Source organism: Pagrus pagrus (assembly GCF_965226575.1).
Source record: "Pagrus pagrus genome assembly, chromosome: 22".
Classification (NCBI taxonomy): Eukaryota; Metazoa; Chordata; class Actinopteri; order Spariformes; family Sparidae; genus Pagrus; species Pagrus pagrus.
Window position 1 is genome coordinate 2,739,704 of NC_140204.1, and position 72,089 is coordinate 2,811,792.

At 39.4% G+C, this 72,089-nt stretch overlaps 3 protein-coding genes across 3 annotated transcripts; 2 read left to right on the plus strand and 1 right to left on the minus strand.

Annotated features, from left to right (window-relative positions):
- The first annotated feature begins 19,788 nt into the window (after positions 1-19,788).
- Positions 19,789-21,799, plus strand: LOC311251689 (low affinity immunoglobulin gamma Fc region receptor III-A-like). Its single transcript, XM_084344275.1, has 4 exons — positions 19,789-19,915; positions 20,543-20,803; positions 20,926-21,054; positions 21,472-21,799. Exons 1-4 carry the CDS (start codon positions 19,795-19,797, stop codon positions 21,519-21,521), a joined length of 561 nt encoding a protein of 186 aa, XP_084200401.1. The 5' UTR covers positions 19,789-19,794; the 3' UTR covers positions 21,522-21,799.
- A 1,852-nt stretch (positions 21,800-23,651) lies between these two features.
- Positions 23,652-40,616, plus strand: LOC311251684 (uncharacterized protein). The gene is made up of 25 exons (XM_084344270.1): positions 23,652-23,679; positions 23,803-23,932; positions 24,082-24,243; positions 27,262-27,399; positions 27,776-27,927; positions 28,240-28,343; positions 28,438-28,627; positions 29,006-29,137; positions 29,288-29,431; positions 30,255-30,390; positions 31,296-31,446; positions 31,526-31,662; positions 32,476-32,587; positions 32,917-32,980; positions 34,329-34,532; positions 34,666-34,811; positions 35,173-35,291; positions 35,988-36,109; positions 36,244-36,341; positions 36,729-36,865; positions 37,057-37,181; positions 37,631-37,776; positions 37,938-38,040; positions 38,461-38,597; positions 39,735-40,616. The coding sequence occupies exons 2-25, from the start codon at positions 23,803-23,805 to the stop codon at positions 39,856-39,858; spliced, it is 3,213 nt and encodes a 1,070-aa protein (XP_084200396.1). The 5' UTR covers positions 23,652-23,679; the 3' UTR covers positions 39,859-40,616.
- A 603-nt stretch (positions 40,617-41,219) lies between these two features.
- Positions 41,220-46,517, minus strand: LOC311251688 (butyrophilin-like protein 2). Its single transcript, XM_084344274.1, has 7 exons — positions 46,250-46,517; positions 45,284-45,340; positions 45,091-45,168; positions 44,074-44,415; positions 43,712-43,785; positions 43,514-43,591; positions 41,220-43,323 (listed from the first exon to the last, which is right to left on the minus strand). Exons 1-6 carry the CDS (start codon positions 46,317-46,319, stop codon positions 43,532-43,534), a joined length of 681 nt encoding a protein of 226 aa, XP_084200400.1. The 5' UTR covers positions 46,320-46,517; the 3' UTR covers positions 41,220-43,323; positions 43,514-43,531.
- Between the last annotated feature and the right edge of the window lie 25,572 nt (positions 46,518-72,089).

The following is a 72,089-nucleotide window of genomic DNA, read 5'->3' on the forward strand; positions in this document are numbered from 1 at the left end:
TTCATAAAACATGCCGAGCGTTGAAAACTCTGCTTCAGCAGGAATCCCACTTGCAGCTAACACAGCTGTGATCTATGAACCCTCAAATCAACTTAACTGACAGCAGCTGCACTCAAACAGAAAGACTGGCTACCTGCTGGAGTTATGTTCGCCGCTCATGTGCACGTTGCACAATTGTTTTATTATGTTCTGAAGTTAAATTCCTTTACATCGGTGAGCCGACTTGATAAAACAAAAGATTTGATTTAGTTTCTTTGCTCTTGTTGTTGCTGCAAATCACAGTCAGACGAGAATAAACACAGTGCCTCCGTTATGGCCCAAGATCTGTGGTGAGTATATTTTCTAATAAATGTTTAAAAAATAGAAAATAGAAGTTTGTCCACACATATGTTTTATATATAGAAGGAAATAAGTTGTGTACTAATGCAGTATGTCTGTGTGTGTTTTATGTAAGTGTACATTAAAGAGAGCAAAAGTGTATTTTACATTTTCAGATGCACTGAAACAAACAGACTGCATCAGCCGTCAGAAAACATAATCTGTACAGAGTGTACTATTTGTGCGATCAGTTATTCATTATAAATCACCAGGAGATGTACTCCCTGTCAGTTAACCCTGCAGTAGTCCGGGTCTTCATGGCCTCAGGCTCGGCTCAGCTGTGATGTGAACATCCTCAGGCACGATGCTTTGACATGTGTTGACGTTAAAGCTGCTGGTTTGTTAAAATCTTTCCATCTCTGTCAAGTTAACTTACGATAAAGACTTACTTTTTAAAAAAGTAACTGGGTCGTTCAACAGAAATGTCCAGGTTCAAAGTGTCTGAAAATTGAAAATTGACTTTCTTTCTAACATTTAAACTTTGAATAAATTATTCTATAACTCACTGACTAAATATCTTTTTTTTTTTTTTTTTTAAACTGGTGTTTCCCATAAGGAAAGTAACACCAATGACAATGTTCATAAAAAATGCATTTTACAAAATGGCAGCCACAGGGCTTCAAACCACATGTTGTCAGTCATGTAAACTCACTAAATCATGTCATTCAGTCCATCTGTACTCAGCAGTGACAACAACTAATGCTTCACAGGAAATTTGTAGATGAATGTGAAAATGTCTTAAAACTGAAGAGACGGTCGACTGAACCGTGTCCGTCCTTCATACATCTGCAGCAAATAGGTCAAAAGTAAAGTGATGTCAGAGTGTTTTTTGTTGTTGGTAGCACCAGTGACTCCAAGTGATGATTAGTCATTATACATTTTATAGTTTGATAGTTATGTTTACATAATTGCATTTGAAATGGTCAAAACATAGTTATGAACTCAAAGTAGGGCACTTTTCTTTATTACGAGTGTTAAATAACTGATTTAAAAACATATATTAACGACCCAAGAGGCAGTTATGTTCAAATGACCTGTTGATTTATTATAAAATATGACACAAAATTAAGTCTCAAGTGTTTTTCAGGTGTAATTTTTCTGTAAAGGCTCAGGACAGAAAAATAAACGTTCCCATGCTGTCTGAGCCGTCAGCTGCCGGATCAGTACTGAGCATGTGCAGCTCATCAGAGATCAAACAGAAGTCAGATGTCTCACTCCTCATCAGCTTCAGTTAACAGCTCTGAAAAAGTAGAGCTGAGAGCGACAGACACCTGCAGCGTCACCCTCCTCCTTTAATCAGACAGCTGGAGGTGGTAACATGCCATGAAATGTAGTGACACATCCAGCAAATGACTTGACGCAGGAGATGCAGTCACTCACAGTTGCAAATAACTATAATGATGATAATCTTTAAAAGAAAACTCAGAGAAAAGTACACTTGAATATATGATTTATTTAATTTAAAAACTCCAGTAAAAATATACAAAAATGTACAAAAATACAATTTTCTTTATATTCATTCATAATTCAATAAGTTCATGTTCAACAATTTTTTTTAATTCACAGCTAAATTAAAAAACCAAACAGTGTATTGACCTTTTTTCAGTGCAGAACAAAAACTCCAATAAAACCTGGCGAGCATCACAGATTTAGCACCAGTCTACATTCATTTTATAATCCCTGAACGAATGTATACATAACGCACAATGGATGGATTCATGTGTTCAGTCAGTTTATAACGGAGCTTAATTCTGTTTCTAGAACGACGGCTCTCTCCACACGTACACATACTTCTAAAAACAAAGCTTGTTCTTGTTTTGGCCTTCAGTGCTCATGTAGAAGACATTTCAGGTCACTGAAAATGGAGCTGTTAAACAAAAAAAAAAACTTTTCCCAGAGTGAAGACGTTCAGAAACTCAGTGCTCTCGTCTGGAGATTTGTGTCAACTACAATGCAGAAACATGTTGATCAGTGTTTGTAGCATCATAGTCAAATCTGAACTCTGAGTATGTGTCATGATGTTGGAGTATTTGAGTTTGTGTATCCACACTGAAACACTACAGTGTTGGTTATTGCAGTGGTAAGACCTGGATGAACACGCTAAAAATTTCCCTATTGTGGGTGCAGTCTATTGTTTCTCTTCTGTTACAACGTGAACCTTGATTCAAGTATCAAGATGCGGCACTGGCAAGATCAGGGAGCTTCCTGTGATCCGAGAGGAGGAGGGATCAGAAGGAGGACGTCAGTGACGTACATGGTAACGTTTCGACGCTTCAAATCTTAGCAGGATGACCCTCGTTTAAAAAAACCTTTGTAGATCTGCTAATTATAAAACAGTGCATAGGATCCAAACTATAAGTGTGCGTGTGCACAAAAGGTAAAAAAATAATCATCAGATTTATAAAACGGTGAACACACACCTACACACAATATTCCCTTTGTATTAAATATATATATATATATATATATATATATATATATATATTCTCTTCTATTAAAAGGTGCTTATTGAATAGTACAAATAACGCTTTGGTTTTGGTTTGAATGTTTGTGATAAAGTGAATCTAATAAAACATTAAATGTCTGAGGCGTCGTTACAGTATGATGGGTATGATGACGCCTCCCACATTTAATTTCTAATTCTAGCGTCATTTGGCCACACACCAATCTTCTTCGTCACCAAAATGTCCATATGCATGGGTCAGAGTTTACTTTTGCGTGGAGAGTCGGCGGAGGCAACGTTTTATAAATGAGGCCTCAGGACCATCATTGGTGTTTAACACTCAGAGGCAGCAGCAGGACTTAAAGCCTGACTAACTGGGCTAAGCTAATAGCAAGTTAAACCTGAGAGAGAACAACTGCTGCTGGCAAAATCTTTGGATGAAATGATACTAAACTTCATCTGTGGAGTGCCTCGAAATACATTCTTTTCTTCATACATCTGAGCTTTTGTATAATTTTTACTGGAGTGTTTTACTTCAATTCTCAGCGGAACGACAGATGCCCCTGCTTCAGCTGCCAGTTGCTGGTTCGTTGCCATCAGCTGGAGCGTCCTGGCCCACAATCTTCAACGGGATTTCTTCTTGATTTGGGTTTTGGCGCTCTGTTTCTGTGAGAAGGTGAGAGCAGTTTTACATGCAAACATCCCCACAATTTCAAAGCAAAGTTGTTTCAGTCTTCTTAAAAAGGTCAAATATCTTCTAGTTCTGATCCTGGGGTCAGAGAGGGATGTGTCTTCAGTGCAAGTTAATTTTTCAATTACGTAACAAAAAAGCTTTTATATTTTTTTTTCTTTTTGATTACATTCAGCCACCAGGGGGCGATCACGATGTTCTGGCTTCACCTGTGATGATGAGCTGTCGCGTCGTCCATCTTGATATACTGTCTGTCATTAGTCTGCAGTGCTGGCTAATGGTTCTTCATGCTTTTGTACTGAGGAATCAGTTTAATAACTTTTTTGTGCCTTTTTATTGTTTTAACTTTAATTGTAATGTTCTGCACTGTGAGACAACAATCTGTTGGATTCTATTAACTTTGTGCAGCAGAATTACATTTTCTACCCCAGTTATCATCTTGTGACCCCCTTATAGTCGGTATTATAGCTCCTCCATCACCTCAGGTTTTGGGTAACCTTGATCTTGAGGTGGTGGCGCAGGCTGGTAGGAACCTCTCTGATCGGTTTGAGGTGTGTTGGAGCAGACTGTTAAAAAAAAAAAAAAAGAGAGAAACTTTTTAAGTATTCAAAAAGCATGCAGCACATTTATTACCGTTTCAAGAAAGAAACCGTTTTATGAGCTCAGTTTGTCGCCAAGTTAGTTCTTCCTCATTTTCTACCCCAGTTATCATCTTGTGTCCCCTTACAGTCGGTATTATAGCTCCTCCATCGCCTCAAACTACCTCCCAGCTCACTATTAATAAGTAAACATATTTCACAGGGATAACTTAAAAACATGTGACGGCTTCATAGGGTCGACTTTATGTTCATGTTAACAAGTGCAGCGCGAGGCATCAAACATTAATTTTGAGAAAGTGACGATGACAGTGTCCACTTCATTGTATTTTAAGTTACGTCCTACGTCACTAAAAAAAATAACACTACTTCACACAGTCACACTGACTGTTGGCAGTGGATGGTAACTGTCAGCGTTGGTGACTGAGCTCAGAGGTGCAGCAACATTTAAACCAAGAACAGGACGAGTGAAACAACTTTTCAACTTGAGTGTCTGTTTAACAGGAAATGAGTCAATAATGATTAAGTTGAGAGATGTTTGACTTATGCTGCTTTAGGCGCTCACGGCAAAGGTAGACCAAAGCGACGATGCCAAGAACAGCAACAACACCAACAACACCACCACCAATAACCCAGTACTTCAGAGTCAGTCCGTCTGTGCCATCTGAAAGAAAGTAGGAGAGATGTGTTAGTGCTTTGCCTCAGACTTCCAATATTACATTTCCCTTTCCATCCATGTACATCATTTATTCCAGTTGTTCACAGTTGCAGGGGGCTGCATGCTTTTGCTGAGAGGAAGGGAAACAAAAGCGTACAACACTTTTCATGCGTACAGCTGCTGTCATGGTGTGTTTCCACAACACGTTAAGGTGAACTGTGCTGGAGATGTGCTGGAGATGTGCTGGTTGCCATAAACTGCAGTTTAACTGTTACATCCAGTTCATCCACTACCAGCTCACTGGCTGTTTCTCCTCCTGCAATAGTTCACACTGATCCACTGACACAGTGGTGCCAAATGTGACCTTGTTGTTGTTGTTGTTGTTGGGGCCATTTTAATAACAAAGCTCTGTTAACTCCATGATGAATATGTTCCACTTCCTTTAACATCTTTGCTATAAAAATCAGTGGCTGCACTCTTCACCTCACTGAAGGTATGCCCAATGATCTGGGCACTGTATTATGAAGCAAGTTCAACTTACTGTTTGGGTTAACTGGAGATGCGGTAACTTCAAGGATCTGAGAGGGGTTGTTTTTTCCTGCTTCAAGGACTGTTAAAAAAGAGAAACTCTTAAGTATTAAAAAGCAAGCAGCACATTTCTTACATCTGTTTCAGGGAAAAGAACAGTTTTATGAGCTCAGTTTGTTAACCCAGTTGTGACTTGTTGTGACCATCTCAAAACTGCTTTTTGAAGGTGTCAGTCTCACAACTGCAGGGATATCAGTGCATTAATATCTTTACATTTTTATATTTCATTCTGTATTTATGTGCAAGCACACAAAAAATGTATCATGTCAGGTGGATGGTTAAACATGGAAGTGGAGTGTTAGATGAAAATGGTTTCGAGTGCCTATGGTTTTTATGTTCCACATTGTAGTGTAAGTGTTATGCAGTGTGGGACTTGCACTGGGCTGGTCTTGGTCTCGACTCAGACTCGCCCTGCCTTGGTATGCTACCTGTAATGTTTCTTGAATAGTGACGGTGCACTGATCTCTATGGTAGGGGAAACACTGGTTAAAATGGTATTTGTGTGTCATTATCAAGTAACTATATTCAACAGTGAGTATCTAATAACCCTTTTAACTGTTTGTAATACTTTTTTATTATAATGGAAAATGTTATGAGCCATAGTGTACTTACCAGTCACGTTTATGAAACATTCTATGTAGACATTTCCGTCAAAAATCCTGCAACAGTAATTCCCACTATGAGACATCTCTGCCGTCAGATTCAGTGATACATTCCCTTGGGACAGTTTATCCTCGAAAAAAGATGTTTTTCCGTTGTACTTCTTGTCCTGATGACTATAACTAGTGTTCCCTTCGAAGAACAAAAGGACCTCATCTTTATCATTAACCAACCACTCCACTGTCGTGACATTCATGGGAGGATCGGTGTGACACTGTAGAATCACCGGATGGCCAGCTACAGCTGTCACTGATGGTTCTGGGCAGATTAACTGAAATGGTCCTGAAGAAAGACAAAAAATATATTGACCACATTAAGCCTTTGTGCGGTCTACAGCAAAATACAGAAAATATATTTTCTTGATTAGTAGTAGTTGGTTTGGCCTGTGAAATGGCAAGAAATGTAAATCGATTACTAACTAATCGATAAATCACTGTAGCTCCGGTGCATAGTGTCCTGGTCTTTGTGTTTTTAGAATGTATTATTTGATAAATCAGCTGTTATGTGACATAACATTTGACAACCTTCATCATTCTTTAAGATACATGTATTATGCTGTATTATGAAGCAAGTTCAACTTACTCTTTAGGGTACCTGGATCCTGAGAGGGGTTTTTTTCTGAAATGGCTGTTAAAAAAGAGAAACTCTTAAGTATTAAAAAACAAGCAGCACATTTATTACAACTGTTTCTGGGAAAAGAACAGTTTTATGAGCTCAGTTCACCAAGTTGTGACTGACTGCAGATGAAATAAGCTTGAGACCATCTCAAAAGATATCAGTGTACTGATATCTTTACATTTTTATAATTCATTATTATGTGCAAGCACACAAAATGTATCATGTAAGGTGTGTATAAAGTGAAATGCAGTAGGTCCTAGTAGCAGTAGTACAACTATATACAGTGTAGGGCACCAGTATAGAATACTATTATTATTGGTTGTGAATGCAGGAGGCATTCACAACATATGTTCTTCTACGCACGGAATTCTTTATTTTTATTTTTATTTTTTTATTATTATATCTTCCGGGTCAGAAAGTTTGGCCCTTAACTCCTTCAACATTTTTCAACGTATTCACTCCATTCAAAAACCAAAATATTCATCTCAATTGGGAATCGACCGCGTCTATTTTTCTCATTCATATCATTCATAATTTCCGAGATATTCAGCGTTTTCCGGCCATTTTTTCCCATTCAAGCAGATTACGGAATGTTCAAAAAATCTCAAATTTCACACTTTTTCAAGCATTTTCAAAACTCATCTAGTCATTCAAACTTCAAGATAGAAACTCCATTCAAACTCTGAAATATTCCACTATTTGTCTACATTCAATCTTGTATTCATCTTTCTCACAGCATTCATACTTTTTGCACAGTCGCAGTTCAAACATCGGTAACGTTTCAGATTTTTGCATTGGTGTGTATTGGGTGGATCACACTTTTTCAAGCATTTTCAAAGCTCAGCTAATCATTCACACTTCCAGATAGAAACTCCATTCAAACTTTGAAATATTCAACTATTTGTCTACATTCAAGCCTGTATTCATCTTTCTCACAGCATTCATACTTTTTGCACAGTCGCAGTTCAAACATCGGTAACTTTTCAGGCACTTTCAGATTTTTGCATTGGTGTGTATGGGGTGGAATGTTGAGAGCCAGAGTGGAGGAGCCAACTGACAGAGTGGGGAGCACCTCAAAAAAATTCAGAAAATCTCGTCTTCAACTCGCGCTTGCATCCACAATTTTCACTCCAGCAGAAAAATAACCACATCAGCTTGTAGGAAAATTCGTGCCGGTCGCTAGAGTGGTCCTCTGGAGCCAATCAGACAAAAACTCTTGGCTCAGTGGGCGTTTAACTGAAAGCAACACCGACCAACTGCCGCATCAAGTCCCATGTAATTGATAGGAAAAAAATCTGGAGGCAGGCAAACACATCCACTTTTCTGAACTGCTCCACAAGACACATTTTTGACCACACACACACAAAAATTTCACAAAATGGTGACAAGACTCTCATAGTTTCGACCATATCATTATTTGAGTGATAGCAGTTACTGTTTTGGAGGGAGAAGCATGTTAATGTGAGGTGAACCTCAGCAGAAATCACTATTAAATCAACTCCCACAGTCCGTTGCCACGACCACCCTGGTTACCGTCACCGTGGCAACCGAGATCAACTGGGCCAACACAGAGATTTATCAATGAGTCAGTTTACTACACCCAGCGTATTACAGAGTATATTTCCCAACATTTCAACTATATTTAACTATTATCTTTTCATTCATTCAAGCCAGAATCTCCATCTAAATATTGAAATGTTCCCAATCACTGACACATTGACATTTATTTAACGTTTCAGTCCCATTCAGAGTATTTGATCCATTCTCACTGTAACATCTCTTCATACTCCTGTTTGGCTCACAGCTTATATTCTATTTTTAATCCTTCATTCTCACCCAACTATTAGGAAGCTTCATTGTCTTCAGACGAGACTTCAAATAAATTCAAGCCACCAATTCAGTTTGGCCTTAGCTTTTCAACAAACCCTAAATTATTTCACAGTTTTTAGATATTCTGGACATTATTCAAAGTTTTCAAAGCTGGCAATCCGCATTTGGCGTCAGCTCTTCAAAAACCTTAAAATATTTAACATATTTCATATATTCTGGACATTATTCAAAGTTTTCAACGCTGGCAATCCACATTTGGTGTCAGCTCTTCAAAAACCTTGACATATTCAACATATTTCATATATTCTGGACATTATTCAAAGTTTTCAACGCCAGCAATCCGCATTTGGCGTCAGCTTCTCAACAGGGTGCATTCACAACCGCAAGTTCTTCAGGACTTGCCTTCTCTAGTTATTATTGTTATTGTTATTGTTATTATTATTATTATTATTATTATTATTATTGTTAAAATAAATACACTGATGCATAGTATGAGTGTATACTGCACATATATACTCATATATAACATGCACAGTATGAGTACATTATATAGTAGGTTAAAGTGAAACTCTCGCCAAAATGCAACCTCAGCTTTTTTTGTGAATGTATTTGAGTCAAACCTTCATGTAAAAGCATAATTACGATGAAAAATCCAATTTTAAGATTCACCGTAGTTTTGTTTCCGGGTCAAAATCATTTTCAATTGCGTGCTAGGGGCAGCTGTATGGTAGCATCAAAATCGCTATTTTTAAAACACTAAGAAGATTCGACACAACATGAAACTTTGCTCGTAGCATCACCAGCATCTCTACACATGAACACGAGCATTGAGAACATCGTTTGTGTACACAGAGTTTACTAAGAAATAAGGTTTTTGAACAACTCACGTTGCTTACAGATGCATTTGTTTTGTTTTTTTCAGTCTTTCACAGTAAATGGTTGAAAAGCGAAAATGACTGGGACTTAAACACAACGTAATTTATAGTGTAAAAAACTTTCTGCACATTTAATGTAGATTATATAACATTATACAAGACGCCTCTATTATTAACCAAGGAAAATGACCCAGAATTAATGCTTGACAAATGTGGCTTATAACATATATTCCTTATGACAGTGAATTTTTTTCTACCTTGTTTCCTACTCCCCGTAGATTATAAACCCTTGCATATAAAATTACTCATTCTAACTGGTTGAGAAATGTAAATGTTATAATGCTTTTTATTCACACAAGCCGCAGCTCCCCCACAACCACCGAGTAGACGTAACAGCATCCGGGGCGGATTTCGCCAGGTGTGCCACTTTTGGTTTCACTTTGCGAACGGGGGGCGGCGGTTCCAGGTGAACGCCAGCTATTTTGATCGATAAAACCGAGAGTTTCTCTGTGACTGGCTCAAACCATCTGTCTGTTCCGTTCAGATTAATGTCCTCTGACTCTGCTGTTCCAAACTCACACGGGTTAGTTCAGACTTATTGCGCACGCTTTTGTTGCTGTTGCTGTCTCTCGTTAAAAAATGTACAAAATATAATTTTCCCGCTGAGCTTACCTGGACTGTCGCCGGGGTCGATGCGCCCCATCAGTATGAAAAGAGAGCACAGCAGGAGCGTTTGTTCCATCTTCACCTGTAGCAAGCTGGACGTGTCTGCTTCCTGCTGGGTGACGTCTCCCAGGTTTCATACTATGGGCGGGGCACCATCGTCACGCACCTCCACGCAGAGAGGTAGTCCCTCCCTCAGTGGAACATCAATTTTTTGATCCTGCTTAAATTGTGCCAATGTAATGTATTATGGAGGACGTTAATTTTATTTATGTATTTCATCCAAACCTGAATTTACTCTAGATTCATTTCACACAAAGTAAAATATTACAAGCCTTTTTTTTTTTTTTTGTTTCAATTTTGATTACGGCTAACAGCTCATGAAAATCAAATCTCCAGTGGCTTTTTTTTTTTTTTTTTTTTTTTGATTGGTCTTGTAATATGTAATATATGTAATATAATATAATGTGATATATATATATATGTAATATTCCAATATTTTGAAATATTACTTTTTTAATTAAATTACAGGAAAAAAATAACTTTTCCATGATTTTATATTTTTTTGAGATGCATATGTACTGTATATCATGGCAGTCTTCAGTTCCGATGATTTCTACAGCTCATTTTTCTGTGATTGAATGAGTGGAATACAAACTACTTTGTCACAAAGAAAAGTCATGCAGTTTGGTTCAATAATTAAATTATTATAGGTCTTCTGAAAATTTGACCAATTCTGTGGATCAAAAATATACAATACTTTATGTATTATACACACATAAAGTAGGATAATCAGTTTAGGTGATTAAGTTGTTTCAATCAAATGTTCTTTGTAGCCTCTTAACATCTTCTGACTGATTCTGATTGATACTTTTGGAACATGGCCCCCAAAAAGCTAGAAACAGCCCTGGTTACAGGTCCCAAGATCAGAGAGTATAAAGTGCATGTGTCACTGACACGATCACAAGGAAAACACCAACTATCACCTGCTGCTGAGAGAAAACTGGTCAGGATGGTCAGGAGTCAACCAAAAACCACCAACAAGCAAGTCTGTGATGAATTAGAAGCTGCTGGTAGACAGGTGTCGGTGTCCACAGTCAGGTGTGTTTTACATCAACATGAGCTGAGAGGCTGCTGTGGAAGAAAGAAGCCCTCGATCCAGACGAGGCATCTTAAAGCTGGACTGAAGTTTGCTGCTGAGCACATGGACAAAGAAAAAACCTTCTGGAGAAAAACTCTGGTCAGATGAAACAGAAACTGAGTTGTTTAGTCAGAGAGAAGGTGAGGCATTTAACCCCAAGAACACCATACTTACTGTCGAGCAAAAAACGTCCCTTTGTCAAAATAACATCAAGCCAGGGGGCCCCCAATCGAGATTTTTATAATTTTTATTTTTAATTTTTACTTGTGTAGCCAGGTGAACGAGAGACCAAGACTGTTTTCAGACTGTTAAGACAGTGTTTTATTATTCTGTAGGGAAATATTACTGTGTTAGCAGTTTCTTTTTGTTTAGGTGACACTGTCACTTTAAGAGCGGCGCAGCGGTAGGTTGCGCGAGATCGCGGGAGATCATGGGAAATCACGGCGTTCCCATGCAGAGTGGAAGTAGCAGTCGCGGGAGTGAAAGATGGACTGAGCTGTAATGTGACTATGAGTTATGTGGCTGGGAAAATGTATTTATTTGTTTTTCTGTTTTTTATTTTATTTATTCAGAAAGAGCCACTACTGTTGTCTAGTCTAGAGTCACTTTTAACCAGAGCAAATGTCTAGGACACAGAGATAAGTGTTTGAAGTTCATAAGCTAACTGAGGTTTACCCTCAGTGTGACGAACAGTGAGGAAAAATATTTTGTTTGTTTGATGCTGATTACCTCAAATCCTCAAAATTGCAGTGTTAATGCTGTTTCTTTTATAAATTGCAGTCGGGGAATAAAAGACCCACAATAATTATTCTACTGTGTCGGTCTCCTCATTTATGACCTGGCCACGCTTGTTTACAACAAATGCAATCTCTGCTGTTGTATTTTGTTATTTTTCAATTCAAGTTCAGTAAACCACCCTTAGTGCTTCTCTTTGAATATGAATGTTTACAATACATTTGTGATTTTAGTACCCTCTAAGGTTAAAAGGTGACTGTTTTGGTGTAAATAAAAAACTATATTAATACAGGGGTCTACCAAGCCCAGGGGCCCAGAGGTCTAGAGGGGCCAGGAGCCCCAAAACATTTGTGGCATGTGAGCAAGGATGGATTACTGAATGAGCCTACTGGGCCCAAGAGGTCAAGGCCCTGAAACCCAAGTTGTTGCATGAAGTCACTACCTCAATAAGTCAAAAAGCAAAAGGCTATGAATCTGAACGAATTTAGGTATTGCCCCTCTCCAGCTGGCCATCCCAAAAATGCACCAGAATACAGGAAATCACATCTACCAAATTCAGAATATTAAACAGAGTAATGTAGTTTATGCTGTTCAATGCAGCCAGGACTGCACAGATTTGTACATTCGGGAGACAAAACAACCTCTCCATAAACGAATGGCACAGCTCCTCAGGTCCAAACTCTGCTGGTTACTTACATCTGAAGGAGACAAATCATTTATTTGAGGAAAACAATGTAAACATATTGTCCAGAGAAGACAGATGGTTTGAAAAAGGAGGGAAAAAATCCTATGTCTTTAAACAGAGGAGGTGGCCTATGGCATTACTTATCATCCACCTACAATGCTCTACTGAGACAGCTTAACAACCATTCATACCAGGGCTCACCTAGCCTTAGAAACCCACATGAAGGCCGGTTGGGTCAGTGACCCACAAGTGGCACTAACAACTCTGTAAGGACACTCCCACACAGGGTTTAAAAGCCTGCAACTCCTCCAGTTAGTTAGAACTGAAGAAGCCTCTTGGATGAGAGGTGAAACGTCTTCAACACACTGAAACAAGTCCAGTTGTCTATGATAAAGCTCTTACAATTACCATGACCTGGATGACTGAGAACCATCATCAACATGTTCGCTTTGTCACTTTCTACAATGTATGGTGGGTCAGGATCTCAATCACAACACATTATAACAGCATCTCTCTGATTATAACACCACATTTTTAGATTTACAGGTGGAAAGACATAAAAAAGCACACAGATCTCAGCGTTATGATGTGTACCGTTACGCCTTTTTTGGTTCCACAACACCAGCATGCTGTATGAAATGACACACTGAAGTGGCTTTATGCCAGTGCTGCCTGGTTCATTGTGCAGAAACAAAGGTAGTGTACAGACGAGCCTTCGTTGCGGAGCTGTTGCAGAATCTGTGTGTGAACAGGCCTTCAGGTGTAGCGCCAAATACACCATTGTGTTAATTTGAGTAAACAGTCATCTGTTTAGGCTGCAGCAGTGTGGACTGAGCCTTAGAGGGAAAAAGCTGAAAAAGAATCAACTCTTCAGAAACACAGAACGACTGAGAGAGAAGGCTGTGACATGTCAGCAGAGTGACCAAGCAGGGGGATTGAGCAATAGCAGTTTGACTGAATCATAAGAAAGAACCTGTTGGATTAGTTCCATCCCTCCCACAATACTTTCATTGCTTTTACTGTGATTGCTGCCTTGTTCAAAGCATATCAAAATAGACTGGCTGCCACTGAAATATTATCTGATAACTCTGTTGTTGCCTGCTGAGTTCTGTAGGCTGCTGTAGTGCTTGACTTGGCCCTCTGCTGAAATCAACAACATCAAACTGGATTTACTGGGCCCATAAGATCAGTCTACTTTCTTTATTCTAACCTTTTTATACCTTTTTTTGTTTTTATATAACGCTTAATTTACGAGCGAGTGTTTTAAGTGTCACGTGATATGTCTGTGTTTATATTGATCGTTATCATCTGGTTAATCAGCGCGCTGTTGCGTAGTGTGTTATGGTAGTGATAAGAGGGATTTATGACTGTTCATATTATGTTTCTCTGATAGTGCTAGTTAGCTAAGCTAATTACAGAGCTCTAATTGTGTCAGCACTCATATTCTTTATGTTAGCTTACTGAATCTGAGCTAAGTGATTTGATTTATTGATGATTATTTACTCATTTATGTATTTGTCATTTTATGTTTAGAACCACAGAACAATCGCCTGTAAGAGGAAAATAAACAGGATCAGACACATTCAGTGGCCTCCTCTTTATTCAGTCTCTGAAGATTTGGCTGAAAGTGGTGTCCTGGCCGACACACCGAAGTGAACTCAGTGATACCCCCTGAATCCAGCTGCATACACCTAGGGTCTCCACTACAGTAGCCTTTTACTTTATTCTTTAATTGTCGTATAACAGATAAACCAGGAGGATTATTGCCTTGCATGGTGGACAGCTGTAGGTACAGATGTGAATGCTACCAAGACACACTGAGAATGCATTAGATATGTGATCACTCATAGAAGATAGCAGCTGACCTTTGCCCTCCTGCTATTTCCACACAGCTGGGCTGGTAAACAGAGGGGAGAAACTGTACTCCAATCGTGTACGTGCAATCTACTGCAGGTGTCAGGGGTTAAGGCAGGGAAGCACAGACTCTCTCCACCACTTTGTTGATCAGCCCGATAGAGGTGATGCTGCTGTTGTCTCTCAGAGCATCAACAGATGTAGAGGGAGAGAGGAGCAGAAGGAGCCACAACAGGCAGAAGGGATTGCACACTGTCTGATTTTCTATCATTGTAACTGGAAGTGAGATGTGATCACACCTGGCATGTTAATGATGTGAACTGACGGGCTTAAAGCTGTCCACTTGTGATCAGATGACTCAGGAGGGATGTTGATTCCAGATGGGAACAGCCTCTGTGGCGTTTTACGTTGGTAAACTAGTTGTTGTTTGGAGAGACTCTGGAAAGGACGCACAGACTGACAGTCACTCTTATTGACATCAAAAAGTGATTTTGAAATGATGTACTAGTTTGTGATGATTACTTACCTTTTGGTTACTAAGCTGCACCACATAACATTCATCATCCACAACATTAAAAAGGACTAACATGTGATGTGAATAGCAGTGATCATCTCAGTAAAATACAGTGTACTCCTGGGAAACTTTGGGTCTTGGCATTCATGCGGAAGAACTTTGCATGCACCAAACACTGTTGCAGACCAATACAACACTCCCTGTTGGCAGCGTGCCTAGACCCAGCCAAACAAGAAGGGAGTGCTGTTGCCATGAGGATATGTACTTGGTCTGCAACGGTGATTGGATGGTTGGTGCATGCAAAGTAACACACTCATGAACATCAGGATCAGGGGTTTCCCAGCAGTATAGCATTGTGCTGAAATGATCAGTGTTATTCACTTCACCTGTCAGCTGTGATGTTGGTTCATTGGTCTATAATACCAAGCTTCAGGTGAACGTATTATGGGAATATTATAGTAATATTATATACAGGGTGAACAGTTTGGCAACAGTATGAGTGACTAAGGAAGCAGACCCACAAACAAAGCCCTGCTTGCCCTCAGCAGTATGTGATTTATGAGCTTGGGGAAAAAAAACTTTTAATTGTTGAACTGAATGACTTAAAAGCAAAGTGAGTCCTGATTTATTCTAGTCCTATCTTCAAGACAAACCATTGATTTTTAGCCCATCAACTATTAAGGCTTTAATATGAATAGCAAAAGTGTTATTATTGTTTGTTCCATACAGCCTTTTGATACAGCAGTGTGTACAAAAAGCTGACTGGCTTTTGTATTTAATGATAATGTGTACAATAGGCAGTCACCCCCAGATCAGTTAACCATGCAGCAGTCAAGTGCTTATCAGCTCTGATAAAAAAATACACCTGGGTGGACATTTTTATTTACGCTCTTTTTCTGGCACGATGCTATGATTTTATGTTATCTTTCCATCTATCTCTGTTCAAGCAGCGCTTCATCATTGTTCAGTCGGTGCTGAGTTTGAAAGACAGACTGAAGTAACAGTAGGTACCATTGTCAGTGGCTTCCATGTCACTAACTGAGCCTTCAGCCAAGTCACCAGGCAAAAATTTTAGTGGGTATCATTGCTGCAAACCACAGATACGTTCAAGTTTGTACGTAGGGGCAGCATGAGCAGCCCTGTAGCAGCCGCTTCTGGGCTTATCTCATCTCGGCAGATCGCCCTCTGTTTTGTAAAGGTGCGTCTGTTCAGCTCTCTACTGGTGCGGGGGAGCGGTGAAGCAGGGGATTCATCTAATAGTGCACAACTAATCAATTAGTAGGCTAAAGTCAATCACATCACCAATTGCTTCCAAATAAAGCAAATTTCAGTGATAGATAGATAGATAGATAGATAGATAGATAGATAGATAGATAGATAGATAGATAGATTAAAATGATTAAGCAGCAATAAAATAAAACATTGAGGTAAATAAAATACTGAGGTAGAAGACAAAAGGTAAGTGGCACATAAGGTGCAAGAGGATAAAGTGCAGTATTTACGGTGATAATAATTCAATTCAATTCAAAACACTTTATTTGTCCCCGAGGTGCAATTTAAAAGGCATGAGGAGCAGCATCCTTAAAAAAAGGACAAACAGAATAACAACAACATAAAATCATATAAAGTGCTGTAGTCAGTATCTACAGTGACCAAAGGTCAAAGTGCTCTGTGCTTCATGTTGAAGTGCTGTGTGCTATGTGCATTAAGTCAGATGAGGGGCAGTGATGTTGGGAAAGGGAGGGGTCAGAGTTCAGGAGTTGGACTGCTGTGGGGACAAAGGTGGCCCTCCTCCTTTGAGTTCTGCAGCGTGGACAGCGCAGTCTGCGGCCTGATGGGAGCCACTCAAACACTGAGTGCAGAGTGTGTGAGGGGTCATGTAGGATCCTGTGAGCAGTGCGGATTGTTTGTTGGTCACAGAAAGCAGACAGAGCTCTAACAGGGTGTCCAATGATTTTAGAGCAGACTTTGGTGGTGTTAAGTAAACGTGTCCGATCTTGCAGGCTTATGGAATAAAACCAGGAGATGAATGAAAATGTTAGGACACTCTCAATGAAGGGTTGTTAAAATGTCAGGAGAATGTCTTTATTCACTCCAAACGATCTCAGCTTCCTGAGCAGATATTGTCTCTGGTGGCACTTTTTCAGGATCTCCTCGGTGGTTCTCCGCGAGCATTATTAGTGTGTTATGGAGTGAGCGTTATAAAGTCTGATGGCACCAGGTAGGAATGATTTCCTGTGCCGTTCCTTTAGGCTGCGGGGTTGAAGTAGTCTGTTGCTGTAGCTGCTCTTAAGCTTGTCCAGAGTTTTGTGGAGGGGGTGAGAGACCTTGTCCATGATTGCCAGCATCCTGTCCTCCACCACTTTCTCCAGGGTGACAAGCTTAGAGTCAACAACAGACCCTGCCTTCTTTATGAGTTTGTCCGGTCGGTTAGTGTCCTTCGTTTTGATGCCCACACCCCAGAACACCAATGTGAGGTAAGGTTCGCCCAGGGCGTCATGCAAGCTAGGACCGCCACTGTTCTTCTTTCCATATTGACAGGTACACAATGCATCATATCATGTTCACATTACATGTTTATTACCTGACTTTCATATAGAGAGGCGGAGGGGCTGGTGGTGGAGTTACAGGCCTCAAGCCTGTTAAATGGGTGACTGCACTTTGAGACTATAAAAAGTTACACCACTGGATATTTTTAAGGAGAAATGGGTCAAATTTCCAGCTGTGTTTGCGGCAGCCAACCCAGATATTTTTCCTGGGAAAGCGGGCCACCTCCGCAAAATGTGTTCGACAACAAATCCAGGTGTTTATAGGAGACCTGGTTAAGTTTCCAGCCATGTTTGTGGCAACAGAAAACAAGAAAGCCTATTTTAAGCTAAACAACAATGTTTTTCAAACCCGAGCCAAGTGGTTTTTGTGGCTAAACCTAACCAGAGCACATAAGCACAGCGTTGTGACAAGAAGTAGAATAGAAATTAAAGAAATTCAACACAAAGAAACATCATTTTTTTAAAAAGTGTGTGTAACCCAATTGCCTTAATTAACTTAGCAAACTGGCAATGGGAAATTACTCAATCACCTATCTTTAGCAGGTTTACCTGCATTTAAAAAAAACCTGCATGTACGCACATATTTTGGTGTGAAAGTGGTAGCATGGGCATGGATGACATGTGTTTGAGTTTATTCAGGTCAATAATGTTGCTGCTCATGTCCTGTTTCACGGAAATGTGACTCATAAGAGCCAAACCTCTGTGACCAGCATGAGGCTAAGGATGAGTTTCACTGAGCTGTGTTTTGACCTTATACATTCTGTACCAGTTGATGTACAGTAGGAGAGAAGGAGACTTTCACAGTGGGTGGAAGAAAATAAATTGTTACAAGAGTAACTGTTTTAATAATTCAAAATATAATACAATTGTTGTCTGAGTTTACGATCTTTGAACTAATGCAGTTCCTTTTTGTTCTCTTCAAGGCATGTGAAACCAAGCAGTGTTTTTTTCTCCGCCTGTTTGTGATGTCCTCTGAGTTCAGGATGTGGGTTGACTGTTGGCGGAAACTGAACAGAAGCATTCAGACAGCATCGGTGCAGGATGGAGGTAACCTCACTCTGCATGATTATCTGTAAGAAATTCAACTTTTTTAAATATTTGTAATAGATATGCTTTAGTTTGATTACTCATTTTTCTATTCAATTGTTAATGCATGGTTGTTGTTCTCTAGGAATTGATTGCTAGATTTGATTCAACTGTAATGTCAATGCACAGGTGCTAAGATCTAAGAGGTAGAAATGAATATGCTAACACATTTGCAATATCAATATAGAAAGTAATGGCAACAGAAACAATAACAGCAATGTGATCAGGTCATATTGCTTGTAATTTTTATCTATTTGGGCTCTGTAGTTTGGATTTTTTTTTTTTTTCGACTCTCAAAGGAGAGTTAGAAATTATTTCATTGCGACAAATCCTGAAACTGAAGTTGCAAAAGTGCAGCCTTATGAAAAAAGGCTTTTCAGACCTGGAATCACTATCTGTGATTTGGTCACAAATGGATAGCTCTCAGTCTGTCAGTTCACATTTGGCATTAAAACGACCACTTGTGATCAGATGTCACTTTTTGCTCTATATGCAAATAAATACGTCCATCACTGGGACAAACGGACACTATGTTCTTTTACAGGAAGCCACTGAGCAGCTTTGATTCCTATCAAAGTTGCTCAGTCTTCCTGGCTATAAAATACCTGGGTCTTCCGTGTTTATCAGCCTGTAGAGTGTGCACTGAGCCGACTAATTTCCAGTTAAGCGCCCAGATATCTTGAATAGAGATAAAATTATTTAATCATGTGGCTCTTCTGGACTTTCCAAATGTTGTCGGACCTAATGGCTCAAATTATGACAGTCAAACGAGTCATTTCGCAGGGGTTGTGATGATCAAAAAAATATCCCCTGTTTTACAGACCTTTCTTTCACAATGTTAGCTTATGGGAAAAAGTGTTTTTGGGCCGCATCACATGACGATGTAGTTACACGGTTTGACCACTATGAAAGTTGAAGCCTGGCGCTTTTACTGGAGGCTTAGAAGCTACAAGCATTAGTTTTAGTTAGCAAGTCTTCCCTTGGAAAAAAAAGTGATGTTGAAGCTGACATCATCAGGACAAAACATGCAGGGTTTGATGTCAGTAAGATTAGATGTCAAACTAATATTGTTCAAATCACGTTTTTAATTTCCTGTTTGACCCAACAGCAGCCACCCTGAGCATCCACCTTGACAAATCCCAGTTCTTTCGCTATGACCACATCTCTCTGAGCTGTGAAGCACCGGTAAACTCCAGCGGCTGGACACTGAGGAAAAAGGCCTCCTCTAAAATGCCCCGGCCATGCGATGGTGGCTGCATCCTTAAGAATGTTTATCCACAAGACAGTGGGGTGTACTGGTGTGTGTCTGAGAAGGGCGAGTGCAGCAACACCGTCAACATCACAGTAGCAGGTATGTTTTTTTTTTGTTTCCCACTGCCTTTTTACTCTAAACTGACAAAGTCACCATAAGGCCTTTGCACACTGCATATTCGTAGCAGCTAACATTTGACCCTGGGATAACTTCGACCCTTTTCACACACAGATTGTTAACCCAGGGTTCACAGTGCTAGAGAAAGCTATGGGTGCATCAATTGTCAATCTTGTATAGGGGGATGAAGCCATTGGCTAGTTTAAGCATGGTGAGGGGAGTCCTGGCAATAAAATGACGAGAAAAGGTAACAGCTGCTGGCTTGTTTACGTTTATACCGTTAGTGTTCGGGGAACTTTCAGTGTGTAAGTTGCTAGCTTGGAGGTTGTTGTTTTTCCTGTTGAGACAGGACTTTTTAAAGTGGTAACACAGATAGTGGAAGGGAGGAGAATGCCGCCTGATAATTTCCCTCAATGGGTGCTAAGCTCTCCTAAAGCAAAATTTACCGAAACTGACATCCCCACTACAAACATCTACAAAAAACTCTAACCCACTGGTAAAAGCTTTCCAAACAATTAGAGGTTTGACGTAGACATTACAATTAGTAATACAATTCTACACTTCAAACATAAAAACAATGACCCTAGGTTTGCTTTTTCTGTATTTCAGCGGGTGTCGTGATCCTGGAGAGCCCTGCACTTCCTGTGACAGAGGGAGACACTGTGACGCTTCGCTGTTCCTACAAGGAAAGACTTGCAAAGAATCCTACTTCAGATTTCAACGCTACGTTCTACAAAGACGGTGAATTCATCGGTACTGAGCCTGCAGGGAAGATGATCCTCTCGTCGGTGTCCAGGCATCACGAAGGCTTCTACAAGTGTGAACACCCTGAGAAAGGACAGTCGGAGCAGAGCTGGCTGTCTGTGGCAGGTGACCTGATCTCCTGCTCTCTGTAGGACACATGTTGTGCTCTTTAGAGACTCTTCTGGGAAATTCGGTGTAATATTTGGATCATGTTTCATGTCTGAAGCTGATGGCTTTCTTCCTCACAGGTCAGCCCTCTCCTACTCCTCCTCCTCCTGTCATGTCTCTGCACAAGCTGGTGTGCACCATCCTGCTCTTCATCCTCTACACTGCCATCCTCATCCTCGCTATATACACCTACCGAAGGTGGGCTCGAGGTAAGAACCCCTCTAATAGCATATCATTACCCCTGCACTGATCATCTGATCTGCTGTCATAGCATTACACCGGAGAGTGATCTGATTGGTCAGTAGTCTGGCTGTCATTGCTCCTGTTGGCTGTACTGTAGGTTACCATGGTGATATACCTCAATAACAGGGGGCCAGTATGAGATAGCGGAAAACCAAAGCCAAGCCTAAAAAAAGCCAGCTAACCCACACAGCTCGCTGCCTGACAGAGGCCTAAGGTTGTGGCTAACATGGTGAACAAGGCCAGCAGAGCAGAGCTGGTTGCCACAGCAACGTTGGTAGAAAGCAGGAAGTGAAACAATGAAACATGCAAGACTGAAAAAAAAAAGAAAAATGAATAAATTCTTAAACTGACTTCAGACTTTCTCTGCTCTGGTTTTGCTGCAGCTCGAGCTGATGATAAGAAGAGAGTGTCTGATCATCTGGTACTGGACTGAAGAAGAAGAGTTTGCTGCCCAATATTAATGGAAAGAAGCTAATGTTTTAGTTGTTTATCTATCTTTAAGCATCTCTTTGCCAGTATAGCCTGATGCCTACATGGTTAAAGTCTTTTGTTTGAACATAGATGGCTGTCAAATTGTTATTATGCTTGATGCTGTGTACATAATATTATGTACATTCCTTATTCCACTGGAACGATGTCTAACAGTTATATACTGTTATGATGTTTCGACTTCTGGGCTGAACTTTGCAATAAAATAACTTTTTAACACGCCTCTTGTTTTTACATTTTACATCTGTTCATATTTTTTATTATTTTTCATTAATTCTTATATGTAAATATTAGCATGTTAGCTCAATAGCTCCCAGGTCATGTGATCAATTGACTCAAAATCAGTGTGGGATCATGTAACTACACTGGCTGCATGAGATACGCCTCTTGTTTTTACATTTTACATCTGTTCATAATTTCTTATTAATTTTTAGGCTATATGTAAATATTAGCATCTTAGCTCAATAGCTTCTCAATAGCTTTAAACACAGTATCACTGCTTTAAATGTCCCACATTTTTATTTTGAAAACAGGAAGTCGGTACACGCTGTAGCCGTCTTCTCTGTGTGTTTACTGTAAAGTCTGTAATACGGGTGCACTTGAAATGTTGGAGTGGCTGCGAATGTCGAATATCCAACTTAAAACTAACTTCACTGAAGTCTTGTCATGATGTATTTTCCAGCTGGCCCAAGACGATTTTTTAAAGAGTTTTGGCTGAAGAAGTCGCCCCACAAAGGAAGACTCTTTCAGTTTATCACAAATATTAGCATTAAATCATCATTTTGAGGGTACATGGTTTTCACTGGGCAGGAAGGGTTTGAAATATGTAACCAGCAACGTAAATGATGTACAGTAGTGGAGTAGAAAGTGCAGCATTTGCCTCTGAGATACAGCGGAGCAGACAAAACTGAAGTTGCATGAAATCCTAAAATGTCTACGTCAGCACTTGAGTAAATATACTGACACTTCACCACTGGGTCAGAGCCTGATACTGTGTTTGTGTGTGTTTGTTTTCAGAATGAGGGAGAGAGACAACGTGAAAAAGGGACAGGAAGAGAGGGACAACAGGTAAAACAGATAATACATGTGTATTCTGTTAAAACGTATGTATCTGTATAATTGACCTGTTGTTTTGTGTGTTGTCTTCTCATTTCAGAGGGCCCCATGCCTGCCTTTGCCTTGGGCCCCAAATTTCTTAAATCCGCCACTGGGGACAGGCAACCATGTGCCATAGAGACGAGGAGCAATGGCGGTCTTGGCTTGTATGATGACCTGGGCGAACCTCACCTTCAGCTTTGGTTTGCACTAACTGGGCAATTTTCATACTCATATTTATTATTTATTAATAACAATACACTGCCCACACTGTTCTAATTACACTGTTTATATTTGTACATATTATATATACGTTTCTATTTCTTATCTTTTTATTATATTGTTTATTTTTTACTATTATTATTATTATTATATTGAACTGTTCTTTGGCTGCTGTGACGCACAAATGTCCCCGTTTGCGGTACTGATAAAGGACTTGTGATTCTGAATCCCCTGCTCTCCGCACCAGTAGGAGAGCTGAGGTCCAGATGAACCTGTCCCCCTCCTCTTCTTCCACAGCCTCTGTATGTGAGACTCTCAGCAGCAGCAGACGCACCTTTACAAAACAGAGGGTCCAGCCGCCCGCTCCCCACACGGCAACATGACATCATTGACTTGACGTGTAGATGAGCAATACAAAAACTGGATGAAATGAATGCAAACACATTTAAGGCAGTCGGTACCGGTCGGTACCGGGGTCGATCCGCCGAGATCAGCCCAGAGGCGGCTGCTACAGAGCCGGTTACTGTGGGCGACTGTTTTTTTTTATTATTATTTCAATAAAAAAAGTGGATGTGGCAATTCATTATCTATTTCACAAACTCTCTTTGGAGTCCTCATTAAAAATCTGTGATGTGCACTGAATTCCCAGCATGGAAAAATCCCTCAGGCACTGAATGCAGCTGTAAGTTTCGTTTTCTGTAAACCAGCCACGTGTCACAGTTTGCAAGTGCTGCAAACAGAAACTTAACATCACAACTGTTGCACTCCAACTTGAGCACAACAAGGTAAGTTTGTCCTGCTTACGAACAGTTTAACTACAGCAGCTAGAATACAAGAAGATATCAGTTCATATATTATCACTAATGATGAGTTTCACTTTGACATAAAGCTGTTTGTGTTTTTGTTAGATGGGGGCAGTATTCAACTTGCTGGAGCAGCACAGACTGCAGGAGTACTACAATAAATTTCTTCAGCTGGGGGTGAAAGACGAAAGAGATTTCCTTGATGGTGTCACAGAGGAAGACTTGAACAACCTCGGTAAGTTTACTGAGTATGAACGCAGCAAGTCTGACAGGTTCTGGTTTATAAATAAAAAACAAGAGAGTTACATGTTACACATATGGACATCATGAGTACAGTTTAATAGATGTTTGGTATATTATTATTCTGGTTGTATTTCCCAACAGGATTGAGCCAGGTGGAGAGGAATCGTTTTTCTACCATGAGGAACACCGTTCGTAGACTCAGAGCTCCAGCACAGCCTGCTGCGACGTCTGTGAAGAAGTCAATGGAGTCATTCTGTCTGCAGTACACATACCCCAAATGTCCAGAACCAAGATACATCAGAGGTAAGAAGGGATTTATTCAATTTTTTTTATTATTAAGCTGTTTACTGAGTGCTCGTATATCTTAAAAAGTACCTATGGCAGTTAGAAGGTGAGTATTTGGCCTGAATACAAAAGAAACAGAGCAGCTGGCATGGAAGATGTAATGTACAGTAGGCGTGCTAGAGCGTCAGAATGAATAACTCTCAGGCCCAGACTTGTACAAAAAGTTAATTACAGGCACTCCCTATGAAAAACATATTAATGAGAGTAGTCCACAACTGGCGTTCACTCATTGTGCATCAGCTCTGCTCTGGGTTGGCTGGACTGTATGTGACAGGACAACACTTGAAAAAACAACAGAATAGGTCGATCTCCAGCAACTCCCAAAACTACATTTATCGCTGTTCCCAAAACAACAGTGACTGTTGCAGCGATGGGGGAAAACACGGGGAGGAAAGGGGGGGTCCTGTTGGACACTGGAAAACCCTAACCCAAGCCAGGCCCATGGAGCTCCTAACCCCCCTTCCTGGGATATGTGTCCATGAGTGTTGCAGCCACTATAGGAGGGGTCAAGTCCCACCCACTTTTTACAATAATTTTTTTCAGACAACAGCAAAAGTCATCTTGATGTGGGTTATTAATTGTGTCACATTAATTTAGATATTTCATTAGTTTTTTTGGTTGAATTTTAAGTTATTTTCAATTTGAAATGTTAGGAAATATTTATCCTCAGCCAAAAAATGTACACTATATCATGAGCCTGTGCCACAAAGATATTATAGGTTGGTCAATGAATACTTTTAGATTTTTAATATCTTCAAATATGTATTCTGAGCACTTCCTTTGGATGAAATTGCAACATGTAGGCCTACTGATATTTTTTTTCATGCTACTATAGCCAGATAAAGTGTCAACCCACCTGTTAAACAGCACCAGAATACATGAATTGGCATCTGAAAGTAGGGTTCTCTTCTATGCCCGGTGCATTCTTGCCCTGACACAGTACGCATGTCTCAAAATAATAATCTCTGGGATGCTCACGCCGGAAATATTTAACTTGGATGGCTGCAACTATTGCTGTGGCCTCATCAGCAGTAGAAGAGAATTCTTCTTTCAATGCCTGACAAAACTCTCTGTAATCATTTCTGACACTGGTGATTGTATGAACTTGTGTGCAGCTTTAGAGCTGATCTTCCACACAAGTTTAACTTTCTCTGGGCACTGATGAAGGTGTCATGCATCAGACTGGGAACAGTGGGTAGGATATCTTCTGGGGGATAAACTACCTGTGACCTCACTGTCTGTTTCAGGAAGATGGGAAGTCATGTTCCTTTTATCTATGTCTCTCAGTGTAGGTGGAGGAACTGACTTTTTTCCCAAGGACTTAGGGTCAGTTGGGAATTGTTCACATCTTCTGAGTGGAGAGGGAGTTAACCTTCCATCAAGGGAGGAGTGTGAATCAGAGTAACCAGAATCACATTGGCTGAACGACTGTGGTGGGGAAAAATGTTCTGACCTAAGCCTTAACAACTCCTCATTGTGTGAGCAAAGATCTAACTCTGCTGAGTGCAGGTCGTCTAAATAGCGCATGGCTTTCTTATTAGCCATCTGAACTTCATGGAGGAGACATGAATTATGCGCTCTCAGGAGTTTTACCCCCTCCTCTAGGGTTGTTTTGCTCTGAACAGCAAGGCTGGTTTGCCTGTGGAAGATCAGAAGCAAACCTCTTAAAACTAGTCTGTGGATGCGGCCTGCGCATCACACCTGAGGGACTCTTATCTCTTCATTGTACTCACTGTGATTTAACCTGCTAATGACTTCACATGTGGGTATGATATGCTCCAGGCTGAAGTGTGTGTGTGTGTGTGTGTGTGTGTGTGTGTGTGTGTGTGTGTGTGTGTGTGTGTGTGTGTGTGTGTGTGTGTGTGTGTGTGTGTGTGTGTGTGTGTGTGTGTGTGTGTGTGTGTGTGTGTGTGTGTGTGTGTGTGTGTGTGTGTGTGTGTGTGAGACGTGATGCCACATTAGAAAAGATGGTTAGCTGCAAGCAAAGACCCTGAGTCTGTGTGAAGCATTATTCAACTAACGTCAAATTAGCTATGTAGCAAAGCAAACTACCAATAACCTGACCTGAGATCACAATAACACCCAAACATTGAACAAACACATACTGTAGATTGAACACATGTGCATTACATCAACCACAGTTAAAAGTCCTATGCCTAGCCGTGCTATGCTATGCTGTGTGCTATCTAGGCCCAGTTCAACGTTACCAGTCTTTGAAGACAAGGTGCTGTTGGTTCCTTGGCTGTTGAGCCAAGCAGGAGAAGGTTGTAATTCCAATGTTGAACAATGCTGTTCTGTGTGCAAGGTCTGATGAAAGACAGCAAGTGGAGGAAACTGGTCGCTCCTTTCCTTTGCAAGGGTAGCAGCTTGATGCTAACTTGCTTGGTGTTCCTTGGATTGTGTAGTTAGCTGGTAAGCTTTGTGTTGAAGCTGCTGGCCCTAACTAACTTTTTTCCTGTGTACTCTCCCTCGCTCCCTCTCGTTTCCCCTCTGGCTTTTCTCACTCTTTCAACAGGGGTAAAGTAGAATCATGTCATCATATTCAATGATAATTATATCAGGCAAACTCCATGTAAACAGATGGGGCAGGCAAGAGCCGCGCGTCAGCAGCAACGCAGCCTATGTGAACACAAACGTGCAAATAGGCAGCAGCAGCTCAGCAACACGGCTTCAATGCACTAAACAAGCATCACGTGCGGCCAGCCTGTAAGGCTGAGCCAAGCCACCCTATGGAGGAAAGTCATTTCATGTCCACAATCTCATTCTTTCGGTCACTACCCACAGCTCATGACCACAGGTGAGGGTTGGAACATAGAGTGACTGGTAGATCGATTTGTTCGTTACACCACAGTGGTCCAGGAGTACTGCTGATGCTGCACCAAACCACCTGTCCATCACAAGCTCCTTTTTCCTGTCACTTGAGAGATTGATAACATACCATTTTATACTTTTACTGAGATCATTTTGAATTCACAGATATGGATGCGGCACAAAACACGGTTGAAGATCTGATGTTGAGGATCCGTCACAACGAAAGTGTTGATGCATCCAAAGGCGTCTGTCTGTACACAGTGGATGGGATGCCTTTGACAGATGATCCGTTCTTCAACACATGTAAGTTCCTTCAGTGCTGAGATCTAAAATAAGTAACAAGAGGTCATTATTCAATGTGGATATACTGCACAACATAGGACTTCTGAAAGGGTATTAGGCTGCTTATACACATGTATACTTGAGTTTTTCAGCGTTATTCTAGCGTTTATTTTTTACATTTTATACATAAGATTAAGATGCAAAGCTAAGAACTGAGAAAACATCGACATTGAAATGTTTTTTTTAATTGTTAAGCCACCGTGTGTGCAATTTGATCAAAACTCTGGTATTCATCTGAAACAATTATAAGAGTAGCTTCAACAAAAGCTTAGCAACCTTTTCCCCCATAGTTCAACAAAGCATGTAAAGTGGCTATTTTAATTTTGTTCCCGTACAGGGTCTTTAAAAGACAGACACATTAAAAATGGAGATGTGATCTACGTCATATTTACACCAAAGGAGAACGTGAAAACAGCTCCTCAATTGCCGAAGCGTGACGCTACTGAAACCCACGGAAGTGACACAGTTCGATGCCACATCATGCTCAAGGTGAGTTTATGTGCAGCACAGTGCAGAAGGATCCCCCATGAATGTAATATGAGTACGAGACTCCAAAATACCTTCACATGTTTATTAGAAGTTGCTCAGCCATCAAAAACACCAATGATGTTGTCTCTTGTCCTGGTTTGCTCCCTCGCAGTGCTTTACCTCAGCCCTTTTTGCTGCAGTACTGTGGTCGTACTCTGTTTTCTATCTGAAAACAGTATCTGATTGCACATCTTATGAGCGTGGGTTTGTGTCTACACAACGCTAAATCTAAGCTTGATTTTCTTCCCCTTTTTCTGAAAATATTAAATACAGGGCGACTTTGAGGTGATGGTGGATTTGGAAAATGACACAATAACTAATTTGAAGAACAAGCTTGCAGATGAAAGTGGAATCCCAGCACATGTTCTTCATTACAGGTAATTCTGAATTTTACTGTACTGCACGCACAGTGTGGCTTTTGAACCCCACATCGTTAATTCTGATTGTAATGTTTGTTAATCATATTTCCAGGGGTGAACACGGCGGTGGCAACACATTGGAAAGTTGTGGAATCTCAGACGGGTCAACAGTGAACTTCTCTCTGTCCACGTTTTCTGAGGAGGTTCCAGATCACAAAGACTTCTTCACTGATGATGTTGTTCCCGCAGTGCAACAAACCCCCAAAGGAATCAGTGTCTTCTTGTCTTCACTTTATATTGTTGTAAGATGCCAGGGATACGGAGTTATTGCTTGTAAAAAACGTTATACTTTGATTGCGAAACACACGTTGTCTGATTGTTTCTTTCTCTGGCAAGTGACCATGGTATAAGTGGGACAATGCCCCTTGAGGTGTCCATAATCGGGAAGTAATGGACTTCACGGAGGCCTCCACGTAATCCGTTAATTCCCGATAATGGATATAATATGGAATTATATATACAGTATTTATATGTATGTAATATGCAACGATAATGATTAGTTTTAACTGTTTCTCCAAAGCCACTGGCAAGTGAATTTGGTTGACATGAAGATGTAACTGCAGATGTTAATGCATACATATGTATGTTTATGTAAACTGATATTTATGTTTCTACTCCAGAAAAACAAGGGTACAGGAGTTGGACGCAAGAATTTGATCAGCTACATTCGAAAACTGACTGGATGTAACCCTCTGGCCCAAAGTTTGTATCAGTTACTCTGGAGGAATGAGAGCCTGTCCAGGAATCAGAAGGTAAACTTAATTGTATTTGGCATTGACCTTTTTGATTTGAATGTGCTTAGCACTGCATACTTTTTACACTAAAGCGTCATGCATTTTAGTCTGTCAATTTCCTATTATAATTTAATCTACAGGTAACAATATATTTTTCTTTCCCTGTAGATTGCAGTGGTCGAAGGCTTGTACATGCTGTTCAGGGAGCTTTTGCCACAGCTTGGAACAAACAGAGGAGATAAGATCATCGAGGACCCTGAAGTCTTTGAGTATTCAACATACTGCTGGGCACATCTCCTGTCAGAAGCAAAGGTATTTCCATATGATGTGCGAGTGTAGTGTCTACTACTTATCTCGGATTAGTAATAATTCAACTGTCAGACTATAAAACACACTCACAAGAGGAGTCTTGGCACCAAGGATGAAACAGCAGGTCTTCAGGTTAGGAACATTTATTGCATAACCAGTATACATGCAGTGAGCTCTCCCGGGAGGAACTGAACTTCTTGTATGAACACCCAGTTTATATACCTTTGAACTCAGGGGCTTTTAGCCCCCCTTCTGTTTATGGTAATCAGCAATGATTTGCCACTATTAGCTTTTGTACATTGATTATACAGTACCAGTGAATCCCTGTCGTCAGCATGACTTTTTTAAAACTCAGGAGCCCCTCCACTCCTGAGGCCTTGGGAGCTCCTGGTATCATTAACTCTTTATTTGCTCAGGTCAGTCATGTAAGTTTTACAGGTGCTTTCCATGCATTGCCCCTGGGCATTCACCCACCTCTTGTGTACATTAGATACTGTCTGATGTTGCAACAGATCTGCTTAACAAACAGATTCCTACAATGATCTATTAAAAGTATTAAAGTTAGGCTTATAAGTTAGCTGCAGCCTGGGTGAGGGTAAATCTGTACAAGAAAATCATGTCAGTTTGACATGGAGAACATACAAACAAGCTTAGTGATATAAAGCCTCCACTTTATCCCAAATTGGCATGCACATGCACTTGCTTTACTTGTACTATTGATAATTTGGGGTTAGGATAGAGTACATTTAATGGCAGAATATTTCTTTTGATACTTCATCTACTATCAGAATACTATCAGAGACGTTTACTTCTATTATTTTGACAGAAAGAGACAACAGAACATGAGAACTACGCGCCATTTTCTCTGATGTCTGAAGAAGGCAGACGTTTCTGTGATCCAATCACTGTACCTGGAGTACCAGGTGTCCTTGAAAGAGCAGCTGTGCTTCAGAAAATCCGAGGTAAAGTAAATGTATGTCTTATGGTAATAAAAACAACCCTGCTTGGGTGGTATTCAGGTTTGAATTCTTATTTCCATTACAAAACAAATCCTTAGAAATATTTTAGGAGAACAAAGTTGAACATTAAATTCATCAGCCAAAATTTCTATTATAAATGTGTGTTATACTATGTAGAGCTGCTTCATTGTGCAAGTACCCAGTGTAGCTGTGCTCACACCCACTTTGTCAGTGCAGTGGGTGAGTATATAGATGTAGCCCGATGCACTGGATGGTTAGTCCCACAGAACCATCTGTAAAGGCGATGTTAGAAGACAAAGGAAAGGGCAGGAACTTTAAACTGTTGGACAATTGATCAGGCTGTTCTGCTATAACCAATGCTACAAAAGCTTTGCTTACCTCTTTAGGAGCCGCCATTGTTGTTTTCAAACGAATAGTCGCTTCTTTGGCTGGTTGTCACTCACCATGGACAGTAAGACAAATGCTATATCCTGCTAGTGTGACTCCAAGGTAAAGTGTAGTCACTTCAGCACAGACATTTCTCTTTTGAATACAGCTCTACACCACATACTGAACCGAAGGAATGGTAATTTCTGACAGCCAAAAGCATATACAATATACCTGACTTACACACATTGACCTACAGTGTCACAGTGCAGTGGACTGAATTAAAAATAATAACTACTGCTATCGTGAACCACATCACAGTTTAACAGAACTTTCATGGTGGTATTCAAAGTAGTGGTGGCGCTTCAAAAGGCTTTGAAAGGAAAGCCTGGGGGTGGAGCTGGGGGTCAACATGTCTGGTCTCTGGATGGCATTAGACATGACGGTCACATCTCTTTCAGGGGTTGATTATGTGTATTAATGGCAATTTATATTTTGACTCTCTCTTTTCTTTTGTAAAGATGACGAGAGGATTCCAAACTGCACTGAGGAGGTTCTGCGAGAAACATCAATCAGCAGAGCGACTGACATCGAGAAGATTTTGCTCAGCGTTCACCCGTCAATTAAAACCTACGATCTCTGGATTTCTCATGACAGTGTGACAAGTCAGAAGTATGTACGATCAAATTTCATGTTCAAGAAAGCAACAATAAGATGACACACAAACATAGTTGTTTTAATTTAATTACAGCTTTCACATAAATACTGAGAAGAGTTTTGGAGACATGGCAGAAGAAATAAAGGCGTTCCCTCAGCTCAGCGTGACTCCACCACTGCTTTTGAAGGATCTTGGTTATGATGAACAGCACCTTGTTTTCCTGAGTAAAGGTACAGTACTGCAAAAATATGAAGACCTAATTTCATAAATCTGATGCTGATTTAAACATAAATGTATGTTAAACTCACTACAGGAACGTTGAACTGGTTATGAAACTGTCTCACTTTGATACTGATGCCTCTATATGACCTACATAAGCAATGAACATTAGCAAGAAGATTGGTTATTTTGGAATTGTGACTTTTTCAGGTTAAGTATGTAATAAAATGTAAACTAGTCTCGCTGCCAGAGGACAGAAGCTGCTCTCTAGTCTGGTGGTATGGCACAAAAACAAAGTTTAGTGCTCGTGTCCACACAACATTTCTTTCTTGCAGTGCGCTGGGAAGCACTGGTAGCCTACTTGTGTCGTGCAGAGAAAAAAAAAACAGCTGAACATCGATTTTGATTGTTGTACACATTTTGGTAACAGAAGGTTAACTACACAGTTAACAATCTCACAATGCATGGGGTGATACAAGTCAAGTTAACTGTATTTATAGTGTCAATTCACAAAAAAAGTTATCCCATGACACTTTTCAATTAGAGCTAGTCTAGTTTCAACGCAGTGCCAGCATTCATCCCGCGTCGGAAGTCAGGCTTTAAAGGGAAGATCAGATTACACACATTCAACCATCCATCTCACTCTACAGAGTTTTTGCCAAAAAGTCAAACTGATCTGCATGTTTGGTTTGTTATTACATGAATTCTGGCATGTTTCAATTGAACAGCTAAAGTATTGTCAATGTCTCCCATTCTAGTGTTGTTTTTGTGCTGCCTAATGTGTAATATTATCAACTGCAACTACTTTTTTTTTTTTTTTGCAGACAACCTTGGTGTCTATTTGACTAAAAGTAAGGCAGCCCCTGCAATGATCGAGGTGTACGATTGTCTGGCTGGCAAAGTCAAAACTATGAATGTGAACATATTGGCAGCAATGTGAGTACTTAATTTTCTCTGTTATTCTGAACTCCATTATAGATAAAATCCAATTTCAGAAGAAGTTAGTTCTGGCATATACCAAGTGGCAGCATTTGTCCTGTTTCTTTGATCAAATTGACAAAGCTGCAAAATAGCAATCTCAATCAGTCATAGGATTCTGATGTTTACATAAAACGTAAGAACGGAGATAATGTTAGTGCATGATGAGCGATTCAAGATTGACAGAGTCACTAGATTGGCCCAACTGTTATCTCATATGTTTTTACATGTAGTACACATTGTCTTTCACTGCAGATTTTTGATTCAATTCTTCACTTTTCATGCAGAACTGGTGACCATAGAAAGGACTATTCATTTGCCACAACCAGGACTCCTAAAGAAGCCATAATGGTAATGTTGATCCTCTGCTGTGTTCAGTATGACATGTTTGTGTGTACAAGAACAGCTGTGTGAAGATGCATCATTGGTGAAAAGAAGTTCTATGCTTAGCAGCTAAGCTAATTGCAGAGGTTGTAGCCAGTGACACATACCTCTTATCACTTTGTGTATTGAGGATACTTCTGAGACAGCAATGATGGCAGATATATGCTAGTTAGGTTACATTTGGTTAGGACTGGTGAGCCTAATAAGTTTTACAAGTTTTATTACTTGTCTGTAACCTACAGATACCTACTGGTCATTCATGCCGTTTGAGCGTCTGTAGTCGTTTTTGCGTTATCATGGATATGTAGATATTTTGTGAAATGATGGTCGTGTGGACAGAATTTTTATTTGAATTGAGGTGGGAAATATCTTCAATATATTATATACTGTAGAGACTAAATGTTATATTTTGTAGAATATTTTTGTATTATTATCATTATTTCTTTCATTACAAATGACAGTGTCAGTTTGGCTTTCTCCGTCTTGAAGTGGCCACATAAATGTTAAATGGAGTTGAGGTCAGGTGACTGTGGAGGACAGTCAGGACTCCTTGGTCTTCTTTGGTATTTAAGTAGTTGTGTCAAAGCTCTGAGGTGAGTTTGGGCTCATTATCCTGCTGCAGTATGAATCCTTCTCTACAGAGATCAAACCAGAGGGTTGAGCATGTCTCTGAAGAATGGAGTGGTGCTTCTCCTCAATCAGGGTTCGTTCTGTGCAGAAGTCTGAAAACAGCCCCAGCCCCTTAAACCTTCCACCACCATGTTTCATTTTCATGAAAACTGTGATATCATTCTCTCTGGTGTCTGTCTCTTTACACACACCCTTCTGTTACTGAAATAAATCTATAACTGGGATTTATCAGTAAATTGAACTCATTATCACTATGAAATTCTAGTATTTCTTTGCCCACTCCAACTTTTTGTTCCCATTTCCATCCTGAGAAGTGGTTTAGAAACTGCTCCTCGTCCTCTGAGACACTACAAGACAGCCTTCTTTTGCTGATTGGAGACTTGTGTTGTTTATTTATCAATATTCTTTATCTGTTATGAAGCAACGTTTCTATCTCTCAGTGAACTCAGCCTGATGTATTGATCTTCTGATTTGGTCTTGCCATGATTTGAGGCTAAGAAAGGCCCTCTCAGCTTAAAACAACAATTTGACTTTTGACACTTTCACGTTCTTTATAAACACACAGTTGCAGTGTTACAAGTGCTCCTTCAAGTCCCTGCTAAGCGTATGTTTCAAGTTGAGCTTCATTGTCTGATGAGGAATGAATTAAACTGAACAACTCAATAATTTCCTTAAAATTCATCAGGTGCTGGTAGACACAAGCTCATCCATGAAAGAGAACTGCTACGGAAAAGTGGAGATACAGAAAATCCATGCTGTCAAAGAGCTTTTTGACAACTTTGCAAACCGATCAATGGCTTATGATTTTCATCATGTCATTGGCCTCGCAAAGTTTGACTCCACAGTGGAAATTCTCCACACATTCACAGAAACACTTGAAAAGTTCAAGGTAAATAATAATACAGTACAAACTTCAAACTCTCATAGATGTTAAGTGTATCAGACCCTTGTTCAGTTCAGTACTGTACATCTAAGTCGCTTTAAATCATTCAACAGACGCTGTTGTTTTTTTACTTTTCCAGGAACATGTGCACACCCTTGAAGCATCAGGAAGTACAAAGCTGTATGATGCCCTGCAGCTAGGAACGCTTGAGTTGGACAAAGTCAAGAAGAAGTTTCCAGACTGTAAACTTCGCATTCTTTGTCTCACAGATGGAAACGATTACAGGTAAATCTCCTTTCCTATGTGTCCTATGATACCATTGCCAAAATGAGGTAGCTAGATGACTGTATTCATCGGCTAAAGAAATTATTCTGTCCCAATCAGCTCTTAAAACATATTTTTTTAACCATCTTAGTAAGGACATTTCTGTTCATCTAAACAACAGCAAAGAGTCATTAGAATCAGGTTTAGGATGATAAGATTTGGGGTTAGGCATTAAGTAGTGATGGATTAGGTTATGGTGAGGGACCAGGGAATGTCTTATGTTAATACATTTGTATGGGAGATTGCTCTGTCAAACAAAACTAAAAAATGCTAAATGCCAAATGCTTGCACTTTGTTTAATGAACACGTTTTTTGTGCATAGATCCTCAAACAAGCCAGATGTTGTTACTCACAACCTGATCAAATCTAACATCATTGTGGATTCAGTTATTCTTGGGAGTGCGGCAAACAACATTCTGCGCGCAATCAGCAATGCAACAGGTAAATTGTGAAAACCTCACTGAATAGTTACTTTTTCTTGTAACTTGAGTTACCTAATACATTTTTCATTTGAAACACCTGACCCTGCTTCCCTGCCTGCTAGCATCCACCCTCTAGCTTCCAGCTGCATCTTGGCCTAGTACCATCTAACTTGTTAGCTTCCAGCCTACAAGCTTCCTTTCTTTGAGCCGACAACATTGTGGGCCTCAGTATGCATCTCATACTCTTCTCGATTCGGCTCAGGTTTGTAAGCCTGAGGACTTCATGTCCTGAGCCTGCTAGCATGCAACCTGCCTGTCCTGGTCCTGTATTTCCTGAATTCCCTGAGCTTTTCATGAAATGACAGAGAAGCTACCCTAACTTTTAAATTATGAGGGAATTCGCCTGGCCATTTTCACAGGGTCCCAGCAGGCCACAGAAGAGGACATGGTGGTCATGGCTCCCAATGTGACTGGCAGTCTCAGATACCCAACATATGGGCCTCTTCACTACCCATTGCCACAGAACTGCCACCAGCCCTGTCAGGTCCTTTGTCGCTCCCTGGTTGACACCTGCTCCTGGTTTCCTGTCAGAGGCCTGGCTGTACAATACCTCCTGACCCTTGTCTGCTGTTTCACAGTGACATGAACAAGTGCTTTAAAAAGGCTAATAATGCTTTAATTAATCAACTCTTTAATGAATCAATATTGCTTTCAGGAGGGTGCTGTTTCAAACCAGAGACGAGCAAAGATGGTTTGAAGCTTTTTGAGATCGAGACTGTTCTCTCTTTGGAGATGAGGAAACCCAAGAACAAAGCTGATCCATCAACCATCACTTCAGTTAGTATACCAAGTATTGTCTACACTTGTGTTTGAAATGCTCTGAGAATAGAACTACATTACAGTAATCAATTTAAAACCTGTTAACTTTGTACATTTAAATGATGTGTGCATTTTCACTTGATATTTTTCAGAATGTCTTACGGGAGATTGCTGCTGTTAATGGGTATGATACATTTCCAGAGACTGTCTTGCCAACTGAGATGGACAGTAAAGTGACAGTGACTGAGAGGTAAGCGACAGAATAATCTCATTCCATGTCTTTTTGGAACATGCTGACGACTACTTTGTTGTACAACTGTTTTGTCATGTTTTGTGAAACTACAAAGGCTGAGCTCAGAGGCTGCGTGCGTGATCTAGTTGTACTTTTTTAAGATCAAATGCTTTGTATTTCACAAATATACTCTGTCTGTTAAAACAGAGATAAGTGGAAATCTTCACCTTTGAGAAGCTGCAACAAGTGAAGTTTGACATTTTGCTTGATAAATGCTTCAAAATTTCAAATGTCTGTCGACTAACACACAAAAACGACAACCTGCGCTTACTTCTTTCGGGCAATTCCTAGTTTAAAGTCATACAAGATTTGTAGTAATATTGGAGTGATGATATTTCAAACTAGTGCACTGAAAAAGAAGATCAAGGACACCAAAGTTGGGCAAATGATGGAAAAGGACAAACGTATCCTGGAGGAGCTGAGGAGTCTGCACTGTAACCCACATCCCTACTTCAGTATCTTTCCATCAGAGTCTGACTTCAGTAAGTGGCATCAAATCTTTTGACGTTTTCCCACTCTGAAATATAAAAACAGGTTAATGCATTTTTATCAGGTTTAAGGTACAGGCCCCTTTTCATACAGTAATCAATCAATTCATTTAATAAAATATTGAATAGTAAGTGTTCCAGGATCGACTTTTCAATATAACCTTTTTTTTTTTTTTACTTTTCAGCATTCTGGAAGATTGTCATGGAGGGACCTCCAGAAACACCTTATGAGAAAGGAGTCTTTGAGTTGTTCTGCCAGTTTGGTCCTGACTACCCAGTGAAGCCTCCTCTGGTTCGCTTTGTCACTCCTGTATCCTGCCATCAAATCAGCAGCTTCACATATTCAGCCTCATTTGTAATACAGATCAAAGATCTCGTTTAGTGTCAGATTGACCCATATTTTCTTAGAAGACTTTAATGGGGGTTTTCTTATGCTTCTAACTCAGTTTTCATAAGTAAAGTAAAAATAGTAAAAGCTAAAACATTTGTGAAAGCATCAGATTGAGTGCAGTCCAGTCACCAGGATAAAATGTTGGCAGTTAATGTTTATGTAAACCACAAATACGTTCACATTTGCATGTCATAGATTATGTTTGACATTTGTGCAAAATGTATCAGAAACGTAAAGTATCAACATAAAGAAACCCAAAGTTGTAACATAAAGCATTGTGTTTAAACATGCTAATGGCTCTAATAGCTAGCCTAAATTGAAATGACTGTAAAAACAACATGCAGTGCCATTTTCTTAACCTGAACAAGGTGTACCACTGCAATATTAACAGTGTGGGACGCATCTGTCACAACATATTCGACCGCAACTACAACGCCCATATCACCATGAGAGATATCCTCAACGCTGTATATGGACTGCTCATCATCCCGGAGCCTGAAGATCCGTTGGACAGGTTAGATCCCAGAATACACCTGTTGTTTTCACTTTATCAATTCAGGAATTTTCTTCATTGTCAATTTGATGTTTCATCACATTCTGTATAAAGAAAACAAAAACCCAACATGTTGATTTGTTCTTTGGTAAATTAACCATTTGAGTTAAAACTGTGTGCAGCATCCTGGCCGAGGAATTCCTGTCCAGCCGTGAGAAGTATGAACAAGAGGCCAAAAAACACACAGAGGAAACTGCCGCTACGTCACGGGATGATATGGAGAAGGTAAACCAGCAGTGGTGTTATGAAAAGTTCTGAAAGAGAAAGACGGAGGAAGGAACATTTAATCGTATGAAACAAACCGATACATGAGCAAATAATTTCTGAGATACTGAGCAATGAATATTAAAAAATACATTTGTAAATAGTTTATGATCATTTTTGACTTGATTCTGTCGTCATTTGGAGGCTGTAACTTATGATGTCATATTACATGGTACTATTATTTTCTCTATGTCCTTTACATACAATTCTTTAAAATAAGAGAATAAGACACAATAACACTCTCAATTCTACCTACAAAAATACACATATTAACAAAGAGGAGACAATTAGTGCCACACGTTAAAAACAAGAGTTAGTACAAACCTTACATATTCACTTTTTTCCTAATTGATATTTACTGTCTTTCTTCTGATTTGAAAGAAATTGGTGGATCCTGGGAAACAGCTCGTACCGCCTCATCTGATCTGTCCACTCACCAACAAGCTGTTTGTTGATCCAGTGAAAACACTTTATGGAACAGTTTATGAACGAAAGGCCATCGAGAAACACCTCAAAAAGTAAGTCTGTTTATCTAAAAATCAACTATTGTCGGGGGTTTCAATTTAATGTGATCACCTGTAAACACCTCTCCAATGTTCGCCTGCAATTTGCATGTATTTTTGCAACAAGGACGAACAAAAAACACCAAAAACTACTGTGTGACATACCTGTAGCTGTCTATGCAGGCCAGAATATACTGTGTCTGTCAAAACCTTTCGCTGCAGATGTCATCAGGTTATCTCATCTTTGACCTGAGACTTAAAATGATAACAACAAACCTGCATGACAATGGTAAAGGTAATGATTCATACTTACCAAAAGTTTGTTACGTCCACTAAAAGTGCTTGTTTTTGCCACTGACAGACTGAGATTGTTATTTTAATGTCTGACGACATTATGGCATTAATTCCTACATAGTGAGACCTTTTTGTTAAATAATGATATCCCTTTGTGACCAGAGTCCTGCTCAAGTAGAAGGCTCAGTTTTCACTTTGACATTAAAGGGTCTTTTTTTTTTGTTGATCAGTGTCAAAATAGCCTCATTAAAGCTGCTTTGACTTAATGTCATATAACATGAATGCTTTCAAAAAACAGAAATACTTATGTTAAGTACAGTACATATTGTATGAGCATTATATGTTAAGGATATAGGTCATAATTGCTGTGATTAAAGCTAGAGTTGGTAGGTTATTCAATGCATTTTTGCATTATATTTGTAGAAAGTCTCTGGAACGTCCCAACAGCAATCAATAAATCAAATCATCTGAGAAAATAAAAATCTAGTAAATATAGTAACTGTGGCTTTTGAGTCCCTTCAGGCATTTCATTCAGCCTACCTGCCTGCCTGCAGACATTATATTGCTTAAGTTAATAGTGAGCTAGGGACACAAGAATGGCAGAGAAAGTGCACCAAAATTTCCTAATGCTAACATAGAGGCTTGACAGTGGTGAGTACTAATGATAGCCATGTTAGATGTTTACATTTATTATGACTATGATCATTTATGATGTGGGGTGTTTTCTTACATGTGAGTGAGATAGAGGTTGTGTGATAGTTAGTGTTACCAACCCCAGCTTTTAACCTAAAACGTGAACCATCCTAAAAATAAGAAGGCTGAAGGTTAAATCATGTCACACTTCCTTGTATTTTCTAGACACAAACATGATCCAAAGGGTGACCCAACAGAACCGCTGAACGAAGCTGACCTCAAACCAGCCAATGAAATGAAGAAAATGGTGATGGATTATCGTTCTCAACAACTTCGGGAAAAGTCGTAAATAAATGTTGTAGCGACAGTGGTGGCATCAGTTTGACATACAGTAAATACAGCGTGTCACCGGGAGAATATGGAAATGTTAAGAGATTAGTTATTGCAGTTATTGAGTGCAAGTTTATGTTTGATATCACATGTTTGTGCCTTAAGAAACGTAATTAAAATGATTTACTGTTAATTACTACATACTGCACTGTCCTTATATCCGACCAAAGAAAGTGCAATAGTTTAGAAGTGAAGTTGTTTCATATCGTTCAGCTCGTTTTTTTACTGACATCGTTAAGGTCAGTAAAGTGATGCTCCATGTCCAAAAGTCAGGACTGTTAACTGCTTTAACTTTGAAATAATTAACAGGCCTTTTGATACGAAGACGGCGATCACATGTTTTCTACTGTCAGAAATCTCTGAAATCAGCAATAAACATGCCTGTTATTAATCTTTTTATTTAGAAATCTTTAGCTCAGTTGTATCTAATGAGTGAATTACTGTTTAATTCATTAACCTGAACTGCAATCAGATTGATGATGATGTTTCACATGGGATATGAGGGATTGGAGCCGTGCAATGAAAACAGATTTCTCTTCATGTTATGTCTCATGCACAAATTCTCTATTTTTGCTACTTATTGCATAAGTATAACTAATTGTTACCTTTTTATGCCGCTGCCTAGTGATGATGTTTGGTAGGAGTTTAAAACCAGAGAGCTTAGTTGTTGTTCGTGCTTCAGCAGCCACTTTTGCATATTACTCAAACTGATTTGGGGATAAAAATGTATATTGAAAATAAAATCTGATGATAATGTTTGTGTTCAGTTTTTATTTTGGAAAGGCAAAGTCTACATGCTTGGCAAAGTACACACACAAAAAAAATAACTTTCCGTAAATATAATACATGTTTTAGCTTTAATTTTATATGAGATCTTGTCTATTTTTTGGCCTTTAAATGTTAATTTAGTGATATTCATACATGTAAAACGATGAAAGCACCTACCACTAATTCTATCTAATTTAATTAATGTGATTAAAATCCATTAAATTAGAAAAATTGTTAGAAATACAGTTACAGCCTAATTTGATTGAACAGCAGCTGAACAAACTCACCTTAAACTTTCACACGTTTGTCGATTTAAAAGATAATTTTCCAAGTGTCAGTTTGTTGTATTTAAAGTCAAACCTCATGTAGTTTTGTGTTAAAGTGCTCAGTGAACTACATCGTCTCATTAACACCAACATGGAGCCAACTGGGTTCAGAAAAGGTCGTAAAAACGAGGAACATCACTACCAGTTTTTACGTAGTAAGGTCCTATTAGGGAAACCAGAAGGGGCGGGACTTCCTCTCTCTATAAAAATGACACATACATATTGGTACGATATCTTTTTTATTCTGGTCTGACTCTGACAGAAAAAGAAAAAAAATACAAATTGAAATCAAACACATTTGTTCTAGAAATATATATTGTGGCACATCTACACAGGGTCCCCAACATCAGTGCTTACATACATTATCACTGTGGACATGAGTTATCATTAAAACACTGGCGTCTTTTAGTTTGGCTTTTCCTAGTCTCTCCATCGAACAATGAGATTAAACGTTGTCTAACACATGTTTTTTTTTTCGTGGATCCAGTTAAAATTTGCACTTTCTTGCTAAGAACAAAGTTCATTGAGCAGCTTCGGTCTTTGCAGCCCTGGCAAAAACTGTCCAAGACCACAACTGAGTGATTTGTCCTGAAAATGGTGCGTATAAGTTCCAGTTGACACTTTACAAAGAAAACACAGAGGATGTACTCAGACCAAATGTGTTCAGAGTTTGAGGAAACATACATTCTTATTAACAATCACAGTTATGAACAGACATTGAGCCTCTGTGTCCAGATGTTTCACATCTTATTAAATCACAGTCATGATTGTATTTTAGGTACCAGAGAATCAAAATGTTCCATAACAGTAATGTTAATACATGATAGTGTTTTTAACGCTGTAGTATGAAACTTTTACAGACAAATGAAACTTTTTTTACACATTTCAGATTAAGCCTCTCCCCTCCAGATAAATCTCACACACACACACACACACACACACACATTTGGATGCCTTTACTTGTTCATATAGAATTAATGCTTAAACACTGTCTGTAATTAATATTTGACTTTAACTTCAGTGTGAAAAATAAAGCTTACTAATGAACAACTCATCTTTATTGTGGACGTATTAAAAGTGACGCTGCATACTGCATCCGAAACCTCGACTATGTAACAGTGGTTTAAAAAAGTGACGATGTTGTGCACGACAGTTGAGTCGGTTTTTGTTTTTTAAATATATCAACAGGTTTCCCTTTGTGCTCTGGGTTTGTTGCACTGGCGACTTGTCTTTGCTTTGGCCTTGTTTGTCTCTTGCCCTGCGCCTGCATTTTAACCAGAACAGTACAAAATAATCAGCATTCACATAACAAAGGCTGCAGCTGTTTGCTCCCTGAACAACTTGTGTAGCCATTCTCAAAGGCGAAAGTGAAGTAAGTTAAGTGTGTTACATTGAAACTGTTGCAGCGTTAAGGCACCAAAACTGCTTGGTTAGATTTCAGAACATATAGTTTGGTCATGCAGTAAAAACAATGTGACACACATGACATACATGAAAGGTTAATTAAGTTAACTCACAAGTTCACTGACTTCACATTGTGCTTTTTTCAGCTGGAGGAATGTTTCACAAATATAAAACCTCCATGGATCAAACATTTAGAGTAACGAGTCGTAATCAAGCTTTAACAGTTTTATAGACGTCTCTTTGCAATACCACGAGTGGCCACCAGAGCAAATTGGAAGAAAGACTGAGTTGTGACCTTCCCAGGTTTATAACACATTCATTATGCCGTCCACTAGAAGTCGCCGCCTTTAATTCTATTATTTGTTCTCTTATTTAAAGGAAAACATGGCAGCTATATGGCAGAGTGGTTTTCCAAACATTCCTACTTGACTCGGGTCTGTAGTGACCCGGCACTTACACGATGACGATTGCACCATTCAGTCGATTAATATCATGACATGAAAATAGACACATTCTTTCATCTGTAAAATTTAGTACCAACCCTAAAGCTTTGTTGTTCTCTGGCTTTGGTTCTGATTTAAATCAGTCTGACAGCCACAGCCCTCACTGCGACAGTACGCTGATTGATCTGTGTTCATTCACAGTAACGGTGAGACAACAGCACCATCGTGAGGTCAGACAGCAGAGCACTATTGTCCCTGCTGTAACTCCCATTCAGCAAACTGTAGCTTAAAAATGCAACTCATAATTGTTCAGTCCTCTAGTGACCTTATAAACATGCTACAGAAAACAATGATTTCTACCTTTTTGGCTTTTTGACATCAAGATTGTAAAAGACAGATGATTTAAACAGAACTGGGCACTTCAGGAGTACGGTGTTCTTCAGGTGGCTGCCTCCATGTTTGGTCGTCCTCTCCTGTCACGTCCTGCACACACACACACACACACACACACACACACAGGATATTTATCAGTGTGAAAATGGCTCATGAGCATTTAACATCTTGGACGCGGTTTTGATCCGGGTAGAGGCTCCAGAACTTCTTGGTTAGGTTTGGGAAAAGATCACACTTTGTGTTACAACTGATATTAGGAGAGGAAACATTGATGACTTACTGATCCTTCCACGTTTCTTCAATAGTGCAGCGAACACAGGAATGCAGATATAACCAGCGCCAGCGGCAGCGTAGCACCCTAAAGGAAAGAGAAGATTAAGATTTATTGTTTGCTGTGAGGTTTCCTGGATTACATTAGGCAAAAAAAGCCTACCGCCCAAAAACAACACCCACAAGTCAGCTTCCCTTCGTTACTTACATTTCGGTCCGGGGCTTTACTCTTGACTCCAGCCGGGGTTTTAACCGGGTCTGTAAGCTGCTCTTTACGACCCACTGTTGGAAAAAACAAAACAAAAGGTGAGCGGTAAGTACAACATTTACTATTTCAGTACTTTGATACAATGCTAGGGAACATGCTGTTATTTTTAGTTGAAATACAGGAAGTTTAGTATTGAAGAAGAAGAATTTAGCTTCGCTGACACATGAGAATGGTGTTTAAATGTCTTTCGGTAGTGATTTGCATTAACTCATTTAGACTTATTTAGACACTTGTTAGCAACCGCGCTAATTGCAAAAGCAAGTGTTAAGCAATCAGAGTATGAGTTATGGTTTACTCCTCACCGGTGACTTGAATAGAGCAGGAGATTCGCTGTGTCCCACTTCTAACAGAGCATCTGTACATTCCTGCATCATCTTCCCTGACTGACCGGATCATCACAGGTATTTTCCCGTTGGTTAGATCCCCGCTGCTGTCGAGAGACGCTCTGTCTCTGAACCGTTCTGTCTGATCCACAGCAGAAAAAGCTCTGCTTTTATGCACAAGGACACGGTCGTTCTTGTTGAACATCCATTCGAGCAGTTCCTTCGTCACATCTTGTTGCAGCTCAAGGTGGCAGTTCAGAGTGAGGTCCTGTCCGACCACAGCTACGACCGGGCTCTCTGAGCATCTGAGCCGATCCTTTCCTGCAACAAGACACAACATGAGGCTTTTATCTGGTCATCTGCAGCACGAACAGGGTCGACGCATCGAAGACTAAATGTCTTTTTGTTTTCCTTTTAAAATAACCAAACCAAGTCAATCCCGACAACCCAGGCTAACTTATCATTCATTAATGGTGTTACCAGTAAGATCTATGCAGCGATGTGGTGGAAAACTGACCTGAGACTACTTAAAGGAACAGTTCACCTGATAATGAAAACTCAGTCGGGTGAAGTCTCGTAGAGCTTCACAGTAAAACAGGTGCAGCATTCTGCAGAAAATCCCAAATTGATTTGAAAAATGTAATTTAAATCCTCAATCAGCAGTCAAGCTAGTGGAGGCTCCCACTTCAGAAGGGGTGCATGCTAACGCTTATAGCTTAGCAGCTACAGTGAAGAGTGTAAATAACATCTTTTCAGATCAATTTGAGATCTCAGGGCTTCTTGAGACTTGGAGCCATTTCATGTTTTTTCAGTTGTTATTTTATGTTTTTTAAATCAAGTCTCCAGCTGCTTCAGGTGTTCAGCAGAACGCTGCAACTCTGTTTTACTGTGAAGCTCCAGAAATGTTCTGTGGTCGACGAGACATTTTCTTGTAGTGATAAAGTACAAAGAACGATGAAGGATCGAGAGATGGCACTTTTTTTTGTTTTTACTTACCTTGAACCGGTTGTGAGCCTTTGAGATGGGCTAACAAGCCTGGTCTTGGTTCATCTGAGCCAATCTGATCGGACTCTCCTGGGGAAACAAGCATTGCACTTAGACTTCCTGTTTCAGCGTTAAACGGCAGTTTCTCAACACTGATTAACGGGAAGATTAATCAATGTTTTAGCTGAATGAAGAGTGAGGATACCTGACGTGATGGACTGTAACATCTGACTGCGACCCGTTCGTGGCGTTGGCTGTACGCCTGGGGAAAATATGGCAAAAAATTAACATTAAAGGAGCAGTGTGTAGTTTTAATCAGAAGAGAAAAAGCTTCATTGGCTGATTTTAAATAATCAAACTTTGTTTTCATGACTGAATAAACTGAACAATCAAACTCACACACAACTGAAACACAACGTCATACTGTTTTACTCTGTTTATATGTGGCGGACGTATCTTAATCTAAAGAAGGAACTTTTCTCACAAATACGAGAGCTCGAGATCATCGTCTTGTTCTCATGTCAACATGATATTGTGATTTTCTTCATTCCGTTTGGTAAATTAGTGCGGTGCCGTTCAAAATGTGACGTTTCCTTCGTCAGGAAGCCAAATCCAGACTATTACAAATGATTCCCAGGTATTTATCAACAAGTCGTTTCATCAGACAACTAATTCATCAGCTCTTTCTAAGGGTGGTTTCATTAATAATACAGTTAAAGGGGCATTATGTGTTTTTTGGAAAAGAAATTCAAACTCAGAATGTTGATAATTACAATATTAACAAGGTAATAATACAAACTTATTTCCATAAGTGAATAAACAAGGTGTTCTCAGAGCACTGTAGAAGGTGGCAGGGTCCGCCACATGTAAACACAGTAAAACGGTATGAATTGTGTTTTTCTCTGAGGTCAGCTTGTTTATTGATTATTTAGCTGTTTGGGTTAAATAATGAATCATTATGTGTTAGTTATTATCAGGACTGATGCTGCGTGGAAAGTTGTAAATAATAATAATAATAATAATAACGGAACATTTTTTGTATTTTGTATCAGATTAAGTTGCGCAATAGAAATAATAAGTTACATCAGCAACAAAAAGCAACACAACTCAAAGTGAACTGACAGATCATCTGCACTGATGTTGATGTTGAGTCATTTTCATGGTTTCTTACCTCTGATAAAGGCGATCAGCACAAAGATGGAAACCACAACGGTAAAAGTGAGAACGACCTTCCACTTCATCTTGAAGTAACCACGTTTAGTTTCGGTTTTGAATAAAAGCCGGAAACAGACTCAGATCTGGACCAGAACGTCCGAACCAGCGGACAGAAGCTCGTCTCCAGCCGTCAGACAGTCAGAGGTCGGTCCACCTGTTTTAATCCTGTTTAAATGTGTTTAAAGAAGTCGTCCGGTGTCTGATGTGAACACCGCTGGAGAGCACAGCAGAGCAGAGCAGGACAGGAAGTCAGACAGCGGAACTACAGAGTGCATCCGGTCAGTTTTTTTCAAAATAAAACACGACACTAATGAAACAACAACACCAACTTGTAATAATGTTTCAAAATGCAATATATCACATGTTACTAGTTACTTTCAACAACATGCCCAAATAACCTCTAGAGAACAGTTAAACAGCTGAGATCTGTTTAAATAAAGTAATGTCCAAGACAAACATCGCTTCTTCTGAGGTCCCAAGTTGGGACTATTTTTCAGCCGTGTCTGTGCTCGTACATCCTGGTGTTTTTAACAGAACCAGATATATTGAACCAAACCATGATGTTTTCTAACCCTAACCAAGTGGTTTTTGAGTCTAAGCCTAACCACAGCAGAAGCACGTTGCCACAACATAAACATTTAAATGCAAGGTTGCAACATAAAGTTATATGAAGTCTGATCATATCTGTGGTTTGCAGAATCGTACAGTGCTGACAGTTATTGGGTCGACTGGGTTTGGGTGTTGGGACATTGAAAGTGAGGCTGGGTCTCAGTCTGGATTGGAGCAACATATAAATGCAGGTAGACGTCGGTCTGAAGTGCATACGCAGCTCTTGTGCAGCCTTTCTGCCTCACCAAGTCGTGTGCTGCAGTGCGATTGGAAACTTGTGTGGTTTTGTTGCTGAGTGCAGCAGTTTCTGTTGTGTCACTGTGGCTTTTTGTTGACCAGAGTGCAAAATATCTTCTGTGTACACGTCTTCAAGTGATTCAAAGAGTTCTGCTAAAGGTCTTTTAATGAGGGAAGAGACGTTGACTTCAAATCTTCATTTATTTTGAGTGAGGACGTTTTTTCTGTACATTAGCCTTCATATGACAAAGCTGATCAAATACATTCAAAATAAATTAAAGGCACAGACACAAACTCAAATCAGACGTGTCGACATATAAAATACGAATTATTGAAACAAAAACTGAAGTGAATCCCTCAACACAAAAGAGCTCAGTCTGCAGATAAAGAGGCGAGTCGACCAAACACACTCCCCCCCTCAGCTCAGAAACTTTACACACTTATCTTATTGTTCATTAACGCCGGCTGCCAGCGCTGCGTATTCCCTGCATGCATCGTCAGAGCGATGGCAACTTTTCAAGAGACATATAAGATTTGTAGTGTTAAAATTCAAGTCATCAAACAACCAGAACACAACACAAACATGTCGACAAGATTAAGAACAAAAACAAGACACATCACATCAAAACAACAAAGCTGCCTCAGTTTTACAACAGTCAGTGCATTCATGAACACGGGGTTCAGCTTACAGGCTCATATTTAAGGTGACTTTACTTCATTGACCTCGTTAATTACATGTGGGATAAAACAAAAGAAGTCTTGTAGATCTTTTGTTTGTCAGAGGTTTTCTGTACTGTCGCCCCGAGAGGAGCAGCTCAAACTCAGTGCAGATCTTTAAAGATCATCTAGCTGCTGTCTCAACTTTAAATTACAATTTTACTGAAGTAGTTTACTGAGTGCCCGCACCAAACAGAGATATTATAAACAAGGCATCTATGTGTGTTGCCAGATAATTAAACAGTTAACAGTGTTCACAGTTTGGTGGCGCAGTATCACTGATGAGAGTGGGTCTGCTGGTTTACAATAAGTTGCTTTGTTTTTCCAACATTAACTTGGAAACTTGAGCAAAACAGTCTGATACAGCATCATTTACATGTAATTGTATAAATTAAATACATTTCAGTGTCATGTTTTTTATGTTAAGACAAAATGGAGCAAAAACCATTTTCAAAAGTAGCACCACGATAAAAATAAATAAACACAAATTAAATAGTACGTACCCTAATGTTGATCTAGGATATGAAAGCATAAATTCAGAGTACCACCCAGAAATAAAGAGCATTTTAAATGTTTCTTATCGTCGCCTCTCGTCAGTCAAAGTGTTAATGAAGCCAGTAAAGAGTGCAGAGCTGAAAAGAAAAGAAAGGAAGTAACTCTACTACTGTACTTTACATGTCCAGTGTGCAGGGTGTGAAGTGGAGTATAGTATTCACGAGCATGTTTTCATTAGTGTATAATCACCTGAAACTAAGAACTGTTGTTTTCTTATTGACAGCCATGTTTATGTGTCTGTTCGCCCAAATTACAAAAATCATGAACTCCACTTCTGCAGATATTCTGCACTGCTCAGTCTGCTTCATGATCTCAATTTAAAAAATGCCAGGGGTGCAAAGCGGTTGTTCAACAGTGTTGACTCTGATAAATGTTGACGGTTGAGCCTGGCACCGTTTGGATCCTTGTTGCCAGATCTTAGAGGACTGCTGATATTTTAAATGGCAGGGCTGCTGTTGGTTGAGGCTGCAGTAGACTGGTCATGGTGGCAGAGACCCGCAGAGAGGCTGATATTGTAAATGGCAGGGCTGCTGTGACGATCAATCAATCAATCAACTTTATTTATATGGCACTTTTCATACTGTACGGTAACACAAAGTGCCTCACAGAGGTTAAAAACAAAACAGAACAAAACAGAACAAAACAATACAAAACACCATGAAGACCACAAACCTCCCACCCCCACAAACATACATACAGATACACATTTACATACACACTCACACACATACACAGACATACGGACAGACATACACACCCACACACAAACATACACACACCCACACACATACACTAGCTGTTGCTAAGGAGACATGGCTGGGCACCGAAATCACAGGTGAGGAAGAAGCTACCTTTGGGGGCCGTGCACACCGAGAGGAATCATGGTCCATGACTGCAGGGGCGCCACCACATAGACCCCCCGAGCCCAGGCAGACAGGAGGCTCCACACCAAGGTGTAGAGCTCTCTAGCCACCCGGGCCAGGGCCATCCACGGGACAGCACCCCCATCGGTGGACCAGAAGCAACTCCCGGTGTGGTAGGCCCCCAGGAGGAAACACTGGAAGATCGAGGGGCTAAAACAGTAAAATAAGATAAAAGGTATAGGAGCTAAAACTGAGGGAATAAAACAATAGAATGTATAAAATAGACCATAAATAACGACTAAAACATTGAAATAAAACATTGAAGTAAAACAATAAAGTAATAAAACAGGATAGACTAAGCTAAAAATAAAAATATAATAATAATAATAATAATAATAATAATAAATAAATATGTAAATAAATAAATAATAATAAATAAGTATAGTAATAAATAATAATAAAAAATGTAAGAACTTAGAAAGAGTTAAATTAATTTAGTTAAAAGCCTGATTAAAAAGATGGGTCTTGAGCCTCTTTTTAAAAATGCATGTCGATGTTCTGTTGTTGGAGGATCTTCTCCTCTTTCCCGTGAAGCTTTGACTTGACCTCAGCCGCCTCTGTGGTCAGCTTGCTGTTTCTGTCACTCAGGAACTGTTGCTCTTCATCATCACTCACTGTACTGTGATCAGAGGACTGACTGGTCTTTCGCAATGTTTGTCTTTCTGCTGTGTAAAAACAAAAAGAATGCTGTTATTTCTCACATTAATGTCTGATGAAGCTGTTTTCGATCAAAAGTCAATGTTGACAGAGGGTTAGCTGGTAGCATGTTGCTGCCTGAAGTTATTGTCTCTGTTTCAGGCTGCGTTAGCTCAGAGTTTTAGAGACTGTACAACCTCGACAGCCTGAGCACTGGACATCGACTTAACGTAATGTTACATTACATCTGATAAATTGTTACAGAAAGCTGTGATTTGTATTTACGACAGTAAGTTCTACCTTTGAAGTTCTGGTCCTGAGAAACTGGATCATCCCTCCTGTTTGTGTAGACGTGGACCAGGGCTGGACCACGTCTCCACTCCACCGATAGTGTTGTCACATCCAGTGGGGGCTCCAGGTGGCATGGCAGGATGACGTCATCACCGACTAGTACTTTCACTGGTTGGTCTGAGCCAATCACATCAGACTGTCCTGGGGGAACAAGGTCATATTTAGACTTCCTGTTGAAGCATCAGTGAACACTTCGTTTCTCAACTAAATGATCCTAGCTGAGACATTATTTTACTTTTTATGAGTTCACAGTAAACAGGCCTAGATAAAACCAAGTTTCCATTCAAATGTAGTCGGATGGGCTCTGTTTCATGCATGTAGGAGTTTTAGAGTTTGTACAACCTTGACAGCCTGAGCATGAACGTTTACCTCAAGATATAACATTGTACTCAACATAACGTTACATTACATCTGATAAACAGAAAGCTGGGGTTTGATTTTACAACAGTGGTGTCCAAATTAAAAAAAGACAGACAGGGAAAATAAAGAGAGGAGAAATTTGTGACTTACTGATCTCTTTGTTCTTCAGAAATACAGCAAGAATAATAACAAGTGCAATCACAGCAATGGCAAGAATGATGACTATTAAAGTGGAGTGAAAACCTGAAAGAACAGAGAAACAAGTAAAGATTTGTTCTTCAAACACAGATCTGCTGTTCAGGATCAAAGTGTAAACTTGGAGTTGGTCCCACTGAACCCTGTCAGAGGTCATTTGGGTTCAGAGCTGCACATTCAGCTGATAATGAGCTGCAGGTTCATCACTGAGCTGAAATATCAATCATAGCACTTTTATATTAACGAAAAGCAAAAATCCTTTCAGAATTAGAACAAAATTAACTGCAGGGAATCGTCATTAACATTGTTTTGAGATGAGATTTAAATTGCTCCCCAGAGATTGTTCCCTGAGAAAGCCTGGTCACCACAAGTCTTCAAGTAATTTGAGTATTTTAATTTGACAATTTAATAATGAACTAATTCATCCTCAGACCACTCTGATGAAGGTAAAACTGCCTGAACAGAGTCAACACCGTCCAGCAGATGGTGCTCTAACACTACTGAGAGATTCCCCTGTTGAACGACACAGTGATGATATCTGTGTAAAGAAACACAGCACAGCTTTACTTACCACGGTCACTGGCTGGACGTGGCTCTGTGGATGAAAATGAAATACAATGTTAAACTGTGTGAAAACATCAGGGCCAACAAGAGTTTCTGTTACAAAACATACAAAAACATTTATCTGAAAGGTCCAGTGTGTAAGATTTAGTGTCAGAAAGAAGAAGAAAGACTTTAAACTATTTAATATTTTCTCTTATTTCATTTCAATGTGCTTCAGTTCATCTGTACTCACCAACAACAAGAGTAACGTAGCTTCTCTGCAGTTTGGGAACAGAGCAGGTGTAATTTCCTGCATCCTGTTCAGTGACGTTGGTCAGCTTTAGAGAAATGTTTCCTCTGCTCATCTCATCTTGGAAGAGAGAAGTTCTACCTTTGAAGTTCTGGTCCTGAGAAACTGGATCATCCCTCCTGTTTGTGTAGACGTGGACCAGGGCTGGACCACGTCTCCACTCCACCGATAGTGTTGTCACATCCAGTGGGGGCTCCAGGTGGCATGGCAGCATGACATCATCACCGACTAGTGCTTCAACTGGTCGGTCTGAGCCAATCACATCAGACTGTCCTGGGGGACAAAGGTCATATTTAGACTTCCTGTTGAAGCATCAGTGAACACTTTGTTCCTCAGTGATGATTAAAAATCAGGATATCTGAGTAACAGTGACCATTCAAGTTTCCATTCAAATGTAGTCGGAGGGCTTTCCTTCTTTTTGACTTACCAACAATAAGTTGCACATCAGTTTCCTTCTTCATCGCAGGCAGAGAGCACTTGTAGGTCCCAGCATCAGACAGTTTCACTTTAAATATTTTCATGGAGACGTTTCCACGCAGCAGTTCATCCATAAACAATCTCGTGCGTAAAAAATAAGATGGATTTTGTTTCTCAAACAGCAGTCGTCCATCTTGGTGAAAATGGACGTACTCTGGAATCAGATCAGGTCTGGTCCACACCACTGTCTCATCACTGGCACTGACTGCAGGTTCAAGGTGACATGGAAGAAGGACACCATCACCCACCAGGGCTACGATTGGCTGATGTGAACCAATCAGCAGAGGTTGAGCTGCAAGTAAAACTGAAAAACAAACAGGAGACAGGAGCACGTTATTATACATGTCATCAAATACAATGAATTCAGTTTGTCATTCTGAAAATCAGAAATCATTTAATAAAGCTGCGTTAAAGACTCAAAGGGTCAGACTGACTCACACTCATCAAACATAAGGCAGGAACCTGTTCGTGTAGTTTGAACAGTTCTGAGTTTCTCTTTCTATTTTTTATTTCATAGTTTTTCTCAGTCAGCATGTGACACTGTGACCAGACTGAGAATAAAATGTTATCATTGTGATGAATAACATCACAGCAAGAACTTGTTAGTTCAGGTGTGCGTGCAAGCCGGACAGGTAAAGTCGAAAAAGCGTTTTGGAATAACGCGTGTGTGAGTGTGTGGGCTGAGGAAAAAAAAACACAGTATCCTGATCACACACACTCAGTCAACAGAGATGGGTCAAACGGCAGAACGGTTCTCATTTGAAAAGCAGGAAACAGGTGCCAGAATAATAACGGTGACAACAGGCCGGGGAGACCTGCTGAACCGGCTTACCCTCCTTCCTCACTCTCTGGCTCCATCTTGTCTCCTTTCCGCCTTATCCGGGTTAACTGATGTACATCATCTTTCCTTCTGTTCAATCATTTTCAATTCAAAGATTTTGAGGATTCTCGAGGATTCAGGTTGAGAACGGTGCCTAAATGAGGCAGTGACCGAATGTAACTGAGTACACTCAAGTTTAGTCAAGTACAGTACTCAAGTACAAGTTTGAGTTACTTGTAATTTAAGAGTATTTGCATGTTCTACTACTTTATACTCCCACTGCATTGTGGAGGCAAATATTGTACATTTTTGTTCGTTTATTGGTTGGATGGTCGTTTGGTTTGTTTGCTAGTTGCTTGGTCTGTTTTCTGGTTGGTTGGTTGGTTGGTTGGTTGGTTGGAGCTTGTATATTTGATGAGGGTTATGGATATGGAAATGGCTGTAGATTATAATGACATGGTATAGATGTTTTATAGACTGAGACATTGCCTGAACCAAACTTTATTCTTTTGATTTGCCAAAAGAGATTATGTACAGTGTGTTATCCTAAAATGATGTTCGCAGTCAGCTGAGGAGGTGTAGCCCCCCAACTGTTTCAAAGCCCCAGCAACACAAAACTCAATATACTTAAGTAGGAGAATATTGTTCTCTGATTTGAAAATCTATTGTATTTATCCTTGGTATGAAGCTGGGACTACACACATTATGCATCATTTTCTGTATTACATTTCTGGAACATGCATCACATGTTTACGAGGAATGATTAAACATTGTCAGGTACATGTATGTAGTTCAGCAGTTGAAGAGGACATTAAAGTAAAAGAAATTCAGAGTTCAAATTTGTTTTTCTTGCCCCCAAAATATTCAAACTCATGACTTATCTTTTTATAATTGTTTCTTATTTCATGAAATTTGGTTGCTCAGTTGCATACACATATTTTTCATTTGACATGTTTTTTACGCATAAAGAAAAAACTTAGTGTATTACTTTTGCAGAATTAACAAGAAGGCCCTAATTATTACGCATTTGTCATGAAAAGCATTTAACTAAGTTTATAAAGCTTCTCCTAACTCAAAAAGTGATTTTTAAAGGCAATCACTCAAGATACATGTTAATGCCAGGTGGAAACAGGGACATTGAGTGTTAATAAAAGGTCTCAAACCCCCTAAATTGTGAATAAAACATACAATCTTGGGGCATTAGAAGCTACTGTACAACCCTGGTGTCATCTAATTTAGATGAATTCCAATAAGATATCAATGACATCAATAAAACCTGCAGATTGACATTTATTGTTGACTTAAATTCTCCTCTTTGCTTTGTACTCAACCTCTTTCAGATTCTGTTTGTTTTAAATACAATCTAAAACACTCAAAACGTGTGCAGCATTTTGTCAGCTGTTATCTCCTGTCTGATCAGGTCAGAGCAGGTGTGACGGACGTGTCTGATGAGAGGGGTGGTGCAGGTTGGATGTGTCAACTTTGAGGTAGTTTACTTTATTTTAAGTATCTCCATGTCAAGATTCTGACTCACACTCATCAAACATAAGGCAGGTTACTGTTCATGTAGTTCTGAGTTCTCAGTTTTTCCTCAGTCAGCATTTAAACACTCTGTGACCAGACCGTGACTAAATTGTTATCATTGTGATGACTGTAAACACAGCAGCAACTTGGTATTGATAGTAAACATATTGTTGGGTAAACAGGGGCTTACTGAAGAGGTAAGCCTCTGTTATGTTCTGCCTTCCTGTATTGCACAAAGAGAATTACAAAGATACAATACATTTTTAATATCCTATACAACATGTGTCAACGGACATCATGAAACTGCAGATCAGTTCCCCTAAAAAGAAATATATATTTCCAAATTGAGGGGCTTCCTGTCAAAATCAGACTCAGAAAAATTGATCCACGCATTTATAACAAGTAGAGTAGATTACTGTAATGGTTTATTCACTGGACTCCCAAAATCAAGTATTCAGAGGTTACAACTAATTCAAAATGCAGCTGCACGTATTCTCACTGGTACCAAGAAATATCAACACATCACACCTGTTCTTAAATCTTTGCACTGGTTACCTGTTAGGACAAGAATTGTGTGTGTGTGTGTGTGTGTGTGTGTGTGTGTGTGATTGTGTGAGTGGGTGCGCATGTGTGAGTCTAAGTGTGTATGTGCTGAAGATGACATATATGATTGTTTACTTGCACTCTTCTTGTTTTCTATTCGATTTTTAATTGATTTTTATAGAACTATGTACACCTGTTGTGAAGCACATTGAGTCTGCCTTGTGCATAAAATGCGCTTTATAAATAAAGCTGAATTGAATTGAATTAAACATCATTGTTGTACTGTCTGGCTGATGGCAACTTCCACCTTTTGCACAATGGATTTAGTTTCTTCCCTCTGGACAGAGTTTATTCACTGATCCTGAACTTGGCTGACAGTTGATGCAGAGCAGAACAGAAAATTCCTGTTTTTACAACACGGATAAAAAGAAATTCAAGTTTCTTCTCTCACAGAGAAGAAAACAGGCTCCTTTTAGCTTTAAAGCAACATTCATTAAAATTTACACTATGCCATTTTCAACACATTATTACAGGTCAAAATAAATGCTCAGAGTGAAGTGTTCAGCTACAGAAGAGCAGCAGTTAACTTCAGAATGAGCAACTGTCTGTGTGAGTAATAAAAACCTACCTGTAAGGTTCAGACAGGAGAACAGCAAAGCCAGCTCCATCATCCTCCACAGATAATGATACTTTGAATTATACAAAGTGGGTGGACAGGTTAACCCTGCTGTGCACAGGGGAGGAGTAACACGGAGAGGATTAACGGTTCAAAGCAGATCAGCTGACCTGTGAGATGAAGTTGAGTGTATAATGTTATTTTTTGGATTCACTTGTGTTTTCTATGAATATGATCCTGATGAGGGCTTCGTAACCTCAGTGCTTGTATTAATTATGTAAGGAAAATAGCAGAATCTTGTTATTAAATCATGTTGGGTCGTGCCAGCCAGGTGAATCTCTCCATCCACTCTTAATGAACATCCTTGCAGTGGAAAAAATATTTGCTCTCACATCCTAGAAGAAGGAATACAATACGATACATCCTGATGTGTGGTGTGTCAGTGTTTGAGTTTGGCAATACTCCTGCCACACAAGTGCATCTCTACCCAATGACGTGAAAATGAAATAAATCAATGCCAGAAACAAATTAATAGCTGCTTCAAAATAACTTGGAAATGCAATAATCATGATAAATAAAAAATCATCTTCATTAAATATATAATTAATTTGACTATGGAGGTTTCAATATCTACAGTAGGTTTCTGTGTTGTCGACTCCAGCCCATCAAAGTGTCCAGACTTCCCTGCTGAGCAGACGTGCAGCTACAGTTTGCATTTCCCTGTTCAATTCAAAATAATGCAAATATTATAACCAGGTCAGCGTCACTGGATGATCTGTTCATGTCACTGGGAGGATTCACTTGTTCTGCTGCCTCTCAGCTCAGTGCATCTGGACATAGAGCTCAGTGTCATATTAAAGAAAACAAAATGCAGTTTGAAAACACAAAATATTGTCACACTGAGTGCAGTTGCAGGTCTTGCTAAAGCAAAATCTTTAATACACACTTACTATTATAATATATTTTATAAAAATGAATGAAGAAGCCCAAATAGAAAACAGGTTTCTTCATTAACACTGGTTAATAATTATTTGGTTTGTTGTTGGAGCTCAGATCTCATTGATCTCATGTAACTCGGACACAGCCTGTCAGCAAGAGAGACTGTCGCTTTCATTTCATGCCCTGCAAGTAACTTTACCCTTCCTTTCCCATGTTTGCTCACCTGTTTTTTTTCAGTGTCCCATGACGTGACAGTGGCAACACTCTGATCAGTGAAACAAACATGCAGATGCTTTATCAGTCCGTATTTTCCCCCACAGTACCTCAAAATAGTATTTCAGTAAAGTACTTAGTTACTGTGCACCACTGTCATAATCTTTAAAAAGTCCTGTTCTGTCTCAAAGAAATAAAATCAAAGATTTCACCAACATGTCAGGATACACAGTGTTACTGGTTCAGGTCTGCTCCTGGTTATCAGATCATCTTCAGTCTGTTGAACACTTTTGTTTTCTGTTGTGTGTTTAAACTGTCACTTCTCTACACAGATACAGCAGCTGTGAGGTGACAAGTCTGGATAAAACATGTTGGATCTTGTTGAAGGGTTGAGTCTCAACAACCGAGCTGACGGTTCACTTTCACAACAGCCAGTGTTGTGAAAAGTACCTAAAAGTCATGATTGAGTAAAAGTAAAGATATCAAAAAGTGAAAAGCGACACATACAGATAGTACTCAAGTAAAAGTATTTGAAATTAAGTATCAAAGTAAATATACATGTTAATTGACTGATTGTTAGTCCGGCTGTTTTTCCTGTCAGATAATCATGTTTTTTTCCTGATGATCAGAGTCGGTGTGTTTTTTTATTTGAGTGTTGATAAATAAATTGATTAGTGTAGTGTGGTGTTAGAGTGTAATCTACAAAGTAACTAAAGTTATCAGATAAATATTGTGGAGTAAAAAGTACAATATTTGTCTCCAAAATATGGAGTGGAAGTACAAAGTAGCAGAAATAAAAAATACTGGAGTAAAGTACAACTGCCTCAAAACTTGAGGTACTTTATTAAATGTACTAAGTTACTGACTACAATCACCTTTCACAGCAGGTTTAATGTAACATAACTTTGTGTCAGTACAAACATCTTCACCTGTTACATTTTGCATTAAGTACAATTTGCTGATAAAACTTACACGTTTGCTCAAGTAAGGATAAATGCAATACTTCTACTTGTGATGGAGTATTTCCAGTGCTGTATTGCTATTTTTACTTCTCTGATCTGAATACTTCCTCCTCCACTACAGTTTCTCTGTGAATCAGTAGATAGTTTCTCTTTGTGTACAGCGCCACCATGAGGTCAAACAGGAGAACACATCACCTGCTGTCACTACTCCAACAGACCGAACAGTGGATAGACAAAGTAAAACTCTTACAAGCCTCAGATCTGTGCAGTGACTGAATAAACCTCTTGGAAACATTAATTAATAATTGCACATTAGAAAAAAAAAAAAACTTAATACAATTTTTGACAGTTTTACACCAGAGCACTGTTAAAAATAAAGTTGAGTGCTTAAACAAGTGAAAAGAAGACACAAATATTACACTGGAAATAGAAAAGTGTGCTGCTTCAGATAGATGGAGAAATACTTCATGAAGATTTGTTTAACTGCTCCGTTTACAGAAACTTCACGAGATAGACAAAAACATAAAACACAAGTGTTACATAAGTCAACATAACTTCACAATCAGCTTTAACTTCCTTTCTGCCTGTGTGGGTCGGTTGTGGTGAGATTATTTCTCAGAAGTGGAAACAAACATTGTGTCACTTCCAAACCCACAAACAGAGCAACAGTTCTCAATACTTAAAATAAACACAATTTAAACTGAAAATATTGCAAAATGACATAAAATCAGTAAAAAAAAAAATAATAATGTGATAACACTGCGAACAGGTAAGCAAGCAGGACTGTTCACTTTCACAAGCTTAATTTCATTCAATCAACTCGTGTTTTGCGGTGTGATTGTAAACTTGTGTAGTTTTGTTGAACAAATACTTAAGAGGTCAACAACACTGACCCTAAACGTCTTCAGTTTATTACAAACGGTCTCTGACTGGATCTCCTACATATAAAACCAACATTGTCTGTAACTCAGCTTGGCATCTATGTGTGTTCTCACATAATGAAACGGTTATGAGGCTCCACAAGTTGGTCGCACAGTATCAGTGATGAGAGTTGGTTTAAAATAAGTTGCTTTGTTTTTTTCAACATTAACTGGAAACTTGAGCAAAACAGTCTGATACAGCATCATTTATACATAATTGTATAACATTGTAACTTTCAAACATTTCAGTGTCATGTTTTTTATGTTATTTAAAATGAAATGGAGCAAAAACACCATTTTCTTAAGTGGCACAAAATAAAAATAAAACACAAATTAAATAGTACATACCGTAATGTTAATCTAGGATATGAAAGCATAAATTCAGAGTACCACCCAGAAATAATGAGCATTTTAAATGTTTCTTATCGTCGCCTCTCGTCAGTCAAAGTGTTAATGAAGCCAGTAAAGAGTGCAGAGCTGAAAAGAAAGAAAGTAACTCAACTACTGTACTTTACATGTCCAGTGTGCAGGGTGTGAAGTGGAGTATAATATTCACGAGCATGTTTTCATTATAATCACCTGAAACTAAGAACTGTTGTTTTCTTATTGACAGCCATGTTTAAGTGCGTCTGTTCGCCCAAATTACAAAAATCATGAACTCCACTTCTGCAGATATTCTTGTTTTTATATCCCAAACTGAGACTGTCACTGCTCAGTCTGCTTCGTGATCTCAGTTTAAAAATGCCAGGGGTGCAAAGCGGTTGTTCAACAGTGTTGACTCTGATAAATGTTGACGGTTAAGCCTGGCACCGTTTGGATCCTTGTTGCCAGATCTTAGAGGGCTGCTGATATTGTAAATGGCAGGGCTGCTGTGGATACGCCTCATGTTGATGTGTTGTTGGAGGATCTTCTCCTCTTTCTCATGAAGCTCTGACTTGACCTCAGCCGCCTCTGTGGTCAGCTTGCTGTTTCCCTGGTTGTCACTCAGGAACTGTTTCTCTTCATCATCACTCACTGTGCTGTGATCAGAGGACTGCTTGTCTTTCTCCTGTGTGAAAACAGAAAGACAGTGCTGTTATTTCTCACATTAATATCTGATGAAGCTGGTTTTGATCAAAAGCCAAGTCAGTCCATTTTGACAGAGGGTTAGCTGGTAGCATGTTGCTGCCTGAAGTTACTGTCTCTGTTTCAGGCTCTGTTAGCTCAGGGTTTGTACAACCTCAACAGTGAACGTTTACCTCAAGACATAAGACTGTACTTAACGTAACGTTACATTACATCTGATAAACTGTTACAGAAAGCTGGGAGTTGATTTTACAACAGTGGTGTCCAAATTAAAAAAAACTATATCAATCACTATATAATGCTGCTTTAAATGTTATCAGACGCAGTCGTGTTTCAAGACAGACAGGGAAAATAAAGAGAGGAGAAATTTGTGACTTACTGATCTCTTTGTTCTTCAGAAATACAGCAACAATAATAACAAGTGCAATCACAACAATGACGAGAATGACAACTATTAAAGTGGAGTGAAAACCTGAAAGAACAGAGAAACAAGTCAAGATGTGTTCTTCACTTTGGGCTTCAAAGAAAACATCCATCCATTTTTCAAACACAAAGTGTAAACTTGGAGTTGGTCCCACTGAACCCTGTCAGAGGTCATCTGGGTTCAGAGCTGCACATTCAGCTGATAATGAGCTGCAGGTTCATCACTGAGCTGAAGATATCAATCATAGCACTTTTAAATTAACATTGTTTTGAGATGAGATTTAAAATGCTCCTCAGACTCCTGGAGGGAGATTGTTCCCTGAGGAAGCCTGGTCACCACAAGTCTTCAAGTAACTTGAGTATTTAATTTGACTGGAGGCCAGTTTAATAATGAACTAATTCATCCTCAGACCACTCTGATGAAGTTAATCTGCCTGAACAGAGTCAACACCGTCCAGCAGATGGTGCTCTAACACTACTGAGAGATTCCCCTGTTGAACGACACAGTGATGATATCTGTGAACAGCAAACACAGCACAGCTTTACTTACCACGGTCACTGGCTGGACGTGGCTCTGTGGATGAAAATGAAATACAATGTTAAACTGTGTGAAAACATCAGGGCCAACAAGAGTTTCTGTTACAAAACATACAAAAACATTTATCTGAAAGGTCCAGTGTGTAAGATTTAGTGTCAGAAAGAAGAAGAAAGACTTTAAACTATTTAATATTTTCTCTTATTTCATTTCAATGTGCTTCAGTTCATCTGTACTCACCAACAGTGAGAGTAGCGTAGCTTCTCTGCAGTTTGGGAACAGAGCAGGTGTAATTTCCTGCATCCTGTTCAGTGACGTTGGTCAGCTTTAGAGAAATGTTTCCTCTGCTCATCTCATCTTGGAAGAGAGAAGTTCTACCTTTGAAGTTCTGGTCCTGAGAAACTGGATCATCCCTCCTGTTTGTGTAGACGTGGACCAGGGCTGGACCACGTCTCCACTCCACCGATAGTGTTGTCACATCCAGTGGGGGCTCCAGGTGGCATGGCAGCATGACATCATCACCGACTAGTGCTTCAACTGGTCGGTCTGAGCCAATCACATCAGACTGTCCTGGGGGACAAAGGTCATATTTAGACTTCCTGTTGAAGCATCAGTGAACACTTTGTCCCTCAGTGATGATTAAAAAGAAGAATATCTGAGTAACAGATATCCATTCAAGTTTCCATTCAAATGTAGTCGCGGGGCTGAAGTGGGTTTCGCCGGGTGGAGTGATCCCATTCAAGTGCACAAGCTGAAAAAGACTTTCTGCTTAAATGTTGTGCAGACCTCTGGTACCTTCAAGTATTTAATGACAATTCTGAGCTCAGACATGTTCTTCCTTTTTGACTTACCAACAATAAGTTGCACATCAGCTTCCTTCTTCATCGCAGGCAGAGAGCACTTGTAGGTCCCAGCATCAGACAGATTCACTTTAAATATTTTCATGGAGACGTTTCCACGCGGCAGCTCATCAATAAACAATCCCGTGCGTAAAGAATAAGATGGATTTTGTTTCTCAAACAGCAGACGTCCATCTTGGTGATAATGGACGTACTTTGGCTCCAAACCTGCTTTGGTCCACACCACCGTCTCATGAGTGGCACTGACTGCAGGTTCAAGGTGACATGGAAGAAGGACACCATCACCCACCAGGGCTACGATTGGCTGATGTGAACCAATCAGCAGAGTTTGAGCTGCAAGTAAGACTGAAGAACAAACAGGAGGCAGGAGCACATTATTATACATGTCATCAAATACAATGAATTCAGTTTGTCATTCTGAAAATCAGAAATCATTTAATAAAGCTGCGTTAAAGACTCAAAGGGTCAGACTGACTCACACTCATGTAGTCTAAACAGTTCTCTCTTCTCGAGTTTCTCTTTCTAATTTTTTCACAGTTTTTTCTCAGTCAGCATGTGACACACTGACCAGACTGAGAATAAAATGTTATCATTGTGATGAATAATATCACAGCAAGAACTTGTTAGTTCAGGTGTGCGTGAAAGCCGGACAGGTAAAGTCGAAAAAGCGCTTTGGAATAACGTGTGTGTGAGTGTGTGGGCTGAGGAAAAAAACCACAGTATCCTGATCACACACAGTCAGTCAACAGAGGTGGGCCAAACGGCAGCACAGGTTCTCATTTGAAAAGCAGGAAACAGGCGCCAACAACAGGCCGGGGAGACCTTCTGAACCGGCTTACCCTCCTTCCTCACGCTCTGGCTTCATCTCCTCTCCATTCTGCCTTATCCGGGTTGACTGATGTACATCATCTTTTCTTCTGTTCAATCATTTTCAATTTAAAAATTTTGAGGATTCAGGTTGACAACGGTGCCTGAAGGAGGCAGTGACAGAATGTAACTGAGTACACTCAAGTTTAGTCAAGTACAGTACTCAAGTACAAGTTTGAGTTACTTGTAATTTAAGAGTATTTGCATTTTCTACTACTTTATACTCCCACTGCATTGTGGAGGCAAACATTGTACTTTTTACACTTTTGTTTGTTTATTGGTTGGATGGTCGTTTGGTTTGTTTGCTAGTTGCTTGGTCTGTTTTCTGGTTGGTTGGTTGGTTGGTTGGAGCTTGTATATTTGATGAGGGTTATGGATATGGAAATGGCTGTAGATTATAATGACATGGTATAGATGTTTTATAGACTGAGACATTGCCTGAACCAAACTTTATTCTTTTGATTTGCCAAAAAGAGATTATGTACAGTATGTTGTCCTAAAATGATGTTCGCAGTCAGCTGAGGAGGTGTAGCCCCCCAACTGTTTCAAAGCCCCAGCAACACAAAACTCAATATACTTAAGTAGGAGAATATTGTTCACTGATTTGAAAATCTATTGTATTTATCCTTGGTATGAAGCTGGGACTACACACATAACACATCATTTTCTATATTACATTTCTGGAACATGCATCACATGTTTACGAGGAATGATTAAACAATGTCAGGTACATGTATGTAGTTCAGTAGTTAAAGAGGATATTAAAGTAAAAAAAAAATCAGAGTTCTGTTTTGTTTTTCTTGCCCCCAAAATATTCAAACTTATGATTTATCTTTTTATAATTTTTTCTTATTTCATGAATTTTGGTTGCTCAGTTGCATACACATATTTTTCATTTGACATGTTTTTTACGCATAAAGAAAAAACTTAGTGTATTACTTTTGCAGAATTAACAAGAAGGCCCTAATTATTACGCATTTGTCATGAAAAGCATTTAACTAAGTTTATAAAGCTTCTCCTAACTCAAAAAGTGATTTTTAAAGGCAATCACTCAAGATACATGTTAATGCCAGGTGGAAACAGGGACATTGAGTGTTAATAAAAGGTCTCAAACCCCCTAAATTGTGAATAAAACATACAATCTTGGGGCATTAAAAGCTACTGTACAACCCTGGTGTCATCTAATTTAGATGAATTCCAATAAGATATCAATGACATCAATAAAACCTGCAGATTGACATTTATTGTTGACTTAAATTCTCGTCTTTGCTTTGTACTCAACCTCTTTCAGATTCTGTTTGTTTTAAATACAATCTAAAACACTCAAAACGTGTGCAGCATTTTGTCAGCTGTTATCTCCTGTCTGAGCAGAAGATGAGGAGTCAGAGCAGGTGTGACGGACGTGTCTGATGAGAGGGGTGGTGCAGGTTGGATGTGTCAACTTTGAGGTAGTTTACTTAAGTATCTCCATGTCAAGATTCTGACTCACACTCATCACACATAAGGCAGGTTACTGTTCATGTAGTTCTGAGTTCTCAGTTTTTTCTCAGTCAGCATTTAAACACTCTGTGACCAGACCGTGACTAAATTGTTATCATTGTGATGACTGTAAACACAGCAGCAACTTGGTATTGATAGTAAACATATTGTTGGGTAAACAGGGGCTTACTGAAGAGGTAAGCCTCTGTTATGTTCTGCCTTCCTGTATTGCACAAAGAGAATTACAAAGATACAATACATTTTTAATATCCTATACAACATGTGTCAACGGACATCATGAAACTGCAGATCAGTTCCCCTAAAAAAAAAAAAAAAATTTCCAAATTGAGGGGCTTTCTGTCAAAATCAGACTCAGAAAAATTAATCCACGCATTTATAACAAGTAGACTAGATAACTGTAATGGTTTATTCACTGGACTCCCAAAATCAAGTATTCAGAGGTTACAACTAATTCAAAATGCAGCTGCACGTATTCTCACTGGTACCAAGAAATATCAACACATCACACCTGTTCTTAAATCTTTGCACTGGTTACCTGTTAGGACAAGAATCGATTTCAAAATACTACTCCTGGTTTACAAAGCACTACATGGCCTTGCACCTCATGCAATATCATTGTTGTATTACATGGCAACTTCCACCTTTTGCACAATGGATTTAGTTTCTTCCCTCTGGACAGAGTTTATACACTGAACCTGAACTTGGCTGACAGGTGATGCAGAGCAGAACAGATAATTCCTGTTTTTACAACACGGATAAAAAGAAATTCAAGTTTCTTCTCTCACAGAGAAGAAAACAGGCTCCTTTTAGCTTTAAAGCAACATTCATTAAAATTTACACTATGCCATTTTCAACACATTATTACAGGTCAAAATAAATGCTCAGAGTGAAGTGTTCAGCTACAGAAGAGCAGCAGTTAACTTCAGAATGAACAACTGTCTGTGTGAGTAATAAAAACCTACCTGTAAGGTTCAGACAGGAGAACAGCAAAGCCAGCTCCATCATCCTCCACAGATAATGATACTTTGAATTATACAAAGTGGGTGGACAGGTTAACCCTGCTGTGCACAGGGGAGGAGTAACACGGAGAGGATTAACGGTTCAAAGCAGATCAGCTGACCTGTGAGATGAAGTTGAGTGTATAATGTTATTTTTTGGATTCACTTGTGTTTTCTATGAATATGATCCTGATGAGGGCTTCTTAACCTCAGTGCATGTATTAATTATGTAAGGAAAATAGCAGAATATTGTTATTAAATCATGTTGGGTCGTGCCAGCCAGGTGAATCTCTCCATCCACTCTTAATGAACATCCTTGCAGTGGAAAAAATATTTGCTCTCACATCCTAGAAGAAGGAATACAATACGATACATCCTGATGTGTGGTGTGTCAGTGTTTGAGTTTGCAATACTCCTGCCACACAAGTGCATCTCTACCCAATGACGTGAAAATGAAATAAATCAATGCCAGAAACAAATTAATAGCTGCTTCAAAATAACTTGGAAATGCAAAAATCATGATAAATAAAGAAAATCTTCATTAAATATATAATTAATTTGACTATAGGGGGTTTCCATATCTACAAGAGGTTTCTGTGTTGTCGTACTCCAGCCCATCAAAGTGTCCAGACTTCCCTGCTGAGCAGACGTGCAGGTACAGTTTGCATTTCCCTGTTCAATTCAAAATAATGCAAATATTATAACCAGGTCAGCGTCACTGGATGATCTGTTCATGTCACTGGGAGGATTCACTTGTTCTGCTGCCTCTCAGCTCCGTGCATCTGGACATAGAGCTCAGTGTCATATTAAAGAAAACAAAATACAGTTTGAAAACACAAAATATTGTCACACTGAGTGCAGTTGCAGGTCTTGCTAAAGCAAAATCTTTAATACACACTTACTATTATAATATATTTTATAAAAATTAATGAAGAAGCCCAAAGAAGAAAACAGGTTTCTTCATTAACACTGGTTAATAATTATTTGTTTTGTTGTTGGAGCTCAGATCTCATTGACCTCATGTAACTCGGACACAGCCTGTCAGCAAGAGAGACTGTCGCTTTCATTTCATGCCCTGCAAGTAACTTTGCCCTTCCTTTCCCATGTTTGCTCATCTGTCCCATGACGTGACAGTGTCAACACTGTGATCAGTGAAACAAACAGATGCCGATGATCAGTCTGATCAGTCAGTATTTTTCCTCCACAGTACCTCAAAATAGTATTTCAGTAAAGTACTTAGTTACTGTGCACCACTGTTAATAATCTTTAAAAAGTCCTGTTCTGTTTCAAAGAAATAAAATCAAAGATTTCACCAACATGTCAGGATACACAGTGTTACTGCATCAGGTCTGCTCCTGGTTATCAGATCATCTTCAGTCTGTTATTGGACACTTTTGTTTTCTGTTGTGTGTTTAAACGGTCACTTCTCTACACAGATACAGCAGCTGTGAGGATAGTCTGGATAAAATATGTTGGATCTTGTTGAAGGGTTGAGTCTCAACAACCGAGCTGACAGCAACAAAACATAACACAACTTTCACAACAGCCAGTGTTGTAGAAAGTACCTAAAAGTCATGATTGATTAAAAGTAAAGATATCAAAAAGTGAAAAGTGACACATACAGATAGTACTCAAGTAAAAGTATTTGAAATTAAGTATCAAAGTAAATATACATGTTAATTGACTGATTGTTAGTCCGGCTGTTTTTCCTGTCAGATAATCATGTTTTTTTCCTGATGATCAGAGTCAGAGTGTTTTTTTATTTGATTGTTGATAAATAAATTGATTAGTGTAGTGTAGTGTCAGAGTGTAATCTACAAAGTAACTAAAGTTATCAGATAAATATTGTGGAGTAAAAAGTACAATATTTGTCTCCAAAATATGGAGTGGAAGTACAAAGTAGCAGAAATAAAAAATACTGGAGTAAAGTACAACTGCCTCAAAACTTGAGGTACTTTATTAAATGTACTTAGTTACTGACTACAATCACCTTTCACAGCAGGTTTAATGTAACATAACTTTGTGTCAGTACAAACATCTTCACCTGTTACATTTTGCATTAAGTACAATTTGCTGATAAAACTTACACGTTTGCTCAAGTAAGGATAAATGCAGTACTTCTACTTGTGACGGAGTATTTTCAGTGCTGTATTTCTATTTTTACTTCTCTGATCTGAATACTTCCTCCTCCACTACAGTTTCTCTGTGAATCAGTAGATAGTTTCTCTTTGTGTACAGCGCCACCATGAGGTCAAACAGGAGAACACATCACCTGCTGTCACTACTCCAACAGACCGAACAGTGGATAGACAAAGTAAAACTCTTACAAGCCTCAGATCTGTGCAGTGACTGAATAAACCTCTTGGAAACATTAATTAATAATTGCACATTAGAAAAAAAAAAAATCTTAATACAATTTTTGACAGTTTTACACCAGAACACTGTTAAAAATAAAGTTGAGTGCTTAAACAAGTGTTACACCAGTGAAAAGAAGACACAAATATTAAAGTGGAAATAGAACAGTGTGCTGCTTCAGATAGATGGAGAAATACTTCATGAAGATTTGTTTAACTGCTCCGTTTACAGAAACTTCATGAGATAGACAAAAACATAAAACACAAGTGTTCATACAAGTCAACATAACTTCACAATCAGCTTTAACTTCCTTTCTGCCTGTGTGGGTCGGTTGTGGTGAGATTATTTCTCAGAAGTGGAAACAAACATTGTGTCACTTCCAAACACACAAACAGAACAACAGTTCTCAATACTTAAAATAAACACAATTTAAACTGAAAATATTGCAAAATGACATGAAATCAGTAAAAAAAAAAAAATAGTGTGATAACACTGCGAACAGGTAAGCAAGCAGGACTGTTCACTTTCACAAGCTTAATTTCTTTCAATCAACTCGTGTTTTGCGGTGTGATTGTAAACTTGTGTAGTTTTGGTGAACAAATACTTAAGAGGTCAACAACACTGACCCTAAACGTCTTCAGTTTCCTGATTACAAACGGTCTCTGACTGGATCTCCTACATATAAAACCAACATTGTCTGTAACTCAGCTTGGCATCTATGTGTGTTCTCACATAATTAAACGGTTATGAGGCTCCACAAGTTGGTCGCACAGTATCAGTGATGAGAGTGGGTTTAAAGTAAGTTGCTTTGTTTTTCCAACATTAACTTCTAAACTTGAGCAAAAGAGTCTGATACAGCATCATTTACACGTACAACATTGTAACTTTCAAACATTTCAGTGTCATGTTTTTTATGTTATTTAAAATGAAATGGAGCAAAAACACAATTTTCTTAAGTGGCACAAAATAAAAATAAATAAACACAAATTAAATAGTACATACCGTAATGTTAATCTAGGATATGAAAGCATAAATTCAGAGTACCACCCAGAAATAATGAGCATTTTAAATGTTTCTTATCGTCGCCTCTCGTCAGTCAAAGTGGTAATGAAGCCAGTAAAGAGTGCAGAGCTGAAAAGAAGGAAAGTAACTCAACTACTGTTCTTTACATGTCCAGTGTGCAGGGTGTGAAGTGGAGTATAATATTCACGAGCATGTTTTCATTATAATCACCTGAAACTAAGAACTGTTGTTTTCTTATTGACAGCCATGTTTAAGTGCGTCTGTTCGCCCAAATTACAAAAATCATAAACTCCACTTCTGCAGATATTCTTGTTTTTATATCCCAAACTGAGACTGTCACTGCTCAGTCTGCTTCATGATCTCAGTTTAAAAATGCCAGGGGTGCAAAGCGGTTGTTCAACAGTGTTGACTCTGATAAATGTTGACGGTTGACCCTGGCACCGTTTGGATCCTTGTTGCCAGATCTTAGAGGGCTGCTGATATTGTAAATGGCAGGGCTGCTGTGGATACGCCTCATGTTGATGTGTTGTTGGAGGATCTTCTCCTCTTTCTCATGAAGCTCTGACTTGACCTCAGCCGCCTCTGTGGTCAGCTTGCTGTTTCCCTGGTTGTCACTCAGGAACTGTTTCTCTTCATCATCACTCACTGTACTGTGATCAGAGGACTGTTTGTCTTTCTCCTGTGTGAAAACAGAAAGACAGTGCTGTTATTTCTCACATTAATATCTGATGAAGCTGGTTTTGATCAAAAGCCAAGTCAGTCCATTTTGACGTAGCATGTTGCTGCCTGAAGTTATTGGTAAGACATAACACTGTACTTAACGTAACGTTACATTACATCTGGGATTTGATTTTATAACAGTGGTGTCCAAATAAAAAAAAACTATATCAATCACTATATAATGTTGTTTTAAATGTTATCAGACGCAGTCGTGTTTCAAGACAGACGGGGAAAATAAAGAGAGGAGAAATTTGTGACTTACTGATCTCTTTGTTCTTCAGAAATACAGCGACAATAATAACAAGTGCAATCACAGCAATGACCATGGCAAGAATGATAACTATTAAAGTGGAGTGAAAACCTGAAAGAACAGAGAAGATGTGTTCTTCACTTTGGGCTTCAAAATAAACATCCATCCATTTTTCAAACACAGATCTGCTGTTCAGGATCAAAGTGTAAACTTGGAGTTGGTCCCACTGAACCCTGTCAGAGGTCATTTGGGTTCAGAGCTGCACATTCAGCTGATAATGAGCTGCAGGTTCATCACTGAGCTGAAACATAAATCCTTTCAGAATAAGAACAAAATTAACTGCAGGGAATCGTCATTAACATTGTTTTGAGATGAGATTTAAAATGCTCCTCAGACTCCTGGAGGGAGATTGTTCCCTGAGGAAGCCTGGTCACCACAAGTCTTCAAGTAACTTGAGTATTTAATTTGACTGGAGGCCAGTTTAATAATGAGCTAATTCATCCTCAGACCACTCTGATGAAGTTAATCTGCCTGAACAGAGTCAACACCGTCCAGCAGATGGTGCTCTAACACTACTGAGAGATTCCCCTGTTGAATGACACAGTGATGACATCTGTGAACAGCAAACACAGCACAGCTTTACTTACCACGGTCACTGGCTGGACGTGGCTCTGTGGATGAAAATGAAATACAATGTTAAAATGTGTGAAAACATCAGGGCCAACAAGAGTTTCTGTTACAAAACATACAAAAACATTTGTCTGAAAGGTCCAGTGTGTAAGATTTAGTGTCAGAAAGAAGAAGAAAGACTTTAAACTATTTAATATTTTCTCTTATTTCATTTCAATGTGCTTCAGTTCATCTGTACTCACCAACAGTGAGAGTAACGTAGCTTCTCTGCAGTTTGGGAACAGAGCAGGTGTAATTTCCTGCATCCTGTTCAGTGACGTTGGTCAGCTTTAGAGAAATGACGCCTCTGGTCATCTCATCTCGGAAGAGAGAAGTTCTACCTTTGAAGTTCTGGTCCTGAGAAACTGGATCATCCCTCCTGTTTGTGTAGACGTGGACCAGGGCTGGACCACGTCTCCACTCCACCGATAGTGTCGTCACATCCAGTGGGGGCTCCAGGTGACATGGCAGGATGACATCATCACCAACTAGTGCTTCAACTGGTTGGTCTGAGCCAATCACATCAGACTGTCCTGGGGGAACAAAGGTCATATTAAGACTTCCTGTTGAAGCATCAGTGAACACTTTGTTCCTTAATAATGATTAAAAATCAGGATATCTGAGTAACAGATATCCATTCAAGTTTCCATTCAAATGTAGTCGGGGGGCTGAAGTGGGTTTCGCCGGGTGGAGTGATCCCATTCAAGTGCACAAGCTGATAAAGACTTTCTGCTTAAATGCTGTGCAGACCTCTGGTACCTTCAAGTATTTAATGACAATTCTGAGCTCAGACATGTTCTTCCTTTATGACTTACCAACAATAAGTTGCACATCAGCTTCCTTCTTCATCGCAGGCAGAGAGCACTTGTAGGTCCCAGCATCAGACAGTTTCACTTTAAATATTTTCATGGAGACGTTTCCACGCGGCAGCTCATCCATAAACAGTCTCGTGCGTAAATAATAAGATGGATTTTGTTTCTCAAACAGCAGACGTCCATCTTGGTGATATTGGACGTACTTCGGCTCCAAACCTGCTTTGGTCCACACCACTGTCTCATAACTGGCACTGACTGCAGGTTCAAGGTGACATGGGAGAAGGACATCATCACCCAGCAGGGCTACGACTGGCTGATGTGAACCAATCAGCAGAGTTTGAGCTGCAAGTAAAACTGAAGAACAAACAAGAGACAGGAGCACATTATTATACATGTCATCAAACACAATGAATTCAGTTTGTCATTCTGAAAATCAGAAATCATTTAATAAAGCTGCGTTAAAGACTCAAAGGGTCAGACTGACTCACTCACCCAGAACTGACACGATTACCAGATAAAGATAAAGATAGATAACATAAAGAGACAGATCTAGGATTTTTTCTCCCGTCTTTCTTAAATAGTGTGAGACAGGATACAGACTAATAAGCGAAACGTTGAGCGGTGGGCCAAAAACAGTATAATACGATATGTGTGATCCGACATCAAGTGTTGAACATAAACGTGGAACTGCAGATTAGTCCCCCTACACATCTGTCTGATGGAAACTTCCACCCTTTGCACAATGAATTAAAGTCCTTCTGGACAGAAGTTTATAGATGCAATGTTTATTTATTTATTAATTACCTGCATTTGACCTGATTCTGGTGATTGTTTTAGTGTTTTTGGTATTATTTCTCTTTTTAACACCTGATTTTTGGATTTTTGATTAATTTGTAAGTTTATGTAATGTGCTCTTCTGAATGTGCCTTGTCTACTGCAAATCAAACGTAAGGCAGGAACGTGTTCATGTAGTTTAAACAGTTCTGAGTTCTCAGTCAGCATGTATTGACAGTAAAAATATTGTTGGGTACACAGAGGCTTACTGAAGAGGTAAGCTACTGTACTGTTCTGCCTTCTTGTATCGCACAATGAGAATTACAAAGGTACAATACATTTTTAATATCCTCTACAACATGTTTCAACGGACATCATGAAACTCCACCTTTTGCACAATGAATTTAGTTTCTCCCCTCTGGACAGAAGTTTATGCACTGAACCTGAACTTGGCTGACAGTTTCCTGTTTTTGAAACATCTTCACAAGCAAA

Coding starts and splice junctions, on each gene's coding strand:
- LOC311251688 (XM_084344274.1), bottom strand. CDS start 46,319: ATGAAGTGGAAGGTCGTTCTCACTTTTACCGTTGTGGTTTCCATCTTT. Junction 45,169..45,283: donor GTTACAGTCCATCACGTCAG/GTATCCTCACTC, acceptor TTGTTTCCCCAG/GAGAGTCCGATCAGATTGGC. Junction 43,786..44,073: donor CTGCTCTATTCAAGTCACCG/GTGAGGAGTAAA, acceptor TTTTTCCAACAG/TGGGTCGTAAAGAGCAGCTT.
- LOC311251689 (XM_084344275.1), top strand. CDS start 19,795: ATGCCCCGGCCATGCGATGGTGGCTGCATCCTTAAGAATGTTTATCCA. Junction 20,804..20,925: donor GAGCTGGCTGTCTGTGGCAG/GTGACCTGATCT, acceptor TCTTCCTCACAG/GTCAGCCCTCTCCTACTCCT. Junction 21,055..21,471: donor CTACCGAAGGTGGGCTCGAG/GTAAGAACCCCT, acceptor GTTTTGCTGCAG/CTCGAGCTGATGATAAGAAG.
- LOC311251684 (XM_084344270.1), top strand. CDS start 23,803: ATGGGGGCAGTATTCAACTTGCTGGAGCAGCACAGACTGCAGGAGTAC. Junction 27,928..28,239: donor GATGCCACATCATGCTCAAG/GTGAGTTTATGT, acceptor TATTAAATACAG/GGCGACTTTGAGGTGATGGT. Junction 36,866..37,056: donor TCCATCAGAGTCTGACTTCA/GTAAGTGGCATC, acceptor TTTACTTTTCAG/CATTCTGGAAGATTGTCATG.